General features: G+C 36.3%; 3 protein-coding genes across 3 annotated transcripts in view; 2 read left to right on the top strand and 1 right to left on the bottom strand.

The window, feature by feature from the left end:
* Positions 1 to 1,077: 1,077 nt before the first annotated feature.
* On the top strand, positions 1,078 to 1,770 carry LOC114471901 (gap junction beta-3 protein-like). Its single transcript, XM_028460888.1, has one exon. It carries the CDS (start codon positions 1,078 to 1,080, stop codon positions 1,768 to 1,770), a length of 693 nt encoding a protein of 230 aa, XP_028316689.1.
* Positions 1,771 to 3,411: 1,641 nt separating this feature from the next.
* LOC114471833 (transmembrane protein 54-like) lies at positions 3,412 to 29,609 on the top strand. The gene is made up of 6 exons (XM_028460771.1): positions 3,412 to 3,514; positions 6,933 to 7,129; positions 10,860 to 10,919; positions 19,626 to 19,817; positions 24,580 to 24,726; positions 28,706 to 29,609. The coding sequence occupies exons 1-6, from the start codon at positions 3,502 to 3,504 to the stop codon at positions 29,051 to 29,053; spliced, it is 957 nt and encodes a 318-aa protein (XP_028316572.1). The 5' UTR covers positions 3,412 to 3,501; the 3' UTR covers positions 29,054 to 29,609.
* Positions 29,610 to 52,905: 23,296 nt separating this feature from the next.
* The window catches only part of hpca (hippocalcin), a 78,282-nt gene continuing 74,187 nt past the window's right edge, over positions 52,906 to 57,000 (bottom strand). Inside the window, exons 4-5 of the mRNA XM_028460775.1 lie at positions 56,813 to 56,918; positions 52,906 to 54,025 (exon numbers count right to left, since the gene is read on the bottom strand). Of these exons, the coding sequence (XP_028316576.1) occupies positions 53,928 to 54,025; positions 56,813 to 56,918 (204 nt within the window). The 3' untranslated portion in view covers positions 52,906 to 53,927. The remainder of the gene's footprint in view (positions 54,026 to 56,812; positions 56,919 to 57,000) is intronic.

The following is a 57,000-nucleotide window of genomic DNA, read 5'->3' on the forward strand; positions in this document are numbered from 1 at the left end:
CCGCATTTGGCCCCTACGCCACCAGTTGCTCATATCTTCTTTAGATGATCTAAAACAGAGGTCATCAACCTTTCTGAAATAGCAAACTACTTCAAAGCTAGTGAATAGTCCAAAGGGCTACCAGTTTAAATGTATGAAATGTAGGAAATCATCATGTTCCTATTTTACTAGCTTTAAATAATCTTAAACATGTAACATGTTTGTACAACTGAACCATTCTGTAATGTCTTTCAGTCTCCATGCCCTTTTTCTTTTTTTCTCATTCTTTTTTATTTCCGGGTTATTGGGACGTCTCTCCAAGCCGTCGTGAATGCGCAGAAAAATCAGACTGAAAATCAATACAAAATATATTACACAATCTTTTAAAGGCAATAGGTAGAAATGTGTGTGGGCTCATTCTCTTTGGTTTAGAGCGCGCCATCAACCATTAGCATTAAAATAAGTTTTTTCTCAAATCCTGCCCTATGCTCATTTAAGGTGATAGTCTATTGTTTTGTCCAACTGATGCGTCGCATTGGGTCACAAACATGTCAGATCATCTCAAAACGAGGTGGTATAACAGCTACTAAAAATGGAACTGATTATAACTGCTCCCTGGGTGCTACATCGTGGCTGCCCACTGTTCCTTAGGGAGGGGCTAAATGCAGAGAACACATTTAGCATTTGTAGCTTTACATATATGACAACAAAGTATAATGTATATTCTATTTTAAACCACAGTGTTTGTTTTAGCTGTGAGGAGCTCACATTCTTATAGCGTAGGAGGAGCCAGGATTGTCAGGAGGAGGAGTTTCCAGCTTATGACGTAATATTGGGAGAAAAATCCAACTCGCCCGTTTGGAGCTGACTTTTTACAAAATGTGGAATAACAAGGGATGGAGGAAACAGAACTTTTTCAACCTCTGAATGAGGCTAAAGGAATTTATATCACTGTAGCTAAACTATTATGAAGACAATTTTTCATAATACTGCCTCAACTTACCATAATGTTGCTGAAACAAAGGATGTTTTTTTATGATCAATTAATTTATTCTTTATTTTACTCTCAGTTAAAGGAAACCAAACCAACTCAAAGTGATGGACTGGAAGTTTCTGGAGGGTCTCCTCAGCGGGGTCAACAAGTACTCCACCGCCTTTGGACGTATCTGGCTATCTGTGGTGTTCGTGTTCCGGGTGCTGGTCTACGTTGTGGCTGCAGAGCGGGTGTGGAGCGACGACCAGGGTCACTTTGACTGCAACACCCTCCAACCCGGCTGCACCAACATCTGCTACGACCGCTACTTCCCCATCTCCCACATCCGCCTGTGGGCCCTGCAGCTCATCTTCGTCACCTGCCCCTCCTTCATGGTGGTCCTCCATGTGGCCTACAGAGAAGACAGAGAACGCAAGCACCGGGCCAAGCACGGCCAGGACAGACGCCTGTACCACAACCCGGGTCAGAAGCATGGGGGTCTGTGGTGGACCTACCTGATGAGCCTCTTCATTAAAAGTGGGTTGGAGATCAGCTTCCTCTACCTGCTGCACTACATCTACCACAGCTTCAAACTGCCCAGGAAGGTCCAGTGTGACGTCAGCCCGTGTCCCAACCTGGTGGACTGCTACATATCCAGACCCACAGAGAAAACCATCTTCACCTACTTCATGGTGGGGGCCTCCATCCTGTGTGTGGTCCTCAACATCTGTGAGATCCTGTATCTGATCGCTCTGAGGATGGTGAAGATGAAGCTTCATCAGGGACACGTCTCCACCGAAGCACAGAGTCATCTGTAAATCCTCCCACACAGCCTAGGAAAAGTAATCCTACCTTTAGTAATCCATATTTTATCATTCAACTGGATTCATCAACAACTAACACCATCATCCAGAGGTGGTTAAAGTACTCGTGTTCAGTACTCAAAGTAAAAGTATCGATACTTCGTCCGCGCTCATTATAGATACAATTTGGAAATGCACAATAAAACCCAGAGCAGCTCTCATGTAACATTTTTAAAAACTGTTTGGAAAAAACTCCAAAAATGCACAAAACAATAACAAAACATACAAACAAACAAGAAAAATACAAAAAATGACTACAAAAACACAGGAGAAAAAAATTACAGATAATATTCAAAATAACTCCAAAAAACATGCAAAATTCTGATTAAATACATGAAAGAAATACACCCAAAACAAGAAAAATTCACCAAATGACTACGAAAACACACAATGAAAATGAAATACACGAAATAAAAGAAAACTATGTATTACTTTAATGTCTCAAAAACACAGTCTATTAAATACACAGACTACAAAAAACATGAAAAAAATAACGAAATACACAAAATGACCGCAAATCACCCATAAAACTACCACAAAATTCACAAAATAAATGACAGTCGTTCAAAAATGACTAAAAAAACACTAAATGACAATTAAAAACTCAAAATGACAACAAAAGGCAAAAAATGACATAGATAAAGGAAATAAAAGAGTAAGAGGCGGTTCTCCAAATCAACATAAAAAAAAAAAACAATTGTTAGTTGTTTAAATGAGCTGCAGAGAAAGAAACAATATATATTAAATAATAAATAACATCTTTGTTCAGTGTCAGTGATGATGTGATGTTTTTTGTAAATGATGATAATTAATGTAAGTAAAGACTAAATACAAGGTGAATAAAAATCATTTAAGTCACTTTAATGTTTCAGTTGTTCATCAGTTCATCAGCCTGACTTCTTTTCTTTGATGATGTTTAACATGTTTTCATGTGATAATACACCATGTCTCCACTTGAGGGCACCTACAGTATTACCTTTATCCTAAATATATTATTATTATTATTATTATTGAGATTAATGTTTTTTTTTTTTGTTTGTTTGTGGCTAGAACAACAGTTGAATTTAAAAATATATTAAAAGAAATAATGTGACCAAAAAAACACCAATAATGTTTTAATGGATTGATTAATTAATCATTGTGTGTGTGTGTGTGTGTGTGTGTGTGTGTGTGTATGTATATATATATATATATATATATATATATATATATATATAAACTTGCAATAAATAAATAAAAGCAGCCAAAGTTAAGTTAAGGTGATAATTATTGAATGAAGATCATTTCTTTAAAATGGGTGGAGCCTGCGCCCACATACGTCAAGGTTTCGGTCTGAAATCATGCAAAACATTTAATTAGCAACTTCTGTTTCAAAATAAAACTAAAATACTTCAACTCAACTTTTAATTGCCACGTACACATGTTTCTGAGTGGTTGTAGAGTAATAAATAAATGAATAAACTATAAATAGATATTCTGCTGCTTTGAGCTGTGAAAAATCAACACTGTATTTAGAAAGCTGCACCTTTGAGCATTTTATTTTGAAAGCCACTCTGCACAGGTGTCAGCTCGTGAATTGCTGTCGAACCGGCCTGAGAAGTTCCGTTTGAACACGCGCTGTCACACACACACACACACACACGCACACACACAGATGAGCGATGAGCTGACACACACACACACACCATGGCAGCTTCAGGTAAACAGCACCAGAACACACACGTTTCACATCTTTTTAAACACCTGTTTAAACACTCTTTTCACATCAGTTTTACACCTGTTTCACATCTTTTAAAACATCCGTTTTACACCTGTTTTACACCTGTTTTAAACCTGTTTTAAACCTGTTTTAAACCTGTTATCGCAGCAGGACCCACAAACACGTGACTGTATCTGATGTGAGGGTCACATGATCAACATTAGAATAATAATCAATCAGAGCATAAACACGAGGAAAATCATTTTTTGTATTTTTGTGTATATTTTGGTCATTTTGTGTAGATTTGTCTTTTATAAAAATAATTTTGTGCAGTTTTTGTGTATTTTTTGGCATTTTGTATATGTTTACCTTTATTTAAAAAAAAAAATAATTTTGTGTATTTAGGTAATTTTTAAAATTCTTTTTAAATCATTGGTTTGTTTGTTTTACTTTTTTTTTTTTTTTACGTAATTTTAAATATTTGGAGTCATTTGGTGCATTTTCTTGGCATCTTGTGTCCTCAAAGACTGATGATTGTTTTCCTTTAGTGTCTTTTTGTGTATATTTTTGTTAAAAAAAATGTCTTATTGTATTGATTTTTTGATTGTATTTATTTTTTATTATTTTATATACTTTGTGTATTTTTCTGTGAGTCATTTTGTGTAATTTTGTTTCCCTTTTTGATTATGTGATCATCCATGCATGTTTTGTGTATTTTTAATCTCCTTTAGTGTATATTTATTTTGTATTATATTTATAATTAGTTGTCTTTTTGTGTATATTTATTTGTATTATATATTTTAATTAGTTGTCCTTTTGTCTATGTTTATTGTCATTGTGTGTGTTAATACAATTTTATTAAGATCATATTTACAATCACATTTAGCTTTTCTATCTAAAAGTTTGACTCACTTTATATCACATATTTGTAACTGTTTAGTCACAGTGTTAACTCTAAATGATTGTGCATGAAGTGAAAATTACTTGCAAACATTTATTGTCTCATAACTAATATTAAAAGTGTTATTTCTTTGACAAAAATGTTGAACCTAAATTGTCGACAGGTCTTGACACAAGCGTCATTTTAGTTTAGTTTCTATTTTTATTCAATACATTGTTGATTTTCCAATAAACTTAAATGAAATTCAAATGTATTTTTGTGAACAATGTTGTGTATTTTTGGAGTCGTTTTGCATATTTTTAGTCATTTTGTTTATTCTGTAATTTTGTATGATTTTGAGACATTTAGTAAATTATTCTGTCATGTTGTGTGTTTTTTTAATTTTGTTTAATTGTATGTTTTGGAATTGGTTAATGTCTGTTATGTAGGGGTGTTGAAAAAAATCGATTCGGCGATATATCGCAATATTACGTGCGATACTCAGATCGATTCAAAATGCATCCATATCATTTTTTTAATTTTATTATTTATTTATTTTTAACCTTTATTTAACGTCTTTTCCACTGCAGGAGACATTATAACCTCACAAAGAAGCGCTGAAACCAGAGGGGTGTTCCATAAAGCGGGTTATGTTCAAACTCTGAGTATGTTACCATGGCAACATGGCCCGTGAACTAAACCTGGTCGCTGGCAGGTTTTATCAAAGAAACCCTGGGTTTCTACCTGGCTCCGCCCACCTGAACACTTTAATGAACCTTAACACTTTTCTCTGAAACACATTAGTAACATCACACACCACAGACGTGTTCACATCATTACTAATGTTGTGTTTATTTATGTTTTTTTGGAATTTTTAATTATTAAACGGTAATTTTCTTTCTAACATTGTAGATGTAGATCATTAAGTGAAACACACTGAGAGGTTGATCTACATTAAAACATCTACTGACGTCTGTAGTAAAGTTCACTGGATACAAACCTGTGGATAATATAAAGGAGGAGATGATCATTTAAATTAATCTATTTTTAAGGCTCGTTTATTGTTTTTATATTATTATACAGTTAAATCTGTAGATCACATATCTTTAAAGTTATGATGACACAGTGAATTGTGACGCTGCCTTTGGAAGCGATGGGTCACAGGTTCTCGTCCCACTTCAGTGTTTTTTTATGACATTTTTTAGGACGTTGAGATGATTCTGGCGACAATATTACATTAAAAATCAATATAAATGATGTGATATGAAGCAGCATTTACTGTCTTAATATCCAGTGTAACAGGAGGACTCTCTATGCAGACATCCTATGCTGCTGACACGTCTCCTCAGACACATTTTATTATTATTATTCACAGCTCGTCACGTCACTGAAGCAATAAAGTGATGAAGTGACCAAAAAGTGTGACTAATTATGGGTGATTTAAGCCACTATAGTCACTGAAGACTGAACACACCTTTAGAACAGGATCATATTCATCAAACACCGACTTATTTCACCCGTTACGGTGAATAAATCAGTTTCTTCCGTTTGGTTGTCATGGCAGCTCAAGTAAATCTCTGATCCATTGATGATGGCTTTTTATCGCGCACGTGCACGTAAGTAACCCAAGGTTTACATACTCAGGGCTGATTGACCCACTTCATACCAGCTGTAATGGAATCAGATAAACAGAGTTTCCCATCACTGGGTATGTTGACCCAGAGTTTATGGATAGACTCAGAGTTTGTTAACCCTCCTTTATGGAACACACCTCAGGTCATGTTGACCAGCTTGTGTTTTTTCAATAAAATCTAAAAAATACTAACGTTCTGTATTTATTTGTTGTTCTAGACATAAACCTCAGTTAAGTTGCACTAAAGTCAAAGTTAGTTTAAAACCCACGGGCAGATTGTATGTTATTTATTTGAAGTTGTTGGCACATGGCACGTTAAAGCAAATGTTTTGAGTGTAAAATATGCTAATAAAATATTTCATACATAATGTTCTCATGGTGTACACATGTACAGATTAGTTTTTTAAGTCATATATTTAAAAAAAAAAAATCGCAATAATCACCTTATACTTTATTATCGGGATATATCGTATCGTATCGGGATATGAATCGCATCGCCAGATGCCATGCAATACACACTTCTACTGTTATGGTATGTAATTATGTCATTTTGTATATTTTCCTGTCTTTTGTGTGTTTTTGTTGTTCTTTTGTCTGTTAGGAGTAATTTTATACATTTTTGTTTGTAATTCTGTATATTTTCCTGTATTTTAGTTGTTCTTTTGTGTTGTTGGAATTATTTTAGTTTTGATGTTGTACATATTTCTGTGATATTGTGTTTTTCTTGTCCTTTTGTACTTATTTAGTTGTACAGTGGTTTGGGGGGGAGGACGTGGTCTGATATGTTATGAGTCAGTGTTTGTTTGCTCTCACGGTCCTTGACCAGTGTGATGTCATCATGGTGATTACTTTAATGATTAACTCAGTGATGATGTGTGATGTCATCCTGTCTCTGTCTCTTTAAGGGTTGTGTTGTGCCAGCCTGGAGGAGCCAAAGGTCCTGATGAAGATGGGTCTGAGCGTGCTCCTGCTGGGTCACGTTAACTTCATGCTGGCAGCGCTGGTGCACGGCGTGGTGCTGCGACACATTAACCTCCACAAGCAGGCCCGAGCCATGGAGTACGCCATCTCCAACGTGGTGGCGCTCACCTCCGGCCTGGTGGTCAGTGGCTTCATCTGTTTATTCTTATTATAGCTTAACATAGGGCCAGGGGGCGGGGCCACAAACATCTGAGGGTCACATGATCAGCAGTCATGTCAGCATTAGAATAATGACCAATCAGAGCATTTACACAGCAAAGAGTGTGTTTTTTTATGTATTTTTGTTGTTTTGCACGGAGCCCCAAACAAGACATGGTGAAAAAAAAAATTAATTTGTGGCCACGAATGACTAATACTGTTGCCCCATATTGTCAGGCGTTTTAGATGATTTTCACTGATTTTTAAAGACGCACAGAATATTTTGTACTATGACAATCTGGAATCTGAAACCAGATTCTGAAAGATTAAAGTCTCTATTTTCATCAGAAAATAATAATTTTGTCTCTAGCTTGTTTCATTCTTCTGTAATCATCAGTTGAATACAGGCAAGTTTCACATAAATCACCAGTTTGTGTCAAAAAGCTGAGAAAAAGGCTTTTTCTGAAAAAATCTATTAGTCTTTGAAGCAATTTTTTTTTTTTTTTACTTTAGTGACACCTCAACATTGTTTTCCTTCTATAAAACTACAAAAACACTGAGACCAGGCTTTTGATGGCAACATTATTATTATTTTCAATTGAAGTAATTGGAAGTCAACGTTTCTAAACAAAATGACATCTTTAGACGTCAATGGCAGTCAATGAGTTAATGAGCTTTATCACACTCTGGAGTGTGTTTGTCCAGAAGAGGAGCAGGAGCAGAGCTCTTCCTCCACCCTGTACGGGTCGTATCCCATGTTAGTGAGCTCTGGAGGTTCTGCTCTGTTCTATTCACACCAGTCAACCTACGGACTATAGTGTGAATAAAACCAGCATCAAACCTTCTGTGTCTGCCTGAGTCCCTGTGTCGGGGTCCTACTGTGTGTTAACCATGGACGGGACTTCAGTACCGATCATTCCATGCGATCGAGAAAGAAAATGAAGCCAAATGTGTAGTAATGTGTACATTTTAAGATACAATAAAAAAAGGTTTGACAACAAGCAAAACACGTAACAACAGCCGCTGTATTATTTTGTGGCCACAACAATATTTTTTACCATGTAATGTCTGGGGCTGCGTAGTTTTGTGTGTTGTTGTTGTCATTTTGTGTATTGGAGTCATTTTGTGCACCTTTGTGTAATTGTACGTTTAGCATTAGAATAAAGACTGATCAAAGCATTAACACAGGAAACAACAAAGGGTTTGTGTTGTTTTTTTTCTATATTTTTCTAGAATTTTATTGTAATTTTGGTGTCATTTTGTGTATTTCTTTTGGTTTTTGTTGTCATTTTGTTTTTCCAAGTCATTTTGTGTAGTTTGTTGTTATTTTGTATATTTTTGTTGTTTTGTGTGTTTCTGCGACAGGTAAAGTGCTAAAAGTCGTCAATAGAACCTTTATTACAAAAAAACAAACTAGGTGAACAAGAAAGCTATGATTTCTCTGCTTCATTAAGCAGCAAACACTTGATACTTTAATATGATAAAGTTTTTTTTCACAGCACTCATGGAATGTCTGTCATCCAATCAGAACTAACTATTGTATAAATGTTATTATGGCGTCAAATGGTTTTTTTAGAGGCAGAAAAAGTGAAAGCAGACGTTTCAACGTGTGTGTGTGTGTGTGTGTTCTATAGAGCTACAGATGATAGAAGCTGTCTTTGGACTCTTATTCCTTCAGAATAACTCAGTCATCAAACCAGGACGTTAGAGAATCTGGTGAAAATTTTCAGTTTTTCTTTGAAGGACAGAAGCTGAAGATCCGGTTTCAGATGAATTAGTCACTTTAGACTAAATCCTCCTTTTGTTTGACCAAAACATTTTTGCTCAGAATTCTATGACAAAACGAACTATGGAGCATAATGATGGAATTAATAAGTGATAACACACCTTTTAAAGAATTGAATTTTGTAAAAATGTAAAATGAAACAGTATTTAGTGCCTCTTAAATACATTTATTTCTAGGGATGCACACAAATGAAAACACCAAAATAAATTATTAATACCACGTGCGCTGATCGTGGAACAACCTGTTCTGGTTGTTTTTGGTAAATAAAAATTTTTTGGTCAAGAACTAAAAATTTTGGCCATTTTTGGCCGATAATATTTGGTGGCTGAATTTTGGGCGCATCACTAATTATTTTTTCTATAGTTTTTTATAATTTCCAAATCATTTAGACTATTTTAAAGTTATTCATCAGCAAAACAAACTAATTCACATATTTAAAATAATTGCCCTAAATGGAAAAAAGGGATAAAAGATCATTTAAATCAGGGTAATTTTCAAACATTTTCAAAATTATGTGTGAGTAATTTATTAAACTGGTTCCAAGTACAATTAACATCAAACACAAAGGCTGACGAGTTCTTTTAGTCACACAGTTTTTTTTAAACTTTGTTTAACTAAAGTGGTGTAGCATTAGCATTAGCATTAGCAATGCTACATGACAAGGCAGCATATCAGTCTTGTGATTTACATTAGTTATTGAGGTAACACACTCATGTTAATAAAATCTTACTTTAATCAGTTTTATGAATGTCTCTTTTCCCACAGTTTAGACAATCATATCCTTTACAAGATAAAACGTTTCTGCTTTGGTTACATTAGGCCTGGATGATATGGAATATGGACTAGTTTTCATATCACATATTTTTCCTCTAAACAGCGATATGTGATATAAACTTCAATTATTTTTATTTTTTCAATATAGTTTTACAAGAAAAAACAACAGTGGAGAAAAACACCCTTTTATTAATCACTAATTCAGTAAATATTTAAGATCATTTCCATCATCATTACAATAATAATTATTAACTAAAAATAAACATAAAACACCCATGTTCATTTCTTAATTTCCCTCTCTTTCTCTTTTTCAAGTACCCCCTGTAGTGTCATCACGTACCCCCATTCAGGGCTGCACAGTCCATCATATTTGAATCGTGGTTTACGATTAAATTAACCTGATCGTTGATGATTTTTACTTTAAAAATGAGGGCTCAGCTGCATATCTAATCAGTCGCTGTCATAGACATTGATTTTGAACATAATATAGTTGCAGAAGTCGCGTTGGGTGTGAACGCACCTTCGTGTTTTTTTTTTTCCTGCGCTGTCGAGCAGTGGTACAGTTGTTGTACATTTTGATATTTTCTTTTTAGTATTTATCATTATTCTTGTTTAAAGCTTTTATTTTGCACACTAAACTGTTCACATATTGTTTGTTAAAAATAGACCTGATGAAATGACCATTTATTGTCCTTTCTTAGTTTTTTTAATTGTTATTTTTATATTTATTTATTTTTCTTTTTTCCCTCTCTTCTCTCAATTGTAATATATTTATTTTGTATATGTATATATGTTTATATATTGTTCCTTTCCCCCACATATTAACTTGTTAATGTCTCTTACCCTCTAATGACACAATACCATTATTATAATATCTCACACACTGTATTATAATGTATATGATTTGTAAATAACGTCTATGGAAACTTGTCAGCATTTTTTTTTCTGTAATTGTCTCTGTTGATCACATAATGATTAATTGTGATTAATAATTGCAATATTGACGTAAATAACCACAATTATCATTTTCGCCATAATCGTGTAGCCCTACCCACACTGCACTGCTTTAGATTCATATCATTTGTTGTGACTTTAACATGTTTTTCATGAGATCTTTGTTTGAATCTGGTCTGTTTTTTCTGTGTTTTTTCAGGGAGTTGTGGTTGGAATCCTCGCCATCATTCTGTCCAAAAACAGGCGGAGTCGTGTGCTGGTTGGTATCACTTCTGTTCAGTTGGATGATGTTGGATGCAGGGTTTCAGTCTCCATGTTCCAGACCACATATTTGTGCTCTCCTGCTGTTGTTTACTCAGCCGGCTGTCAGGCCGCTCAGACGGGACTGACAAGCAGCGCCGTGATTCCATGAATGAGCCTCGCCTTGAAAAGCCACGCCCAGTTTGCTTTAGTGTGGCAATCTGTCGTGTCGGGGCTTTTCATTGTGTACTTTTCACTTTAATTCAGTTAAAAAAGAAAAAAAGTGAGTCAGTAATGAAACTTTTAGCAGAGGAAGGTTTTTAATTTCCTCGATCTAATGTAGAACACACTAAATGACTCAAAAAATACAGTAAAAGATCTTCCATGTTTCTGGATATTTCCCACGCACTTCAGTCCCAAACATTCTGAAATGTTTACCAATTGTTCGGTGATTATTCAATATTCACGCTGTAAAGATTTAGTTTGATCGGATTAATACTTTATGAATTATGGACAATTTACTGTTGATTTTCACGCGTTTATATTTATCTTCCATGTTCATCTTCCAATATGTCTGTAACTCCATCACATATAAAGGTAAATATGGTACAGTAATAAGCTCCACCTACTCTCTCAGAATATATAAACAGATCTGCTATACATCCTATCTGGTGGACATGTCAGCTCCTCTAAATAGTCACTAAGTCAGTGTGTGTTTGGGTCTGGAACATGTTTGGGTCTTCAGTAAACTACTTAGCATATGTCTCAGCTCCCTGTAATGTGATCAGCTTAGAGCTATGTACATAGACTGTTGACATCACTAATGATTAGTCACAGATATGCATTGGTTCTAGGCTCACACACTCTGGAAATAGCAAATACTTATTTTTACATTTTCTGTTTTAATCTATAGTTTAAATGTTATTAGAATATAAAACTATTTCTCTTTATGTAACGTCTTCATTTTTAAGCCAGGCTACCGGACTCAAAACGCCACTCTCTCGGGGAATGGGCTGCTGTCCTTGTGCTGTCTGGGGCTGTGCGGTCCTGCTGGATTGTGGCCGGTGCATGGGGGGAATCTTCTCGGGGCGCTTCGCCCGGGAGGTCGCCCTTGGGGGTTCCCTGTCCCGGGGGGTGCTCTTGGGGTTCGGCGGGCTTGGCCTGCTGGCTGGGCCTGTCCTGGCAGGGGTCTTCCGGGGGGCGGCCAGCGCGGGCCACCCCGGAAGATCTTGGGAGGGTTGGGTGTGGGGGTGTGGGTGGTGGGGGGTTGGATGTTGGTGGGGAGCGTTGGAGTTGGGTTCGGTGGCGGGGTGCGCTGGGTCCTTGGCTCCTTGGGGCTTCCTCAGGTATGTATGTGGCGGTGGTGACTGCCTTTTGGCTTGGGATCTTGAGGGCGTCTGGGGGGCTGCTCTGTCATGGGGGGGGTGGCCTGGGGCTTCTTAGCGCCCGCTCTTTCTGCTAGCCTGGCTGCATCTTCGGTTTCGGGGCAGCGCTTATGTTTACAGTGGCAGTTCTTGCACATACACTGGTCTATGATGCACTGGCATGTCTTGGACTGTGGGATAAAACTGGTAGTGGGCTTAACTTTAGACACGTTGATCCCACATAGATGCTTTAGGTTTTACCACTCACTCCTTCTCTCTGTCCACAGCTACCACCATTATACCTAAGCTTCACACTTTCACCAGACTGGTTTGATGACACAACACAATAAGCACAATATACACAACTACAACTTCACATCTCACTCTCACTTTAAAATAATCAACTCTTCCCACCCTTTCTATTTTCTATCTTGAGTTTCTCCTTCCTGTTCCCTCTCCCTCACCTACTGTATGTGTAACACTGCCCTCTTATTATATCCTCCCTATAATAAAGTGTTTCGTAAAAAGATTGCACTTCTTGTAGTGTTGACCTTTGACAGCATGTGCAGACAGGGTAAAAAAATGCCACCCACTTTGTTCTTCTTGTTCTTCTTGTTGTGTACACTAGTTAAAATCACTTTGTTATTTGTGAACGGATCGGGCTGATCCGTTCACAAATAGCTATAATTTATGGATGTGTACGCATTGACGCTCTGAGCTCGTAGCCCAAGGGGCCCAACAGAACAAAAAACAAAAGTCGATTTCTACTTTATTTGCAAGTTAAATATTACAACGGTTGGTGGTACATAGCAATATATAAATGGGGCTCATTACTCCGTATATGTCAAGGGGGTGCTTGGTGGCCCCATTTTTCAAATGACTACTCCTTTGTTAGATTGTAATGCAGTTTGGTATGAATACTGTATGAATATGATGAAACGCTCGGAGCCCATTTTTTTGAAATAAGGCTTGGGGGCCCACCCACCATTTCTGGTAATTTCCAAATTTATGGGAACATAGTCGTGTAATATATCGTTTCAAAGGTAATTCAACGTAGATTAGGATTATGCCTCGCACAAGGCCGAGGGGTTTGTGGTACCGAATCATTGACGCATACCAATATATGAATGGGGCCCATTACTCCGTTAATGCTCGTTGAATCAGGCTGTAATCTGACATGGTTATTCTATGAGTGTATGTCTAGAGCCTCTCTGAGACTTTTTTTTACTCGCTGGAACCGAGTCATTTGACTGAATTCTCTAGAACTTAGTACGTGCTTTTTGGTGCAGAGACGTTCCGCGGGCCTGGCTGGTTATTTTGGACCCCTAACTTTGCGTTATTTCACCACTCGTGAATATTGAAAATCCTTCACAAATAATAATAATAATAATAATGATAATGTCAACTATATCAATCACCGAAGTGATATTCTTCTTTGCGGTGTCTTATAGTCATTTATTGTTTATTAGTTTGTCACTAGTAACATAAAAAATATTAAAACCATTGCATTGTTGTGTTTTTCTTTCAAAATACTTTAATATAAATCATTATAACAGTAATTAAATGCTGCATCAGACACCAGTTCAATTACACTGGCCATTATTTTACAAATTTGATCATTTTGGAAAGCAAACGTAATTTAAGAAATTAATTTCAGTGTTTTTATTTCTAAAATATACTATTGGTCTTCTGAAAATGTAATTTCTGCTGCATATCTTTGATCAATCCTAGTGTAACTTGGGTATCAACATAAATAGTACAATTCCTGGAAAGAGTTGCTCATCAGTTGGAGAAATATCGTCATATATGAAACACATATTTTAGTCAGTTGTTTACCTCCGTGTCAAGTTATCAGAGAATTTAAATAATAAAAATAAATTCATAAACAAAATATAAAATACAATAAAAAATAATAATTTAATATATAAAATGTCTTGAGTTTCGTTTCCCAAATAAATGAAAACAAATGTGCCAAACTGTTTTTATTATTATCATTTCTCATTTATGTAGCACAAGTTTTGGAAGCTGTATTATGCCAAAAATAAATCCAAAATACTGCTTGAAATGTTCAGCAACTTAAAGAATGAGAAAGTAAAGTTGCTAAAATTAAGCAGTGTTATTATTTATGATATTCTACATGATTTATCATAGAACACTGGATACATGTGCTTTAATATGTGAAATAAACTTTAACAGTTGTCAGTTGTAAATCACTAAGTTATACAACAGGTAGGAGATAATAAAAGGATTAAAAGCATTTAAAAGTCCAACAACATAGATTATGGCATTAAAACGTAACTATGTAACTCCGCCTTCGCTGAATGTCTACGTGCAATTTTTGTCGCAGTCCTTCTCTTTTTTTTTTTCTGCAAAAATTGAGAAGTAAATAATTATTTCTTCACAGTATTCTAATTTTTTGAATTCCTGTTTTTGTGGGTTTTATGAGCTGGAAGCCCAAATTATGTAAAACAAATAAATACTTGAAATTGTTTAAATTGTGGGCCCTGAATCTATAATCTAGGAATTTTAACTTTTTGAATGGAAGTATGGAAATTAAACTACTTTTCCATGATATTCTAATTTTTTGGAAAGGGTCTATATATATATATATATATATATATATATATATATATAAATTATTTATTTTGCTGCCTCCCTTGGCAAGAATCTCAAACTCCTATGTATTCCAGATATCTAAAATTAACATTTCTACATGTCAAAAAAATACTAGTTGAAATGTAATTCCCACCAGTGAAAACTAACATAGCAACTATTAAATGTTTAAACAGCTTGTCATTTTACCGCTGACATGGAACCATGTTGAGCTGCTTTCTTGATGTTTGTGCCTGTAGTCTAGTCTCATGCTGCTGTGTTTACTCTGTTACAAAGCAAACATTCTGCTTTGTCATGGCACAAAAAAAAGTCATCATGAGGAATAATAACAGCCAGCTTCAGTGGGTGTGAGTGTGTAAACACAACAGCAGCAGCAGGCGCTAATACAGTATTAGCTTCTGAAACAACCCGTCGTTCTTTGTTTATTCCATTTATAACATATAAACTGTGTAATTATTTTGTTTTAGTGACTTAAAAACGAAACAGAAATACAGAAAAATCAAAAACCAGACAAGAAGCTTTTTTCTGTTTTGTTTTGTTTTTTTAAACAATCTTGTTTTGTGAGATATTTGGATATTTACGGTAAAATTAGAGCGAGAACTGAAATCACTACACCTGGTTTCCCTCTCCAAGTCCTGGACCAGGTCTCCTCACACAATAGGACTGTTTAGGCTTTATTTCAGCAGTTTTCTGCTCATGTCTTTGGATATTTTAGCTCTTTTTTTTATTTTATTTTATTTTTTTAAAAAAGCTGCTCACGTTTGTTTTGTTTTGCTGTGTTATGATCCAAATAGTATCCAGATAAACTGGTGACTGACTATCCACTATGAGGCTGGTGTGAGGAACAATAGATGTTAGAACTTCTACCATTTCACACTTTTGCAAAAACACAACTTTTTTGAGGTCAGTAAAAATATTTATGGAAGATGATCACAAGGAACGAGGAGCACCAATAGATTCATAACACCACCTCTGGTTCCTTTATTCACATATCATGTGTATGTTTTATGTGACATTCATTTTTTTGTTTTGATTTATTTATGTATTGTCATGTGATTTATCTGTTGCTCTTTTTTTGTCTGAGAGTAAAAGTTCACCCCCGTCTGAGAAGCCGCAGTGTTTGGAACTGTCGTCACCTGCGGTCACAGATTTTTTTCCAGTATAGATATAATCAACAGCGCTTTAAAATAAAAAGACAAACAAACAAAACGATAAAATATGTAATTATTATTCATTTGTTTTCAATCAGAAATAGTTTTTTTAGTATTTGGTTTTTTCGTTTTTCTGTTTCTGGTTTTAAATTAATGATTTTTTTTTTTTTTTCTATTTTTTAATTTGTTTTTGAAACAAAATACCCAAAAGAACGAAGGGTACACAGATTTGAAACCTATTGTTTTTCTGCGTGTTATTTTTCTTCTGATTAAATCCTAAACTTCTAAAGCAAGAACAATCATAAAATGTATGACAAAGCTCCAGTCCAGCTGTAAAAACAGTCCAATCACCTGCAGGTGGCGCTACATCAAGTCTCTATAGTTCAACATTTAGAAAATAAACAACAAATCATCCACATGTGCTACAGATTTACAACTTTCACCAAAATGTGGCTCCAACACTGAAGAAACTTTGGTACATTTAAACCTGTTTTAAATTCTGTCACAGTGTTTTTATCAAAAACTGTGAAACTTATTAACCTTTAGTTTAGCACTTAACGCTTCGCTGGCGACACATTCTGGTATGTGCACATTAACTCATTCAGTGCCAGCCATTTTCAGATTTTCTACCCCCCTCAGTTCCAGCTGTTTTTGAGCATTTTGACTGATTTTTAAAGACCCACAGAATATTTTCTGGCTCGTTTCGTTCTTTTGTAATCAGCCGTTGAATAGAGCAAGTTTAACACAAATCTTCAGTTTCAGAGCAAAAAGCTGAGAAAAAAGCCTTTTTTCTAAAAAAAAAAAACCCTGTCAGTGACTTTAAAGCTATTTTTTTTTTTTTGCTTTAGTGACAACTCTAACATCTGAACATTGTTTCCTTATATAAAACAAAAAACACACAGACCAGGCTTTTGATGGCAAAATGATTATTATTTATCTATCTGGATCAGAGTTAAATGGATTTCTTACTGTATTTTGGCGTTCCTCCAACTGTCTCTCCTGTCAGTCTGAACACACGCAACTTCCTCTTCCTCCCAGACATGCAGAGTGTCACTGCGTTCCCTTTTTTTCATTTTTTATCTCACCATTGCCACACTATCCATGAGTTCCACACTTGCTCTGGTCGAGTGTGCGCTGCTGGGAATGTCAACTCTGTACGTAGTGCCATTTTCTGCCCCAAAACGCCTTTCCTCTCTCCCTCTGAGCTCTGCTGAGCATGGATGATCTCACAAAGGTGCGCTGCTACCTCCTACATGTCACCTATTATTTTGCTATCTGGCTCACAGGCTGGGGGTATTTTGTACCCTAACTCTGGTAAAACTCACTCTATTGAAAAAACTGTTTCTTAAAGCTAACGTGTTGCGCTTTACTGACAACCTACAAACATTACGGTAGTCACGTGTGTGTGTTTTTGGAGTAATTTTTTGTGGTTTTCTTTTCTCTCTCTTGGAGTTGTTATTGTGTGTTTTTGTTGATGTTTTGTGTTCATATGTTTATTTTGGAGAAAATGTGTGTATTTTAGTTTCCCCTTTGTTCAATTTCTATAAACTTGTATGTTTTCGTTTTGTGTATGTTTGTGTTATGGGAGTCTTTTTTGTGTATTTCTGTTGTGTTTGTCTTGTGTTATTTTGGGACTAATTGTGTGTATCTTGGGTTTGTGTGTTTTTATTTGCTTTTTATATTTACCTGTCTTTTTTACATATGTTTATTTGTTTTTTATATCATATTAAAAGTAAGTAAAGCTGCAGTATGTAGAATTAGTGAGACTGGAATGGAAACCACCACACAATGTCAAACTTAATTTGCACAAACCATCCACACACATTTATGATTTATTAAAAATTGAGCCTAAAGTGCATCAAAATGTTTGTCTGGTGTAATCCATCCCTTAGTTTAGACCATCTAATTTGGCCTGCAGCAGAAAGTTAAAAAGACAGAAAAAGCTGTAAATTGTTGTCTCAAATAATTCAGTTTGAGATATTTCAGCTCTGATATCTCAGATATCTAAATACACAAATTCAATGAAACTCCACAATATTTGGAAGATGGCAATTTTTTTACACAACTGCAGTCATTTTCATTTTCTCAAAAGAACTCAATTTTCCTGAAATCATTTCACATAATTTCCCCAAATTAAATAAAAATTGGTCAAAAAATCTATGAAATTTAAAAGAGAAAATCCTGCAGGGACTGATGTGACACTTATTGCCTAGATTTTGTTGGTGCTTTACATACTTACATGCTTTATGCATAATTTTGACATTTACGTTGAAATTGCTAATTTTCCCGCCTAAACTCTGCATCTACTTCAGATCTAACTACTTTGTATTTGGCCCCTGAACTAAAATGAGTTTGACACAGTGATGTAAACATATACAGTACATGCAAATTCTTGCTAAATACATTTTCAATGTTTCTGTCGTCATTGTAGGTGACTTTTATCTTAAAAGGACTCTAAATGTTCTAAATGTCCTTATTAGTAGATCTATGTCTAATAAAACACATTATTATGCACCATATTTATTTGATTACTTTTTAAAAATAATAATAATTATAATGCATCAGTTTTATATAGCACTTTCTCATAGACACTCAAAGTCGCTTTACAGAATTAAGAGATTATTCTATTATAGACGTCGATGTAAACCTCTTTGTTTACAGAAAGATAAAAACAGTTGTAACACAAAAAATAATCTATGACCGTTGAAGTACTCCCGCCCAAAAGGACTTCTCTCCTCAGGGTTTGTGTCCGCGATTTACTCGATAACTTTAGTTACCAGAGCATGTCAGGGCACTGTTTAAGGGAGAGTAAAGGTCCCTTAGCAGAGCTCTTCTTCTCTGCTTCATTGTCTATTACCAAACCTCAGAGTTAGAACCCTCGCCACCTGCAGTCACAGTTTTTATCCCCTTTCTGTAAACAAGAGGTTTATATCTTTAACTTTTCCTGGTTTTTTAGAGCAACCAAAAGCAGCACAAGTTGTTATTGTGTTGTTATTGATGTAAAAAACAGCTAAATTATGTAAAAAGCTACTAAATGATCTAAAAATCAAGCTGAATGTTTCACTTCAATAGAAAACAATGGAAGGCCGTGGGGCCGTGTGACATCATCAATGATGTGATTTAAAGATGGATTTAAAACTGTAGCGTAGACCTATTTTAAAAAGGAAATTAAAAGAATATGGTGCATAATGTGTTTTATTAGACATAGATCTACTAATAAGGACATTTTAAAGATTTTAGGCCTCATTTGTAAAATCTGTCGAGGATCTCTTTAGGAACTGAATTTGTTACATTTTGAATTTCATCCTCACGCTAACAATTGAAGTTGATGCAAAAATGTCAGTTTTTTGAAACATGAGTTTTTCCACTGATAAAGCCAACAAATCATTGTTCAAAATAAAAGACCAACATCTCCATTGTGTTTGTGTGATTTGTGTATTTTTGGATTTTTGTGTTAACTGAATTTTTGACAGCCTTTAAACGTTAACAGCTGCTGACTTATATTAGTGAATGAGTGAAGCTACAGGTGACATGTGCTAATGCTAATTAGCTCAGTGACATAGAGGATGTTGACTGATCATCTTTGTTGGTTCTCAGGCGTGGTCGCTCTTCGTCGTCAGTCTGGTGGCGTCCCTCATGGCGGCGGCGGCGGCCATCGGTCTGTCTTTGTCTCTGGTGATGGCCATCATCCATGGTGGGCGGAGCCTCCTGACCCACTGCCGCTTCCCAGAAGCCATCGGTTACTCCAGTGTCACCAACGAGTGTCCTTTTGACCCGACACGTATCTACGTGAGTCCGTTCCACTCTTTATACACAATTATTGGAAATAAAACCTGAAACAAATACTGTTGAGCCAAAAAATCAGACCAATATTTTTTCACTCTGATTACATGAGGGACAGCATGTGTGAGTGAGGTCTGTTGCATGGCGTTACAGCGTTTCCAATCAAAGTCTAGAGCGATTGTTTTGGTCTGGAGCGTTTGTGTGTGCGTTTGCGTGTGCGCGTGTGTGTGTGTGTGTGTGTGTGTGTGTGTGTTTACAGCACACTGTCTCTGGCCTTTACACTGTTTGTGTAAACTACTAGAGCACATGCACCACATGCTGCCCTTTAAACTGACTTCTGTTCACTTCACCTTTACATCACATAACTGTAGGAAAATTATTTGGTCTGATTGAAAACATGAAGATAAAAGAAAATTATTCATTTTGAAGGCATTGATTAAATTAAGTAGAGTACAAACAATTGTGTGTGAATTGTAATATTTATATGAGGTGGTAGTGAATGTAAAAACCTTTTTATAGCCGACATATTTTGAACATTTGAACTTTCCTCACATTTAGCTCATTTTTCTCTCATTTGAGATTGAAACTAATGTAAAACAGCTTGTTCTGAAAAATAAATCTAAATTTGAATGTTAAATCTAGTTGTAGAAGTTAAATATAATTGTTAAATGTAACTCTAAATGTTAATCTAAATGTTAAATGCAACTCTAAATGTTAAATGCAACTCTAAATGTTAAATCGAAATGTTAAACCTAAATATAAATTTTAAATATAAATTTAAATGTTAAATTCAAATTTAAATGTTAAATGTATATCTAAATGTAAAATCTAAATGTAAACCCTAATTGTAAATTTAAATGTTAAATATACATCTAAATGTTAAATGTACATCTAAATATTAAATGTAACTCTAAATGTTAATTTTAAATGTTAAATCTAAATGTTAAATGATGAATGTAAATCTAAATGTTAAATACAACTTTTAATGTTAAGTCTAAATGTTAAACCTAAATGTTAAACCTAAATGTTAAATCAAACTGTTAAATGATAAATGTAAATCTAAATGTTAAATATAACTTTAAATGTTAAATCTAAATGTTAATTGTAAATCTAAATGTTAAATGTAACTCTAAATGTTAAATATAAATCTAAATGTTAAATGTAACTCAATGTTAAATGTAACTCAATGTTAAATCTGAATGGTAAATCTAAATGTTAACCTAAATCTAAATGTTCGTCTAAATGTAATGTAAATTTTAAATCTAAATGTTCAACCTAAATCTAAGTGTTCAAGCTTTGATGTAAATTTTCTGTGTTTTAAACAGGGGACGGGACCTAGATAAGCAAACTGCTTCTCTCGTCTCCTTTTTCGACATGTACAAAACAAAAAAACAAAAAATAACAAAACTTCTGTGAATGTAACCATGTCAGAAATAAACTGAATAAATAAATAAATAAATGTAAATGTAAATGTTAAATGTAAATATTAAATGTAAATGTTAAATGTAAATGTTAAATGTAAATGTCAAATATACATGTTAAAATTAAATATTGAATGTAACTAAATGTTAAATTTAAATGTTAAATCTAAATGTTAAATCTAAATGTTAAATTTAAATGTTAAATTTAAATGATAATCTAAATGTTAAATTTAAATGTTAAATGTAAATCTAAATGTTAAATGTAACTTTAAATGTTAAATATAAATCTAAATGTTAAATGTAACTCAATGTTAAATCTGAATGGTAAATCTAAATCTAAATGTAAACCCTAAATGTAAATTAAAATGTTAAATCTAAATGTTAAATGTAACTCTAAATGTTAAATCTAAATGTTAAATGTAACTCTAAATGTTAAATCTAAATGTTAAATCTAAATGTTAAATGTAACTCTAAACATTATATCTAAATCTAAATGTTAAACCTAAATCTAAATGTAACTCTAAACATTATATCTAAATCTAAATGTTAAACCTAAATCTAAATGTTCATCTAAATGTTAAATGTAACTCTAAACGTTATATCTAAATCTAAATGTTTAACCTAAATCTAAATGTTCATCTAAATGTAAATGTTAAACCTAAATGTTAAATGTAACTCTAAATGTTAAATCTAAATCTAAATGTTAAACCTAAATATTAAATGTAACTCTAAATGTTAAATTTAAATGTTAAATCTAAATGTTAAACCTAAATATTAAATGTAACTCTAAATGTTAAATATAACTCTAAATGTTAAATATAAATCTAAATGTTAAATGTAACTCTATATGTTAAATCTAAATGTTAAACCTAAATCTAAATGTAAATGTAACCCTAAAGTTTAAATGTAAATGTTAAACCTAAATGTTAAATGTAACTCTAAATGTTAAATGTAAATCTAAATGATAAATGTAACTCTAAATGTTAAATATAAATCTAAATGTTAAATCAGTAACAAGTATAAAGCTAAATGTTTAGAATTTATACAAAATGGGCAGGTCGGCCCCCTGTTAATACATTGTTTATAATTAAACCTTATGTATAATTCGTACAGCCCTTTTCTGTAGTAGAAATAGTTACTGTATTACATTTTTGTAAATATTGCCCCATACTTCTACACAGTAGGTGAGGTATGGATGAATTATAGAACAGTACAAGGTGTGGAGTGCATTATGATCAGTGATGTGTTTAGCTCTATTGATTATTACAAGGCTTTTGGATACTTTAGTCGTTATATGTCTAATGTGTGCTTTCCTACTTCACTTTTAGTCTAAATGTTAAGTAGTCTCTCCTGCTCGGCCGCCACCTGCTTTGGCGGGGCGGGCCGCTCTGCGGTCACCTCCTGGACTGCTGGGGGATGTGGCTGGTGCCTGGCTCCGCCTGGGGGGGTCCCGCCGTGCTCCATTTGGCCGGCATGGTTCGGGGGGGTGCCGCGGGGGGTCTTGGTTGTGCTGCTCAGCGCGTCCCTGGGGCCCGCAGTGCCGCGTGCCCGTCTGCGCCATCTACCCTCTCCGGTGGCCCGCCATGCGGATGGGCCGGGCTCCTACCAGACAGGCAACGCTCCCCTCCATCCACACTTTTTAATTGCACTTCATACATTCACTAAACACATGCATTCACTCGGGATAGGGAAGTGGTCCCCACACAGACCAGTCAGACTGTGGGACTCCAGTAGAGCCTGTATTTATTTGGCCCAGTCTGGATAGGTCACAGGTTCCATTCCCGAATGGATTTGCTGAACCTTTGCACTTTATTAATAAAGAGCTTTATTACTTTTCTAAAATTTGTGATTGCAAATGTCATGTTATTTTTCTGAGATTTGAAGAATAGTTCACATTTGATTTTTTTTTTTTTTTAAAAAGTCCCACTTTTTTTTTTTTTTTAATTTACCTTTTATTAATGTTTTATTTTTCATTTTGCTGTAATGGGGGGTCCTTGAGAATATATCTACAGTAGTAGCACTTCTCTCTTTCTATGTGCACACACTTCAGCAGCAGCATCAACACAATGTCACTTACAGCAGCCCACACAGAGGCTGCTGCACACACATGAAGACATGCACCACATAGTTCTAGTGTAACAATTACAAATCAAACATAATGTAAATCAAGCAGCAGTAATTAACTTTCAAACCATAAAAGTCATCAATTCCATCTTCTACTCCTCCAGACCATACATTGTAAAAAAGACGGGAAATGGGCGGGGCCTGTGAGCAACAGTTGTCAGACAGTCCATCAAACACAATCCTGGCTCTGATTGGTTCTTTTTGCTCAGTCACGGTGCATTCTGGTAATCTGCCAATGGCTGCAGGAGCAGCAGGGGGCGGGGCTTATTGAGCCTGTTTTTTTTCACACAAACTACTAGTTTAATGTAAATCTGTCCTTACATAGTGACAGCTTTAGCAAATATGACAAATAGTCACTTTTATAAGAGTTGCAGACTGCACCTTTAACTGATGAGTGTAAATAAATGTCAGAGCGACTGATTCTAGATTTGTTTTATAAAAAGGAACATAAGGAAATTAAAATCATGGTAATTGTTACTATTCATTTGTAATAAATCAGAATCACGATATCTTTATAAAAATCAGCATCCCCCAGTATCTTAGTAAAACCAGGACCAAAATGTATCGTCCCAGCACTAATAGATACTACTATGTATGTATGTATGTGCTGTGGTTAGGGTTGGGCTACATTATAATTGTAATTGGGGAGAAATCTGTTGTAATCATAGCTGAATTGGAATTGAGTTCAGATAATTGACTACGTAATTGTAATTGGCATGGCAATTCTATAAAAACTCAAATCTAATTGAATTAAACGTAAACGTGGTTATTAATTATTAAAATATATTTCAGATCAACTTGTCACTTCTCTTCATTTTACCATTTAAATATATACATAAATCTAAGGCTATAGTGAGAGAAAAAGGCTCACACCAGAAATATTAAAACCTGTATATTTATTGATTAGGAAACCTAACAAGGCAACCAAGAGATGATAGATAATATTTATTAGTGTATTTTACATCTAATTTAAGACATGAGTCTAACTGACCCGTTAGCATTAGAGATGCTAAGAGAAAGCTAACACAACAGGAAGGCTACGTTTTATGAGAATTGAGAATGTAATTAGTGAGACTCAGGAGACATTAAAGTCTTATTTCTAGGCTTTCAGGGGAAAAATAATAATTGTAATTGGAAAAATTGCTAATTGAAACTGTAATTGTAATTGAAAAATGTAATTTAGCCCATCCCTGGTGGTCTGTAACGTGTGGTTCCGTCCTCAGAGTACCACTGTGATCCTGTGGGTTCCTCTGATCGTTACCTGTGTGGTTCAGCTGGTGTTCGCTGCTCGCTGCTGTGCTGCGTGCGCTTCATTCCTGGGTCTGTCCTGCTGCACTCAGAGGAAGAGACCTGCTGATGACAGACGATCAGTGAGTCACACACACACACACACACACACACACACACACACACACACACACGCACACACGCACACACACACGCACACACACACGCACACACACACACACACGCACACACACACACACACACACGCACACACACACACACACACACACACACACACACACACACACACACGCACACACACACACATGCACACACACACACACACACACACACACATGCACACGCACGCACACACACACACACACTCTCGTAATGTTTGCATTGATCTTAACCTCATAACCTCAACGTCTGTCATTCTCACACACAGCGCTGTAATAACACGGTCACCATAATCCTCGCCAGGGTTGGAGTCAATTATAAATGTAATTGTGTAATTGACATTAATGGTGTAATTTTTATTGTAATTGTAATTTAAAAATCTGTTGCTGTCATAATCCATGTCATAATACATTGTAATTGAGTTCAGATAATTGACTTTGTAATTGTAATTTTTTTATTTCTTTATTTAAGTAGGGACAGTACATATTAATGAACATTCAAAAAAATGTAATTTTACCAGATTGCCATGACAATTATGTAAAAATTGTCAAATATAATTAAAGCAAAACTGTTGAACCATGTTACAGTTCTATGTACAGTTCTACACATATGTAGTTATTATTTATCAAAATATGTTTCACATCAAGCTTTCCCTCATTTTACTATTTAAAAAATCTAAATCTAAGTTTATACTGACACAACAAAGGCTCAGACGTCCCCACACCATGAATATTAAAACCTATATTTTCATTGATTATGAAGCGTAACAAAGTAATCAATAAATGATATTTGTTTTTAGTGTATTTTACAGCTGATTTAGGACCCGTTAGCATTAGAGATGCTAACAGGAAGCTAACATGAGAGGAAGGCTAACTTTTATTAGGTTATTTATTTCAGGCTCAGTAATTGTAATTAATTGTAATTGAACTTCAGTAATTGAGAAGGTTATTGATGTTGACTTTCTAAGGAAAGTAAATCATTGTAATTGCAAAAAATGCTGGTCTCTGTAATCGACGCCCTTTGGGGGGCTGGTCCAGAAACCTCCAATAACTCACATATGTCCACCAGCAGGTGGCGCTATACTAAGGTCAACAAGTTTTGGCCTTGTTTTGGCCCATAACGACCACACCATATGTTGCACCTTCAAAAACTTCATATCCACAGATTCCCTGAATAGCACTAAATCACCTAAGCTAAGCCCCACCCACTTCTACTGAGAGCAAAATCAGAGCAAAATCACGAAAACTGCAAAATCTACTTTTTCGAATTAGTCCTTGGAATTTTGTCCAATCAGTGTGAACTTTGGCACGTAGAGACTTCATTTGGACCTGATTAACGTTCAGTAAAGAATTTTGTTTGATTAAAATATGCGCAAATTATTTTACGAGTAAAGTTTTCTCGCTTCGCTATGAAAACGCTAACTGGTGTACATCTTGGTCAAAATAAATGCTAACAGCACCAAATCTGAGATCCTTGGTTGTCATGTGACTGTGGAGGTATGAGCAAAATGTTGGCCACTAGGGGGCGCTGAAAATATGTGAACGTTATATCTCTTAAATGGCACGACCGATTTTTACCAAAGTTGGTGGTATGACCTTGGGTCCCTCCTGAGGCCATATCTTAAAGTTAATCGCAATTGGTCAAAGTGGGCGTGGCTTATTATGACATAAATATAAATAAACAAAACATTTATTTCAGCTGAATTATTATGTTGAGGGCTGTAAAATGTACAGGGTCGATATAGAAGACCACACAGACCACCCATACCAAAATAATTGTGCCACGAGGTGGCGCTATAAATCCAAACACATTTTGGCCTCTAACGTTAACATTTTGAATCACATCTTTATAAACTTTATATCCACATGTTCCCTACATAGTCACATCTGCTGACATAAGCCACGCCCACTCCCACACCATATTGCTCTTTTTAAAGCGCTACACATCAAAAACCTACTTTTTCGAACTCCTCCTTGGGGTTTTGTCCAATCAGCGTGAAACTTGTCACATAGAGTCTTCAGTTGGACCTGATCTAAAGTTTAGTGACATGTAGTTACATTTTTTCTCAGTAAAGTTTTCTAGCGAGCTATAAAAATGCAGAACTGTTGTATATCTCTGTCAAAATAATTGCTAACAACACCAAATCTGAGATCCTTGGTTGTCATGTGACTGTGGGTGTATGAGCCAAATTGGAATAATTTAGGCCACTAGGGGGCGCTGCAAATAAGGGAAATGTATATCTCTGAAATAGCAAAACTGATTTTTTACCAAACCTCATGTCCACAGATTCCCTGAAAAGAACTGAATCACCCGGGCTGTGCCACGCCCAATTTGCATATAATTGTAGTGGCACAAAATTGCAAAATCTGGAAAACCGACTTTTTCAAACTCCTCCTTGGGGTTTTGTCCAATCAGAATGAAACTTGGCACGTAGGGTCTTCAGTTGGACCTGATCTAAAGTCGATAAAAGATCAGTTTAGCATGAAATTTGGCACATTTTGGCCTGTAACTTTTACATTTTGAATCACATCTTCATAAACTTTATATCTATGTGTTCCTTAAATAGAGTCACATCTTCTGACATAGGCCACGCCCACTCCCACGCCATATTGCTCTTTGTAAGTCACTACACATCAAAAACCTACTTTTTCGAACTTGTCTTAATGTGTGAGCACCATCTGCACCAAATCTAAAACTCCAGCCTCTCCTCATCACCCCAAGCACGTCATCCTTCATGACGTACTTCCATGGGCTCCATGAAACCTGGGGCCTGGCCCTCTTTTATAACTGCTTGCAGTTCTAGTTTTTTCATGAGCTTATACTTTTCACTTCTGACTCAAAACCTCAAAATTAGCCTCAACTGCTGCGTCACATTTCATGTTTACCGTAATTTAACTTAAGCAGGTTTTAAACTAGCCTGTCCTGTTAAACACATTGTACATTCATAATACCTTTAATTATGTCTAGATTTCCATTTCTATAACGCTATGCTGTCTCTTTATCTGATGCCATAGAACAGACATGGGCAACTGGCGGCCCGGGGGCCACATGCGGCTCTCTGTCTAATTTTGTGCAGCCCCAAAGTAAAAGCACAAAATGCCAGAGATCACAAAACAAAAACAATAGTACAATATAATATATGAAAAAAAATACATTACAGAAAAATACAGTAAAAGAAAATAATACAGAAAATAATCCATAAACACACAAAACTACAATACAACAAACTAAACATTACGACAACAATAATATCCAAATAACATAAAACAACAACAAAAATACACAAAATTACAAAAAAAAAACAAAATTACAGAAAATGACGACAAAGTACAAAAAGACAAGAAAAACATAAAAAAATGTCGAGGCAAACCCACAGTACTGCAAATAAAACGACAGCAGAAACACACAAAATTGACTGCAAAAAAGGAAAATACAACAAAAATGAGATAAATATGTACTAAATGATAGCAAAAACAACCCAACTAAAACAAAAGTACACAGAATGAGAGAGAAAAACAAAATGACTCCAAAAACATACAAAACAAGAACAAAAAGTCAAAAAAAATGGGAGAAAAACATACTAAATGACAGCAAACCGAACACCACAATGGACAACAAAAACTCACAAAACAAGAGCAAAATTTTAAAAAAAAAGAGAAAAATATACTGAATGACAGCAAAAAAACAACCAAACTAAAACAGCACAGAAAATGAGAGAAAATGTAATGATACCACAAACACCAATAACACACAACAAAAAAAACCACAATGGACAACAAAAACTCACAAAAGGAGCAAAAGGTAAAATTATACTAAATCATATAAAAAACAGCCGAACTAAAACAAAAGTACACAAAATGAGTGAAAAAATTAATGATACAAAAAAAAAACACAAAGTAACAGCAAAATATCCTACTTCACCTGCTTGTGTTCGTTGTTTAGATCAACGTGGTGCGACCGGAGGTGGAAACGTTGCCGTATCGTGAGCCTCAGACACACAGAAGCCCCGCCCCTCCTCCAACACGCCACGCTGACCCGCTCAGACGCGTCACTGCTCCTCCACGGCAGCAGCAGCGCCGACCCCTCCCACCTCCGTACCAGCCGCCACCACAGCATCATCATCATCATCACCACAGCCTCCCCCCCTCTGAGAGGCAACCCCTCCGTCCTCACACAGCCACAGGTCGAGCAGAGAGAGGCCGGACGCTCGGGCCGGGGGCCGCCAACGGGCCCCTGAGCAGCACCAGCTCCTTCAGAGGGGGCCCCAGAGAGGTCCAGCTCTGGGTGTAGACTAGAGTCCTAAACCACGTATTTCAAAGCCTCCCCTCAAAGACTAAAGCTTTATTCTGTGGACTTTAGTGTTTGGAACAATGTGTAAAACGTTGCCATGTTGTTAAGTGTTTATTCTTACTATTTAAAACAGTTTAGCTAAAGGTAAAGTTGGCTAGCTGTGAACAATTCACCTTAGCATTAGCATTCAGCTACATCCAAAAGTTACATTTACTATGCAAAGTAAACCAAAGCACAACATGCCTACAGAAGCTAACTGACTGTTAGCATGATTTTGTTGTTTTTTACATAGTTTTTTTTAGCTCTAAAAGCATAGCAGTGATTAAAAGGTTTATTAGGTGTGGAATACACGTTAATTATTTGGTGTTAGCATTCCCTTGTTTCTTCTGAATTCTTGATTAGCGTGTATGCTACGCGTGTAAATGTGCTATCAATGCTTTGGCCTGAGAAAACACAGTTGTTATAATGTGATGCAAATTTTAAATGGATTGTGTTTAAAAGCCTGAGGGAAGTCAAATGTGTTGCTTTGGTCTTTTGTTTACCTGTTTGTGGAACTTTAAATGAGATGTTGGTGTTTGTTTTTGTTTTTTGCAGTTTAAAGAATCCTGAAAAGTGTTGATGTATTTATTTACTGTGTAAAATAAAGTTTTTATCCAATATGTGCTGCTAAAGCTGTGTGTGTCCTAGATTAAAAATGTTTTTAAGTATGTCAGTGGGTCCCAAACTGGGGTACTTCAACACCTCTCAGGTACACAGAAACATTTGTCAGTTTATTATCAACATTTTTTATATGCACACAGACAAAAGGTGAAGTTCACATTTAAAATGAGCAAAACAGAAATAACTGAATTAAAAGGCCTAAATTCAAGGTTAATGTTGGACGTGTTTTCACAAAATGAACAGTTATGTTATACTTTAAAATTACATTATGTTCTCAATTTATCTGGTTAATTTTTAAAGTTATTGTTTCACCCTCCATACAAACATCTCATTTAGGTGCTCCTGCTACTACCATGTTGTAGATCATGGTTCAAGTACCCACTTTGTCTGAACTACTAATTTAACGCAGAATACTTTGGAAAACGACAGGTTTACTTTTTAACCCCAGTTCTATGAGAAATATGAGTGAGATGTCTCACTATGGGATGTTGCTTCTGCTACATTCCTCAGAATACCTATTTCACTTTGCCAATCCTGATTAGCCGTGAAGTGCAGCAGTCAGCCTGCGCACACCTTCATAAATCTGCATATCAGCGATGCTGACTTGCTGGTTTGTCCGCAAGCCCACGTGACAGGCAGCGATCCATGCCAAATACACTTTCACAGTGGAAAAGGCCTTGCGCCTGTCAATCATGACAGAATTACACCCACTGGGCACAGAAAAGGAATGTGGCCTCCCTGTAGACACCAGTCCTCAAACACCTTCCACTTCGAGTCAATAAGAGATCTAGTGGAGGGTGCCCGAGAGCTCTGTATGGTAGAGATCACGTCCTGTGATAACCCTACTGCCGACAGATTGCGCCACTCAGGGGCCAGGCCCACTGCACCAGACTCTCTGGGTGTGGATAGAAAACCGTGCCTCCTGCCTGCGACAACAGATCCCTGTGCAGTGGGAACTGTTGGTGGGAGCACAGAGAAGCTTGTAAATCTCCGCCAACCAGTGCATAGCCGGCCAGCGGGGAGCCATTAAGATCAGAGAATGGCCGCATTTCCTCACCCTGTGCAGCACCCTGGCGTAACCAAAACTTTCTGTGTGCCGTGACGCATGGGATTGAGCCCAAATGAGGCCACCCACACCTCATGTGTAGGCGGCCCAGACAGATCACGAGGATGGCCAAAGCCATCAACCCGAGTAATCAAAGACATAACCTGAATCGAATAGAGCTCCTTTGTCGGAACAGAGCAAGACACGTTCTGAATGACCTCCCTGCTCCGCTGAGAGGTGCGCAGTAAAAGGCACAGAGTGCAGGGACAGGCCCAGGAAGGGGATAACACGCTTTTCTCTGCATTCACCATGAACCCGAGATCGGACAGGTGATGCAGCAGGATGCGCATATGTACGGTGGCTGGGAAGTGTCAGGTGAATGCATTTACAGAAACGAACACAAATGCAAACCGGTCACAACGGAAGTGTTTCCAACGGACCGGTATTACAGTCGGACGGGTATTATGATATGATAGCCTGATATGAAAAATATAAGAGTATCCTAATCAACTTTCACTTACTATCATACGCGTTTCGATGTCTTCTTCTTGTTCTTAACTGTTCTGGTGGGTTAAAAACATCCGCCAGAAACGTGTCCGTCTGTAATACCGGTCCGTCGGAAACACTTCCGGTTTAGAACAAGAAGAAGACATCGAAACGCGTATGATAGTAAGTGAAAGTTGATTAGGATACTCTTATATTTTTTATATCAGGCTATCATATCATAATACCTGTCCGACTGTAATACCGGTCCGGCCGGAAACACTTCCGTTGTGGCCGGTTTGCATTCGTGTTGTGACCTGTTTGCATTCGTGTTGGTTTCTGTAAATGCATTCACCTGACACTTCCCAGCCACCGTACATATGAGCCCTGGCCTCCGTCTCCAACTGGGCCAGGAGCAGCCAATTGTCCAGATATGTGGCCAAGCGAATGCCCTGCATCCTCAATGGGGCAATCGTCACCTCCGTACAGCGCACAAAGACCCTCGAGCTCAGAGAGAGGCCGAACGAGAATATGCGGTATCCGTAGCATATCCCCTCGAAAGCAAATCGTAGGTACTTTTTGTGAGAATAAAATGGGATGCGAACCCGTCGCTCTGACACACCAGATACAGAAGGGAGGAATGCGTGAGCATCCTGAAAGTGTATTTCCTGAGGCCCCTGTTCAGGGCTCGTAAATCCAGGATCTCTCTATCCACAGGGAAAGAGAGGTCAGGCGCTCCGGAGCCTTCTCCAGGAGGCAGACTTCATGCAGCAAGAGAGTCTGAGAGCAACGAGATGGTGCCTTCTGCCGGAGGGCGTCTGCATAGCATGAGGTGGCTTGCCCCGTAGTGGTAGAGCCCCCTGGCGGCGAAGGGCAGCAGGCAATGGGGGAATCCATCCGCAGCGGCTGGCCGTCCGACCCCAGAGGGACTGCTCCTACAGTGGAGGAGCCCCCTGTCGGCGGGACAGTGCCATACCCCGGAACAAGCATCGATTGCTTGTACCGGGTGATAGAGTGACCACAGGAGTAGGGCCGTCTCCAACCAGAAGGGGGCCGAAGCCTCCCTTTGAGTGGAGATAATGGGTCCTGCTATCACCCTGCTAATTGTGGCAGACAACGCTTTCACACATTGGATTGCCTCTGGCCTGTTTTTGACACGTGTGTAGGTGCGTGCTTGTGGACATGCAGGAGGAGGCAACAGCCACCCGTCCTGTGGAACTTGTTCATCTCTCCAGGTCACCAGAGGGCCGAGCCTTGGCAGAGGGGAGAGCAGGGAGTCAAACACCCGTGGAAGAATGCGTGAAAGCGGAACGGCTGGAGCTGGCAAAAGAGGAAGATTGTGCATTTTTGTTGTTTCTTCTTTTTTTCTGTCTATTTTGTGCATTATTGTTGGTTTGTATACGTCTGTCATCGTATTGTATTTTATTCTGTTATTTTGTAGTCATGTGCTAGTCATTTTTTGTTGTAGTAATTGTGTTTTTGGCGTCATGTTGTTATATTTCTAATGCCATTTTGTGCACTTTTTTTCTTGTTTCTTCTTTGTTTCTGTCTATTTTGTCATTTTTTCTGTCACTAATTGGGTTTTTGTAGTCATCTTGTGTGTTTTTGTTAGTCATTTTTGTTTACATTTGGTTGTCAGTATATGTGTTTTTGGGTGCATTTCTTTGTTGTTGAATTCTGCACAAAATCTGAATCTCGAGTTTAAAACATAAATTGCAAATCAAATTGCAATTGCATATATTTTTTTACCAACATGGTGCAGTACTACTTGTTAGTGTCTGTATACTTCAAAATATGCAATAAAAAAGGGGGAGATAGCGGAACAAATTTGCAGGAATTTATTTTGCATTTAACCCATCCATCCTTCAATAGACGCCATGAACAACCTGTCGAGAGAGAGTGTGCTTTAGTGCAGAATCTTGGAACCAGAATGTGGAAGTACCTAGCTGGAGTATTTGCATAATTTGAGCATAACAAGAGCCTGGAAAAACATTTATTTATCGCTACACTGATATTAATGTTTTTGTTTTTGTTTTGTTTTTTATCTCTGTACACTTTGCAAGTGATACCTAAAAAATAAACGTTTTGAACAAATAATTGAACGTTTCATTGAAGAATTTTAGGCTAGCCAATGTAAACATGACACATAATAGGCTAACAGTTTCATAAGTCAAATGAACAACTGGATAATAAAGATATGAGGAATAACAGGAAGAAAAAAACTTATTGGTGAAATTCCTACTGAATGTATAGATATTGCATGACTGGCATAAACTAAACACTATTTTTACCAGCATTTGTAAAATCATTTTGTCATAAAAAAAAATAGAATCTCATTATCTGACTCAATAAAGGATAAAGAGTAAATGAGCCATTAATTTCAAAGTCCTTAGAGTATGTCTTTAACAACTGTTGAGAACCCTCTACTGCAGTGTTCCAAGAATTTTATACACATGGTCTCATATCAATAAAACATTTGACATATTCGCACCAGGCGTGGGATAAGATCACATGAGAGCGGTGTTACGGTCCAAATAGTATCCAGATAAATTGGTGACTGCCTATCGACTGTGAGGCTGGTGTGAGGAACAATAGATGTTAGAACTTCTCCCATTTGACACTTTGGCAAAAAAAAAAATTACCAGTACCATCGCTCTGACATCTGTGGTCATGAAGTCCTTCTAAAGCCTCATGCTCTCCCACATCAAGGACATCACCGCCCCCCACCTGGACCCCCTGCAGTTTGCCTATAGATCCAACAGGTCCGTAGCCGATGCTGTAAACCTGGCTCTCCACTTCATCCTCCAGCCCCTGGACTCCCCAGGCTCCTACGCCAGGATCCTGTTTGTGGACTTCAGCTCTGCTTTTAATACAATAATCCCAGCTCTCCTTCAGGACAAGCTTTCCCAGCTGAACGTGCCAGACTCCACCTGCAAGTGGATCACAGACTTCCTGTCTGACAGGAAGCAGCACGTGAAGCTGGGAAAAACCATCTCTGCTCCAGGACCATCAGCACTGGATCTCCTCAGGGCTGTGTTCTTTCTCCTCTGATCTTCTCCATCTACACCAACAGCTGCACCTCCTCTCACCAGTCGGTCAAACTCCTGAAGTTTGCAGACGACACGACCATCATCGGTCTCATCTCTGATGGAGACGAGTCTGACTACAGGTGGGAGACAGACCGGCTGGTGTCCTGGTGCAGCCAGAACAACCTGGAGCTCAATGCTTTAAAGACAGTGGAGATGATAGCAGACTTCAGGAAGAACCCAGCCCCCCTCACCCCCCTCACCCTGGGAGACTCTACAGTGAGCTCTGTGGAGTACTTTTGCTTCCTGGGGACCATCATCACTCAGGACCTCAAGTGGGAGCTGAACATCAGCTCCTTCATCAAAAAAGCTCAGCAGAGGATGTACTTCCTGCGGCAGCTGAAGAAGTTCAGTCTGCCAACAAAGATGATGGTGAACTTCTACAGCTCCATCATCCAGTCCATCCTCTGCTCCTCCATCACCATCTGGTACGCTGCAGCTACGGCCAAGGACAAGGCCAGACTGCAGCGTATCATCCACTCTGCAGAGAAGGTCATCAGCTGCAATCTGCCCTCCCTCCAGGACCTGTACGCCTCCAGGATTTTGAGGCGTGCAGGAAAGATTGTGGCCGACCCCTCCCACCCCGGTCATAAACTGTTTCAATCTCTCCCTTCTGGAAGGAGGTTTAGGTCCATCAGGACCAGAACCTCCAGACACAAAAACAGCTTCTTCATTATTCATTGTACTTTTGAACAAAAATGTTGCTCTTTGCTGAGTCATGTTAGATTAGATTACATACTGGCAGTACAGACAGATTGTGCTGTATTCACAGTGCCAGCAAAAAACAGTCTCTACTGAAGGTTTCAACAAAGCTCTGATAAGCAGAGCTCTGAAGAAGCAGTAATTTTCCATCTAACTCCTTCCCCCCTCCCCTTCCTCTTCCTCAGCTATAAAATATATTGCTTTACTCTTTCAAGGTTCAGCGCGTCACCTCCTGCGGAGGAGGGTCACTGTATTTATCCTTTGCTCTTTTCTTTATTAAATATGTGTTTTTTTACATTCCCGTCTCAGCGTGGACTTCATCAACGCAGAGCAACTGTTGTGAGTCCCAGTTGTGACTAGAGATGTACAGTATATTGATAAGGATTTAGCGATTCCGATGCTTTATCAATCCCTGCTTATCGATCCGTTTTTTATCTCTTAGCTGAAAAACAAGTAGTACATGAGTACAGAAAAGAATACAGCCTGGTTTATGAAAATAAATATCAGGTTTATTAATATAAATCTTAATTATTCCCCGCTGAGAATAAACAATACCTAAATGAGTCCTCAATAAACAAATAAACAATACTCAAATAGGTAAAATGAGTCCATAAGTCAAGTGGCTATTGGCTTAGGATAATAAATTAACCTCATTTTTATCATTACCACATAACGTTGGCCAATATATAAATCCCTTAACTGCCAAAACCAACAGGCTGCTTTTATTGTGAAATATATAGGTATGCTACTACATCCTGTCACTGAATTAGCTTATCTGAATAGCAGCCTGAGTAACAACACTACACACAAACCACTATGAATTACTGCTGAAACATGAACCATCCTAACACTACGTTATAAGTGCATAAAGAAACATACTTTTAACTATGACGTACTGTATGTAGAACTGACGTAGTGAGACAGGTGTGCTATCATGAACACACACATACCGCTCTGACTAACCAAACTACATCAACAAGAGTAAACACCAACAATATGACAAACTATATAAGAGGTGGTAATCACACTTTCATTTACGCACACATAACTTCTATTTAAGGTATCATTTTACCGCTGAAGCCACTAGTCAGCTCATTAACAGCTTTCTGAGTAATATCATACTGATCTGATCTCACATGAGTAAACTTACCTCTGGCGTTAACAGCGGTGAATAACATTCATCTTTAACTTTGGGGCCTTTTCTACGGCATCGCATGAAGCAGCTCAGCTCTGCTCTGCAGCAGCTTGTGTGGGTGACGTCGTCACAAATTTGCCAGTGGGGTGCGTTTGTTTACAGTGGCGGTGCAGCCCGGAACAACTGATAGCAGAATCGTAAAGGGTTTTGTTAGCGATTCCAAAGAATCGTTTGACTAAGAACCAGTTCGCAAACAAAACCGGTTAGCGATGCGTATCCCCAGGTGTGACCCATTGTATTGGCATATTTTTTCCCAGCTGTCTTGAGTCTTTTCCCATTTATTTTTAATTTATTCTGCTGTTGAGATAACTGTATGGTGTAATTTGGAGATGATCTTGTTACCTGATTTGGGCTTTGTTAATGATACAAACACCTCCATGAATCCTGACTCACTTTTCCCAAACACCTCCTTGAGGTTTTTGTCAAAGTGGTTTCTCACTTGTAGATACCTGAAAAAATCCTGTCTCTCTAGACCTTTTAACTATTTCCTGCCAAGATTAAGCATAACAAAGTAGTCAATGCGCGAGTAGACATTGTGAGCGGATGAATAATGTGAGTAGTCTCTGCTTCATAATTCCCACTTCCTGCATCCATGTGTCCATCACTTCCTGTTATTGCCCCCAGCTCCTAACTACACCCAAACCACAATGTCTGTCTGTAGTTATGACCGTTCCTTCACCCGTCTCACAGTTGCATCTTCTTTTTGAAAGCAGAAGTTTTATCAGCTTTCACAAGATAAATAACGATTAATCATAAGGCAGTTAAAAATCGATTCATATGTATCACGGTTCACGTCGATACTGTGAAAATTGAATCGCAGTACTTTTCCAGAAGTGTTGGCGACGGGCGGAATCTGCTACTACTTTCTTTTTCTCCGCCTTCTACTCTTAAACATGTTCATAAATGATTCCTTACCCCTTTAGCACCGAAAGAATATCTGTAATATTACGTGAATATCTGTAAAAGTCACGTTTTTCTATTAGCTCTGTCTGCTAGCGCATAGCATTTCTTCTTCACTGCTAGATTAGCTGCATGCCAACTGGGCTACCAACGCCCTCTGCTGGTCCAAACAAATATCTGACCTAAATACAGTGCAATGACTGGTCCAATTGTTAAGGCACAAAATACATTTTCAGTTGCACTTTTAAAAAGCAAAATAACTATTATGCAGTTTTGCATTGTTTACTATAGAACCAGAATTTAAATTAACAGGCTTCTTCTTCATTTGTATTATTTCTTTATCATTTCATTCAAGATTTATTTTTAGTTAAATTGCATTGTTTTGAATAGTTTATCAAGGGATTCTTTTGACAATGAAAAATAGAAGGAAAATAGTACAGTATTTTCTATTTTTTTCTCAAAAAAATAAAGGAATATGTTTCAGTCATTGTCTACAGTCCCATTTTGTAAATAAATTGTGAGAGAATCGTATCGTGAATCATATCGGGAGTTGAGTGAATCGTTACAATCCATACTGACTGATGTTGCGTACATCTCAACTCTGTTTGTAGTGTATCACCAGGGCTTTAAAATTAACTTTTAGATCACCAGCAACAATGGCTAGTAGATTCTTAAAGTTACCAGCCAACCAGATTTTCCAACAAAAAAAAACTACATTATGAACCACAGAATACATTTAAGCGATCATGTTTTTTTTTTAAATAGTTTTTATTTTAGTTGAATGCAGAAATGCATTAAAATGGTAAAAATTTAAACATTAATTTAAAAACAATGTTGTAACAATGCCTAAAAAGTATATAAAGTATATCATAACTGAATAAACAAACTTAACTCAGATTGGATCCCCTGGAACGCTGTTTGAAATTAGAAAGAATAGAAGTAATTAGTACTGAGAGATACATGTACTATAGAAAAAAATGTTTAGCTATCATGCATGCTCTTCAACTGTAAACAAACTGTAAAGGTGAACAAAATGGTGGAATACCAGCCACTCACGCACCCGACATCCATTTAGTAATAAAACTCCTCAATTTCTTCATCTTTTCAGATCCTCTTTCATCTTCATTTTCTCCTGAGTCAGCAGCAGCCTTCCTTTTTACAGGTTCAGGTTTTTTCATCATCCGATGAATTCTCTAGCTTTGTTTTGTGTTTTCCTAACTAACTTACAACTTAAACAAATCTTCACATTTCTTGGCAGAAAAAAGCCCAATCTGGCAACAGTGACTTGTCGCATTCGTTTCCGCAGCCTCCTGATTCAAACAGGCAGTGGTATTTGTTTCCTTCTTTCACCAGCCAAAATGGCTCGTAATGCTACAATGTTACCGGCCAGAGTACATTTTTACCTGCAACTGTGAGTTTGGCGGGTGTTAGTTAAAGCCCTGGTTATCACCCTTCCTGTTTCTTGTGAAAAATGGCTCTTAGCGGTTTCACTAGATCACACCCCACACACAGCGTAACTACTGAAACCAGACATGGCGTGACTCTGACCATGTCCTGTTCCCCTCCTCTTGTCTCCTTTAAATACTGATGTACGATCCTCTGTCTTCACACTGTACGATTTGTGTCTGGAGCTCAAATACATACCCTTAACTAACAGAAATTCTGTTTGACATTTTATTCCAAAGGCAGCACGAGAAAAATTCCACCACAATCTCAACAGTAGTAAATCAACATTAATACTTGTAATACTCTACATCACCAGTATTGCATCAGATTAAGTTAATATCCATAAGAATCTTTCACTGGTGATACAAGCACCAAATTTTGCATACATAATGTCCAGAACCTATATTTTAAGAAAAGTACGCTTTTCACTTTGAAGTCCAAGATGGCCTTCTCGTAAAATGGGAAAAACTTTTTCCAGTGTAAAACTTCAATAAATAAACACATATTCATTATTAACAGATTTAAATGAGTGTTGTCTGAGGGAAAGAACTCAATACTATCAATTCAATTCAAATATGGCTGTGTAGGAAGGAGATGAGTTATTATTAATGGGTTATATAACTAAGAATATTAATTATGATTATTAAAATTACTTCAAATTTGCGGGGTGCCACTCCTTTTAACAGGAGAAATATGTCTAAGTTTTTAGACTAAACTCATCAATGTGAAACCAGGGAAAAGTGAATTCTACCAGCCATCTACACCATAATCACAGCTTTAATGAATCAAAGATTATGTTTAACCTTTTATTCAAAAGTCAACAATTAACACAGTCAAAATATCAATTTAAATGGGATAATTAAATCATGATAAAATGCATTTCTAGGCTAATAAAAGTGAGGATTATATGTAATAAAGTGAAATCACTATTCTAGGAGGATGCTAATCTACTAAATATTGAATAAAAATGCAGGATACATATTCGAATAATAAGATCATAAAATCAAAGAATAAAATAAAAACAAAGAGGGAGACAGACGGGGAGACGGACAAACATATGTGGTGTACTGTGAGTGAAATGTAAGTATGAGGATGTATTGAATGAGGTTGTATTGTAGTTTAAGTGAGTCAGTTCTGCTGGTCCATTGTTCACTGGTCCATACCTTGAGATGCAGCCTGGTTGGACCTGGAGACGTTCTGGGTTTGCAGGAACAACGTCTGTATAGCAGTATAGCTGCGCTAGCGTGCTGCCGTTGAGTGCTGTTTCGTTAAACAGCAGTGATTCTATTGGCCGATCCACATCCCCTTCTGGGATGATCGCAGCCGGTTTCAGACTAAGAGGGACCACGGTTTGGTCCACGAGTCAGATGTTGGAAGTTCGGCTTTCAGGCACGTTCCTTTGCGTCTTAGGCTTTCACTGCGAGCAAGGTTCTTAAAAAGTCTAACTGATGCAACTACAAATAAACGAAAAATGAAATGAAAGACAGGAACATGAGGGACACGTGTGAGCATGAACGCCCGCGTCCAAAAGCTGAAGTTAGGAACGGCGTTCTATCTTTTAAAAGCTTATCTTTGGGAGTTGCCTCCTGAAGAGGGAACTTCGTTGATTGGTCTAAAGTTGCCAGCGTCTCAGCTGGGTGCCTTTGGGTGTGTGTTGGGTGTGTGCGTGTAAGACGAAGACAGACGACAAAGGAGTGATTCTAAACATAAAAGAATGCCTAATAATTAATTCCACATATTTCAAAAGATCTTTTCAACATCATTTCTTGAAATATCATCTATAATGAAAGAGTTTGATACCAAACATGACTGGAGAATATCCTAGAATTACTTTAGGAACTAATTAATGCATTTTACCTGTAATTATTCATACACATAAATGTCAAAAATCATGTTATGCCTCCTCTTAACTACATGATCGCAGTAAATACCTCAAACTAACTTTTGTGATGTTTTCTGGTATTTTTAAGCACTTTTAAATGATAAACACTTTAAAGTAGCATTCTGTTGTTATTAAATTACATGAAACGAGTGCAGACACATTTGCAATTTCAATTTCAGTAGAAATCATTCCAAAAATGTTTTCATTTGTAACTTTCAAACATAATACAATTTCTTTGTTCTCCTTTGAGCGGGAGAACTGGGAATATTCCATCGTCCTGTGTAACCATTGGTTTGGGTTCAGGAGGTGACAACATCTGCAGGGGGTCAAAGGGGTCATTGGGACCGTTCTTTGATGTTACAGCATCCAGAGGTATCTGTTTGAAAAGGGGGAAGGAGAGGGATGTTCTTCTTTTGATCGTAATGTAGCAACGCGGTGATAACAGGAGACAAACTGTTCTCGGATTCTCCCGTTCCTTTGTTCGGGCAGGAAGGGGAGAAGGCCCCCCTTGGGGCACGTTTGCATTTCACAGCAGGAGGTAGACTCTCTGACTCCACGGACTGGTGCAGTCAAATGTTCTAAGTCCAGATCAACTTGGGGGTTTGGTTTCCTACAGCTGCTAGTTTTCAAGATGGCGGCTATTAAAAAGCTCAAAAGTGAGTATTTTCAACCTAACTTTCTGATCATCCATTTTGAATGAAGCTGCAGGGTACTAGCTGTAGTTATAGTTTACTAACTGTTGCACTGATATACTCATCTGTAGTTTGTAGCATAGTTTAGTGTCTCAAATGATATCTAATATGCCCTGTGTTATATCTCAACTAGAAGTTTAGTTAACTGACAGAATGTGCCAGCGCGGGAGAGCCAAGCTAAGATGAATGTGGCTTCAGTGATGGATGGTGTTCAGGTCGTACAGGATTTAAAGGGGACACATTATGAACAATGATGACCATATAAAACAGTTCCCTGTGGTCTAAATGACTGTTTGGTCAAAACACAACATGAATTAAGTTAATTATAGTAATACAAAATAACTGTGTACAGCACTTTGGTCAGCTGAAGTTGTTTTTGAAATGTACACAAATGCACAATTTGTTGTATAAATTATGATATTGTTCTCTATACTTACAGTATGTTAATAAAGGTCTCTGTGTGACATTAAACGTGGCTTTAACTGACGTATCTTATTTTAAGGGTTTGCCTCTGAAAAAAGAAACAAGAGTCAGTGATGATTTGTGTAGTTTTTGCCAGGTTAGACGGTGTTTGTGGTGATGTATGAAGAGGACAGGATGAGAGTGGGGAGAACATTTCCGTATAAAAAAACGTCCTTTCCCTCACGGTGACGGTGTTTAAACCCAATTCTGTCCATTTACGCGTTCAACAGTAGATTCCGTTTTCATTGTTCGATTCTGTGATTCCATTAATGTGGATCTTATAGGACCCTAGTGTAGTTGTTCTCTGATTGGCCAGCAGCTCAGGAAGGCAATTCTCGGCAATTCTGATTGGTGAACATATATAACACTCAAATGATGGAGACGGAAGAAAAAACCTCGTACATTTGAGGTTACATTATCGCAGTAGTGAAAACCTTAAAACCGATGTGATTAAGGTTAATCGTTCAGCCTTACGGTGCTCGTGCATCACTGTAGAGCTACAATTAAAAACCAGTTGTACCTCACATAGTTTACATTTCACTTGTTTTGCTGCTTTATCTTTGCTGAAATGTTCTCACACTGGTCCAAGCTTCCGAACTTCTTCCACAGTTTGGTCTGACATTTTTCCTCGCTTGTATTTTCCAATTTCCAGCATTTAAATGGTCAGGTGGCAGTTGTACTGCCCCCTGCAGTTCATGTATGGACCAGCACCAGGAAGTGGTCGCCCACCGGGTTTTATCCTTTGTTTACAAGATTAAACGACGCATCGACACAGATTTTAATTTTTGTAGTCAAGGTTATAGAATCGTTGCAGCTTTACACAAAACAGAATACTTCTTCACCGCAGGGAACAACTTTCCCCATGTTAGCCTGCATGCTAGCTTTAGCTTTAGCTTTGAGAGGGCCGGGGCGGAGGAGCTTACATGCATGTGCTTTAAACAACTCAAAGTTAGTATTAATAATCGGTTTGTCCCAGGCTTTATTCTTTGTAGAAATCCATAATCGTGGAAGTTTTTTATTTAGCAAATAATACTTATGTAAAATAAAATGTGTATATATATAATAGTTTTTTCTTGATTGTGCTATTTTTGTAATCGTTGAGTGTAATAATGAAAATCGTAATCCAATTTCGATTAATTGCACAGCCTTACAACCTTTCAAGATAAGGAACCCTGGACAAATGCACACGAAAATAACATTTATGCAGACAAAATGAAATGACTGCTATTTTTAGGCTTTACACGATCAAGATTTTTAGGCCGATCACCGATCAGTGCGTTTAAAAAAAGATCACCGATCTGATCATATGAATTCAGATTGTTCCTTTGGTACTACCTGATACAGATTCACGGAAAAACAAACATTACCATGTTTCTAGACCTAAACGCAGCCTTGACTGTGATAGAATGGAAGTGTTGAAGAATTTACATTTGGGACATGAACATAACATTTTGTTGTGTAGGAGGTCATGTCTATGACGGATACCAAGGCACACTTTTGGTCAGGAACAGTTTCCTCCTCCTTCCTTTCAAACAGAGACAAAGGAGTTGAGAACAGGAATTTACGACTGTTTGCTCCTCCCCCACGGCTTCTTGAAGCACACGGCAGAATCTTTTCCCTTTGTGTTCTGCTTTTCTCCAAGAACTAACAATAAAACATCCTAAAAGCGGACGCAAATTTCTGATAAAAGTTTGAAATGTATTTTTTGTACACTGTCAATAACTGTTTTATTCACAGGAAACCCTTAGAATAACTGTTTTTACAGTTAAGTGTTTTCCAGGAATATCTCTCATTTAACTTGACATAAAGCATATCATGTTTAGTATCAAACTGTTCGAGAAATGATGATCTTTGCTCTGATTCTGCTTTGAAAGTGATCATTTAACTGTGTTCTGATTTTTACCAGAATTCTTTTCACAAAGAGGTTTGTCATTCAAACACAAAGTAACACCTACATAAGTCAACACCCACAACTCAACCACCCAAACAATCTAATTGGCTCCCGAAAACACTTCGACTAATAGAATCGCTTACACCACGATAAAACCAAAGCGCAAAATTCAAATCATTGGATTTCGGTGGTGCTGGTCGCTCCAGCCTCACTGCAGTGTACGTTATTCTCGTTTGTCAACTTTTATTTTCATCGTAACCTCAAAGTGTTTTCTTTCATTAGACATTTTAAACAAGCAGGCGCGTCCAGAGAAGAAAAACCTCCTGTTCCAACTGTAAGAGCTGAAACCTTGAACCAACACAAGAACAAAGGTCTGCATGATCTGAGCTGAGCCTGAAGGCCTGAAAGCATGCTGCGTTGAAGTCCACGCAAGGTCAGTTCTCGACCCGTGGTGAAGAACACAAGTCAGAACCAGTGGAAACCTGCTGACTGAACAAGCTGTGAAACGTGCAGAACAACCCACAGGACCATCGGTCCTATCACAAGCCAGAACCAAGCTTTGCTCCTCAGACTTTTCTTCAACAACCCGTCTACCACAAGAGAAGGACCCATCAGAACCCGAGGTACTCTGGATCTCAAAATCTAATCAGGCCTAAAGTAATCGCAGCCACGTGGTTCCACACTGATCTTCTCGTAGCTCACACACACACACACACACACACACACACACACACACACACACACACACACACACACACACACACACACACACACACACACACACACACACACACACACACACGCTGAAGTCACACTATTCTTTCTCTTTCTTTCTCTACTAAGCTTTTACCTTTAAAGTGTAAATACATTTATCCTTAGTTTAGTGAGCATAGCACTCTTTTAGCTTTATTGTGTTAGTAGGTTTTAACTTGCTTTGGTTAATAAATGTTTATACTTTGAGAAGTTATTTGTGGTTTATGAAAATATTACAATCATAAGGTTTGTTATATGGAGAGTAGACAGTCTTGACAAGGTATTAATAACTAAATAAGTGATATGAAACACTAACTCAATTTCAGATGGCACCTCTTGGCAAATTACTGTAATATTAATAATATTTAATATCAATTCTTATCACTTATGTCCAAGCTCCTCCCCCTACAGTTCTCAGTACATGGGTGCATGGCCCTTTAACTGCTTGACCATGTGCGGAGTGAGGGAGCATGTCTGACCGGTGAAGATTGATTATAAATTGTACATTGTTTATGAGTGATTAGAAAAATAAATGTTGCAGCTGTTGAAATAAACCAGAGTACAATGACCGCTGTGAAGCAAGAGAGTTCTGTGTCCACCACCGCCCTGAAATGGACAGAAGTCTCCGGTATGAAAGCATCGCTCCGCTAAACAAAACAAGCGTGCACACACATACAAACACACACACACTAAACGGCAGACGCTGCCCCCACTTTCAGAGCCAGTAGACTGGGGAAGATGTTCAAACCGAGACATTTGTTACCGTTCACTCATGCTGTGTCACGTAAAGCAAACAACTCTTCGGTGAGACGATAAATCAATGCAATGGGAGCCTCTACAGGAAGTTTTATAACGACAATGATGTCATTGATCGGATCAGCGAATTAAGACAAAATGCTAAATATCGGCCGATCAGATATAACCGATCAGATTGGTGCAAAGCCTAATTTTTACACAGATGCTCAATTCAGAATGCATTTCAGAGTCAATAGTATAACAATGTCTCTGTAAAACTAATCGATTATTTTCATAATCGATTAATCGGTCAATAAATTAATCGATGAATCGGATAAAAAAACAACACATTTTAGTTTCAGCCTCTTTGTTCGTCCCATTGTGAATGTAGTGGTAGATCACCCAAAGGTAGATTCATTGGCTACACGTGTCCATATATCAGCAGATATCAGAGTTTGCTGTTTGTGTTAAACGTGTCATGAGTCTGCTTATTTAGTCACTCCGTTCCTTGATTTTGCCAGTTCCTGTCCATGTTTTCCTGCTCTCCACAGCTGCTCCTCATTCTCTCGTCAAGTCGGAGGAGGTTATATATACTCCCTCAGTTCAGTCAGTCTCTTGCTAGATTGTCAACCTGTGAAGAGAGACTTTCAAGCTCATTGAAATTCTTGAGAGTTCCTGATTCTGTTTGCAAAGTGTGAATCTGTGTTCCTTTAATAAACAAATCCGATTGGGGAATATTTCAGTTATCCTCCTTGTTTTGTTTGGTTCCCGTTTATTCAATCTGTTAGATATTTCAGTTTCTTCCTACTCCTTCCTGCGTTGCATTTGAGTTCTTCTGTATACCCGTGATAAAATGCATTCTTCAATGCAAAGGTCATTCTATATTAAAAATGGATCAGCATCTCATGGAAAATTATAGATCTCAATATTTCACTATTCTCTAAAGTCTTGGAAAAGCTTTTTACAAAACAGTTGAATCATTTTATAGAAAAACACAAAAAACACCTTGTTTAATCAGCAGCAGTTTGGTTTTAGGGAAAATAGAACAACTACTTATGTATACAGTAATGTACAGTATATGTTAGAGGTCAGCGCTGCTATAGATAATGATCAATATCTACATTGATATTATTGATCACAGACAGTTAATAAATAAACTAGTCTATGATTAACATCTATCTAGAAAATAGGCAACAATGTGTTCATTAGAAAATACAATATCTGAATTTAAAAATATCCGTAGTTTGTGGAGAACCACAGGGTTCTGTGATTGGTCCTAAATTATTTACAATTTTCATTAATGCTCTTTGTGGTGTATCAAACATTTGCAGATGATACAACCATCATTTGTTCTGGAAAAAAATTAAATGAACTTTTGGTAAAAATAGAAAAGAAAAGTTTAAAAGCTGGTTTGATGTTAAAAAATTAACACTAAACATTGCAAAAACGAAATTTATGATTTTTGGAACTAAACTGAGGGTATTTGAAGAAGAAAAAAAAACTTGAAATAAATAAAGATAAAATTGAGCGTGTCTTTGATACCTTTGTTTTTGGAAGTCATAATTAACTACAAATGATCTCGTAATAAACAGAAATTATATAAAGACAAAAATCTCAAAAATACTTTGTGTGTTATATAAAACAAAAGATGTACTTACATTTATCATACTTTGATACTGTCAAATATGACGTATAGTGTAGAACTCTGGGGAACCACTTTAAAAACCATAATCAATGATATTGTTTTATTGCATAAAAAAGGCCATAAACAAAGCAGGATATTATGACCACACACATCCATTATTTGTTCAATCAAAACTTAAGAAATGTAAAGATATTGTTTATTATAAAATAACACAAATAATGTTCAAAGCTAAAATAAATACTCTTCCAGAAGGCGTTAAATATACTTCTTACTACAGACCAACAATACAACCTGATCAATTTATGTTTATTTTACCAAAAGCAAGGATTAATAGTTAACAAAGATGTGTGTCTGTTCTTTGGTTAATTTATGGAATTCTGTTGATAATGAATAAAATGAGTGACACATTATTTAATTTCAAAAAGAAAATGTCACAATATATGTTAGAGTTTTGTGAAGCAGTAGATTTATGTTTGTGTTTTTTGGCATTAGTTAAATGTTGTATATGAAAGAAAGTACATGTGTATATACAGTATGTATTTATATATTTTGCATTATTTGAAAAAAGGCTGCGCTAATGTAATTGTTGAATGCTTGTATTTCTCTTGTATGTTTTGTATATTATTTACAGTATTGTTATATATTTTTAAATTGTGATTCATGTTTGAATATTTTGTTAGATTGAAACAAACAAATAAACAAACAAACAAACAATAAATGAAAAGATGGGAATCATTTTAATTTCTCATGCAATGGATAAAAAACTAAACATTAGTTTGTAAATCTGAGCTTCATTCCTCAATTTGTTCTTAAACTGTTTGCGTTTTAGTTTTAAAACACAGTTTGTTTTAGTAATCTTTAAGTTTTGACTGTACTTATATTACATGACCTTCATCAGTCCATTATAATGGTGGTTGTAGCTATAGGTTCCACAGAAATGTGCAGTGATGTTTTATTTTGTGAATAAAGACACGTTAAAGTGCGTTGGAGCGATTCCTGTCAACAAATAAAAACATGAAGAATTCTAAAATCATTTCCAAAGATAGATTTTAGTGGATATTTATCATTTTCTTTGTTCGGAATCGTCAGAGTTACCTAGCAACCGGTCCTGTAAAGCCTTTTTAATTATTTTTTACGAATGACCACCACATAAACAGAGACTATATATAAACAGAAAATAAAAACTAAAACTCAAAGGATAAAATTCCAATAATTTGGGAGTTTTTAACAGCAGGTTTAGAGCGGACACATTTTACGTTTTTAAATATTATCATCTCATTTAGAAAATATAAAAGACATGGCTTGATTTTTTTAAAATATTAACTCCTGTGAATGAAAAATGTTGCCTATATAAATATATATATATATATATATATATATATATTTTAATATTAACTTTTATCTTTTATTTTCTAAACAAAATCAGATAAAACTGAAAACAGAATCCTGAACCAGAAACAAATCCTGTCATGAAATCCAACTTGCTCAATAGTCTCACATTAAATATCACAAAATGAACAGATACTCAAATCGATAATAAACATATGATGTAAAACATTATTACATGTCTTATGCTTTACATTTATTATTTAACATTTCAAAGTTCATTTCTTTAGCTTTTGGAGTGAACGCCAAACAAAATGTCTCATGAGAATATTTAATATCAAAAATTATATAAAGAATTCTGACATATTTTTAAATAAAAAATTAAACATTTTGATCAAGTAAAGGCAACTGTAGATTTAATGAATGAATTATTGAAAAGCTTTATTTGTCACTGTACATTTTACAGAGCAACAAGATCTCATTTTAGATCAAAAATGTGATCACAAAACAAGGAGAGGTGAGGAAGGAAAACGTAAGGTAGGTTTTGTACTGAATTCCCTATTTGAGAGTAAAGTAGAAAAATTAGGGAAAAACCTCTCAGTATACTGTACATTCATCATCATCATCATCACTGTAAAGTGTGACAGAGTTAGATGATGTAGATATGATGTAATAACGCGTCCACAGAACGTCCTGCTTTAACACAGAGAGATGTTTACAGTGAAACAGAACTATTAACTTCCATAATACACAGTTTTAATATAAATAGTTTAAAGTGACCTGAGCTGAACCTCATTAAAATATGTGTGTGAACAGTTTGTGTTCCATCCTCATCTGTATATGACAGCTTGTTTCACTCTGTAGTGGATCAAACTGTGACTTTACGTTGGACATAGAATGAAAGTAGTTGAATCACTGTGACCAACGTGGACAGAAGTCTGTGTCTGTTTTAATTCATTAATGTTTTAATTAATCACACAGCAGCAGCTGAGTGATCACAGCTGCTGCTGCGTGACACACGAGTCTGTGTGGCTTCAAATGTAATAAGTCCATATTTCTAGTGCACTTTAATGTTTCACCTTATGGGGGCGCTGCACTTATTGTACGTAACTGAGATGAAGGCACGCAGCGACTGACTTAAATACAGGGGGAGAATAGCACACAGCCAATTTTGGACTTGCGCAGATGGGAGAATAGAACCCTAAATCTCTCACATCCATTATTAATTACATTATCATTATGACGTTGTTATGTCTTTGTTTGAGATGTGCTCTTGTATTAATATTAACTTAATTAAAGAAAAAAACTGCACGTGATATGTACAGTAGTTAAAACTAGAAAATAGTTTATTATTATTATTTATCACTGTTTCAAAAAACAAAAACAAAAAACATTTTTTTACAAGCTACAATTTCATTTGTCTTTTGTGAATCTGTATGGGATGGCACTTGGGGTGGCCAATGAGATTTTAGGGGTGGCATGTACCAATCTAGGGCACCCCTTTGGCCCCGCCCATGCACAAGTGTATGTTGTGTGTGTGTTACACGATACAACGCATGATGAAACTGTGTAATATCCCTCTCTCACACATTGTTAGCATGTTAGCACGTGCTAAATGAAGAGAACTGAACACGTCACTTTGAAACACAAAGGTTTATTTCATTTTCCAAACTTCACATCCTTTTATTTTCATGCCACAGAAAAAACAGGAGAAGGAAGTTCTAAAGTCATCCAGTTTATCAGAGGCAGTGAGAAGAAGAACAGGACTTCATTATTCTACCAGCAGAGGGCAGTGTTGCTCTGTTGTTTGATGAGTTTATGTCACGTGGTGTAGCCCCTCCCACTCCTATTTCATTCCTTAATGAGTGAAATAAACTAAATATCTGTAGGTTTAACGTTAAAAGAAAGACGAAACTAATGAGCAGAGTTTGTGTATCTTTAATTGAAATTATTTCACTGTACTAGGAGCCAGGGTTGAGCTCAATTACATTTTTAAAATTACAATTACGCCTTCAATTATCCATGTTCAATTACGATTACGTTGACCAGCATTTTTTCAAAATGCAATTCAAATTTAAATGATTGTTTTCCCTCTGAAATCAATCACCATTACGTTCTGAAATGACTTAAAGTTCAATTACAATTAATCACAATAAATACATACATAAATAAATAAAAGCCCATAAATCATAACCTTCCTCTTGTGTTAGCCAGGGTTGGAATCAATTATAATTGTAATCATGTAATTGATAATGAATTAAAATTATAATCATAATTGTAATTTTAAAAATCTGTCGCCATTGTAATTGAGTTCAGATAATTGACTTTGTAATTGTAATTACCATGGAAATTCACTAAAAACTGTCAATTACATTTTATTTAAACACTAAACAGGTCTATGGTTTACACGTATGTAGTTAATAATTAATAAAATGTGTCTCATATTAAGTTTTTCCACTTCCTGTCAGTGGATTTTCACACTCATACAGTTAAGATATCATTTACTTTATCTTAATTGGGACGATTAACCAAATACATTATAAGTATTACGTTTTCAATTACTAAAGTTTAAAATTAATATTGACTAACTTTTATTCATATAGTGTTGTGATGATTGTACGCGATGTCGTTTTACCTTCTCTACATTTATATTTTACTGCATTTATTATAATATCTAATGTAAAACAGTTGGAATTTAGTCATAACAATAAACTATTTGAACAGTAATGTTACACTAATTACAAAGTCAATTATCTTAACTCATTTACAATTACAACAGCAACAGATTTTTAAAAAAAACAATTATAATTTTGACATTAATGTAATTAATTATAAATTAGGCGATTACAATTATAATTGACCCCACCCTGTTTTTGCTGTAATATGTGAATTCTGTCCTACTGTGATTAATACTGTTTGATAATAATAATATTACTATTATTGATGATTCTGATCAATTGTTAGCTGTTTTTCCAATGGTGAGACATAAGTTGGTGTAGCAGCTAAAGTATGAACCATCAGGTTATTTAAAGCTAATTGTTCCTCATCATTATAACAATATAAGTTTGAATAATTTCACTATGAGAAACATTGGTGCAGGTTTGCATGAACGTGTCTTTATTTGTCGTGTGTTCACCTGTCTTGCATCGAGACTCTTTGCATCATTGTATGTATTTTAGGTTTCAGCCATGCTTAATAAATTAAAAATAACAGTAGTAATAATTAATAAGTTGGTCTCTCCATAAGCTTTTTGTAAACTCTACTGTAGCCTATTGCTCCTCCTAGTGGTAAAAGGAGGAAATGCAGACACTGTCTGATTCAAAGCTGTAACTAATGAAGAATGAAAATATTATTCTTATTAATACTAGATTATATGTTTTTATATGATTATTCTGAGAATATTGTAATTAGAAAGAAAAGCCTTTTATTTTTTCATCAGATAAACACACATATGTCTCCTCATGGATCAATAAATCAAAGATCATTTCTTAAAAAACAAAAAATGTAAAACGTTTGAAGGTTTGACATTGTTTATAATGTATGGTGCATTGCATTATGGGATGTGGAGTCCTGTAAATGGATCCTAAGTGTTTTTACTTCATTCTTACTGTGATTTCTTGTGTTTCTTTTTGAGACGAGGATGACAGTGATTGGTTTGACTACATGTTTGTTCCCAGTATTCCCAGTGATATGTCCTCACTGCACCACACATTACATTTCAGCAGGATTCACGTCTTTCTGTGTAAGATGCAAAATCCACAGCTTTCAGTGAAAACACCAGAAATGTGTTGGGAAGTCACTTTGGCAAAGTTTTTGGAGGAAAAACACAAGAAATCACAGTAAGAATGAAGTAAAAACACTTCTATGATCCATCTACAGCTGTGGTTCTCAACCTTTTCAGGCCCCAACCCCCCAAAATAAAGATTCTAGAGACCGGGGACCCCATGTAAAGACATGACCATCTATAAGGGGGAATAAAGGGGAGAGATTTTTGGGGTCCATCCATAAAGTCAGTAAAATGATGGTCCATTGTTCTATGAATCTGTGATAACCACATTTATTTATTCATCTGAATAATATCCACTGTTATCCAGGAACGTTTATTATTATTATTATAGTCATCTTAAAGATGGAAATCCTGGTTTTAATCACTAATAAAATGGTTCAAAGTGACCAAAAATGATGGAAAATGTGGTGAAATGAGATTTAAAAAAACACAGAAATTGATAAATTAAAATAAATTAAATTAGAGTGGATAAAAACAAACAGAAAAAGTGGTAAAAAGGGTTCAAAATGTTGGAATAAATAGTTTAAACTGGTAAATAATGGTCATGACAAATGGTGAAAGTGGTTAAATTGTTCCAGTAAGATCCTTTTTGAATAATATGTTAATGTTTCATTTATTCAGACAACTGTTTCTTAGGAACTCCACATTGATCTTCTGACATGTTTTGACTGAAAACTGCCAGTCATCATCAAAGGCGTCTGCTGATTGCTTTGATGTTTCCTTTGAAGTTTCCTTCACTTCCACGTAGTAATTCCAGCAATAAATTAAAACTTTTTATATTATTCAAAATGAAGACAAAAAAAAAATCGTGCTGGAATCAAAGAAAACTTCAAAGCAATCAGAAGATGCCTTTGATGATGACTGGCTGGAGATCAATGTGGAACAATTGTCTAAATAAACGAAACCTTATTATAATGGAAAAATTAAGCATGAAATATGGTGAAAAGAGGTTAAAAGTGACAATAATGTGTCATATGTGACATTAGGTGTAAAAGTGGTGAAATGGTTTATAAGTGCTGAATATGTCTGGAAAGTGAAAAAATTGTGCAGAAAAGTCATTAAAATGTGATGTAGAAATTTTAGAAATGGGAGAAATGTAGCAAAAATACATTAAAAGGAGCAAAAATATAGCAAGAAAAAGTGATAAAAAAATATGTTAAAATATAGTGAGTTTTGTTGCGGAAAGTTGCAGAAAAATGGTTAAAAAAAGAAAAAATGGGCTCAAATTGTTCATAAAATATTCTGTTTCTAGAATCCAACTTTTTCAAACTTTTACATATTTTTTCTTGAGTAAATGATCTTTGAGCTATTGATCCGAGGCCTAAACTTTGTCTTTATCTGATTAAAAAAAGAAAAAATTAATAAATAAATAATAATAATCTCCAGCAGCTTTAAAATCCTGATGAGAACGTGTTGATAAATATGTTTTTATAACAATGAAAAGCAACGACTCCGCAAGGTCAGAGAAGCGTTTGGAAGAATGGATGAGCCCTTAGTGAGGAGGAAGAGGAGGAAGAGGAGGAAGAGGAACGTGTGCGTGAACGCCTTTTATGGGCGTGGTCAGATCATGCAGTAATAGTGTGACAAGTTTACAGCTTAATCTTTAAACTTTCCAAACCTTCAAATACGCCATAAACAACACAATAATAATAATACTGTTAAAGTGTACACTCACATGCACAGACACAGAGCGTGTGTGCTACTGGTGCATCATGGGAGATTTCAGCAGAATATCAAACACTGTTTTTTTAACACTTTTTTTTGTAAGTCAAATTCTGTAAACTGAAGCACAATAATATTAAGAGTAAAAATAATAATAAGAGTAAAAATAATAAATAAAGGACAACAATCATATACAAATTAAAAAAATGAAAAGCATTCATGGTTGAAAAAGTGACTAAAAAGCCTGAGGAAGCTGCTAGTGCTACATGCTACATAATACTGCCTGTCAGTGCCAGAGGGTGTGCGTCTTATGACACACACTCAAGTCGTACGTTATATACATGATATACACACATGTAAGGGGGATGAGCCGTGGAATAAGCCCCGCCCATGCTGAGAGTCTGTTGATCCATGCTCCTTGCACACCACGACAGAAACAGATGATATGAAAGAAGAGAGAGTGTCATGCATCGACGGGAGTGAGCTGAGCGGCGCCTTAAAAAAGTAAGGTGGGCGGCGGCCTCAGAACTGGGAGGCGGAGCTTGGGTCACACTGCAGTAGCCGCACGATAGACGGGTCACTTTTGGCACCTTTGATGAACTCCTCCAGAGAGAGTTTACCTGCGGAAGGAGGAGAGGAAACTAGTTACACAACAATACACAACAATACACAATACATGACAGGACACGACTATAACAAGCTGAAAGGGCAAAAAAATCGCGTTGATTTCAACACGATGACACGTAAAAAGCGTGTGTTTAAACCCACAATTCAACGCGTCGACACGTAAAAGACGCGCGTCTTGTCACAAAAGATGTGCTCGTAATACGTGCACATCTTTACGCAACACAATAATGCATATAATTTTCTTATGGTAATCTATGGTAATAAATCCCACAAACTCCACCTTCCAAAAGCAGACCATTGAGAATGATCATTGATCAGAATGATCATTGATCAGAATGATCACTGATCTACAGACACTCAACACTACAAAATATAGTGCAAAGTTTTTACCAAATGTTCTGCTGGATTAGCCAATTACAAATATAGTTTAACTGCAGTTATAGTTAAAATAATAATGTTGCAGTGGATCAAAGTATCATCCATGATTCATGTATTTCATGTGTTTGTGCTGAACATCTACAGTAATGTTAAACTGAAGAGTTGATTTCCTATGTAATAAATAAACAAAACATATAGTTATTAAACAACACTTGCATTTGCCTTTTGTTATTTGTTTTACTAGTACAGTGCCCATTGGAAGTATGTATTCATATAGTGGGAGGAGCTTAAGTAGAGTTGTCAATTATGTCCAAATGAGTGTTTGAAGGTTGGATGTACAAAGAGGTGAACATACTGTACTCTGTAGCGTTATAAAGGGTTTATGGGACATGAACATAAACGTGTTGTTTTTTTACATTTTATTTTGTTTGGTGTATTTTTCTGTCATGTATGTTTTTTGAAGTCATTATGTGTATTTATGTTTTTGTGCATTTTTTGTATAATTTTTGTTTTGTTGCCATTGTAGTGTGATTCTGGAAATGTATAAAAGTTATTTCAATTAATGCCACTAGATGGCAGCACATGACTTTACATGAATATATACAGTCTATGGTTCACATAGACTACATTTATTACCACAGAAGAATCTATTCATTATTATTTCAATAATAATAATATTTTTTCAGAAGACGACATTACTTTGATAGAGTGTGAAAGTAAGGAAGTAAACGTTTGTCAAATATTCTTATTGACCAAACCACGACATCATCCAATCAGATACTAGAATTAACTGTTTGGTTGAATGAGTAAAACATAACTATAACTGCATTAAATTATATATTTAATGGACAGATAATTTGGTAACTGTCTTGTAATTTTCTAATCAAGCAGAATATTTGTCAAAAGCTTTAGCTTACGTTTGTAGTGTTGAGTCATTTACCAAAAGAAAAATATGCGTTATTTACATGCATTCGATTTTTAAGGGGCTAAAAGCGGGTCGTGCTAATCGCACACACATTACGGGCACGTCTTTTGTGACGTGTCTACGCGTAGAAATCAACGTGATTTTTGGTGCTTTCAGCTTGCCATACACAACACAAAATGACTAACGATTCACAAAAGACTCCAAAAACACAAAACAACAACAGAAATACACAAAATCACATGAAAATTATTTCAAAAACATAAACCTAGAACAAATATACACAAAACGACAACAAAATAATAACAAAAATACATAAAATGACAAAACAATTATTAGCAAAACAATAAACAAGAACAAATACACACAGACTAACTCTTGTAACACATAATTACATTAAAATTTGACCAAATGACTCAAAAATCAAAATACACAAAATGCTAATAAATACTCACAACACTCCAAAAACACAAATAATGACAACAAAATACACAAGAAAATTATTACAAAAACACTAAATTAAAACAAATATACACAAAATGACTCAGAAAACAAATAAAATACACAAAATTAAATTAAAAACATAAATAATGAAAACCAAATACACATACCGCCAAAGAAACACACAAAATGACTAAAAAACACACAAAATGACTAAAAAACACACAAAACAACAAAAATACACACAATGACAAGAAAATTATTAACAAAGCACAAAACAAGAACAAACATACATAAACTTTTTCTAAAAACACAAAATTACATTGAAATTTCAAAATTACTTTAAAAAAAATTAAGCAGAAATTACAGAAAATTGAACAAAAACGCACAAAACACAGAAGAAAATGATTTCAAAACCACAAAATGAGAAGAAGAATTCACAAAAAGATTCCAAAATCACACAAAATCTCATTTTAAGTAGTTTTGTGTGGTTTTTTTTTGTGTATTTTTGGAGTCATTTTGTGCTTTTACTGAACACCCTAAACTCCAACCCCCATGAAGCATGAAATAATAAACAGTAATATTAGTTTTCCTCTTTGTTACACTTTATACAAGTGTCACTTATTATAGAGAAAAGTCTAATAGATGTAGTTTGAGTAAACGTCTGCTCTATGCTCATTATCATCCTTAGGGCAGATTTATCTACGGTACGTTAAGGATCAGACGTTGACCAACTGCATTAACTCAGATGAGCCGAGCACAGAAGTCTCGCTTGTTAAAGCAATTTTACACGACATGCTTCAAAAACTCTGCAAACTATTCAAGATGTTTCTCCAACAAAGCTGTGTCAGATCATTCAGGATAATTATTGATTCTCAGCCACACATCACATGATCAACATTACAAACGTCTCCAAAAGACATAAAAACAACCTTTGATCACGTACAGTAGATGATCCTCAAAGTGGACAAAGCTCTCGTTTCCATGATTGATTCAAAGACAAATGTCAGCCCCGCCCCCTCTGATGTCCGCCCCTCACCGTCATTATTGAGGTCCATTTGTCTGAAGATCTTATCCGTCCTTTTCTCCGGCGTCGACTCGTCCTCCGGCATCTTCATCACCGATGACACCATCTTGTAGATCGCCTGGAAGGAAAAACACTTTATATGACAGGAAGTAAACAGGAAGTAAACAGAGGGACACAGTGGAGGCTTTTGATTGGTTCAA

Source organism: Gouania willdenowi, chromosome 11 (assembly GCF_900634775.1).
Source record: "Gouania willdenowi chromosome 11, fGouWil2.1, whole genome shotgun sequence".
Taxonomy (NCBI): Eukaryota; Metazoa; Chordata; class Actinopteri; order Blenniiformes; family Gobiesocidae; genus Gouania; species Gouania willdenowi.

Coding starts and splice junctions, on each gene's coding strand:
- LOC114471833 (XM_028460771.1), top strand. Junction 19,818..24,579: donor TTGACCCGACACGTATCTAC/GTGAGTCCGTTC, acceptor TTCCGTCCTCAG/AGTACCACTGTGATCCTGTG. Junction 24,727..28,705: donor CTGCTGATGACAGACGATCA/GTGAGTCACACA, acceptor TTCGTTGTTTAG/ATCAACGTGGTGCGACCGGA.
- LOC114471901 (XM_028460888.1), top strand. CDS start 1,078: ATGGACTGGAAGTTTCTGGAGGGTCTCCTCAGCGGGGTCAACAAGTAC.